This window comes from Hyperolius riggenbachi, chromosome 3 (assembly GCF_040937935.1).
Source record: "Hyperolius riggenbachi isolate aHypRig1 chromosome 3, aHypRig1.pri, whole genome shotgun sequence".
In the NCBI taxonomy this organism is placed as follows: Eukaryota; Metazoa; Chordata; class Amphibia; order Anura; family Hyperoliidae; genus Hyperolius; species Hyperolius riggenbachi.
Window position 1 is genome coordinate 144,776,401 of NC_090648.1, and position 72,089 is coordinate 144,848,489.

Here is a 72,089-nt window from a genome sequence, read left to right on the forward strand (position 1 = left end):
TGGCGGTACATGATTGTCAAAAAGGTAGAGAAGTCCACCTCTCCATTCTTATCTGTATACAACAAGGAGGAAGCTTTTACACCAATCACTCATTATGGTGGCCACAAAGCATTTACTACATTTCCAACTATAGTCAACTCCAAATGTTAAGGGTGACAAAGTGGTACAATCAGGATCAGTCAAGGTGCCCATCACCGATGCGATTTTTAGGGAACTATCTTATTAACGATCAAATCTTTCAGAGTGATTGAAAAGTTTTTAATCGATCCATAGCATTAAAGGAAGGAAACTATTGAAAACAGTTGTGATCGTATGTACAGTATGTAAAAGATTAACTATGCTGATTGACCAGTTTAAGGAAACTATTGATAATGCAAAACAGGGGCGCCTCTAGCCATTTTGTCTCTCCGGGCGATAAAACCTGTGGCACCCCCTCCCGCCCCCATGGCACCCCTCATGAAAATAATCGTAATGCGGCAGCATTTCACCAGAAAGTATCTGTAATGCAGCAATGGTTCACCAGAAAATAATTGTAATGGAGCAGCGTTTCACCAGAAATCACGCTCATTGCGGCAGCGTTTCACCAGAAAATACATGTAAGGAAGAAAGCCCACAGGGGGACAGAAGGAGGCACAAGGGTCAGAAGAAGTCACAAAGGAGGACAGAATGAGGCACAAGGGGACAGAAGGAGGCACACGGGGACAAAAGGAGGCACAATGAGGGGCAGAATGAGACACAAAGGAGGACAGAAGGAGGCACACAGAGGGGCAGCGGGAGGTACAGGGGACAGAAGGCATGAGAGACAGAAGTAGGCACAAAAGAGGACAGAAGGAGGCACAAAGTGGGGCAGGAGGTGGCACAATGGGGACAGATTGAGGCACAAAGGGGGACAAAAGGAGGCACAGGAGGAAAGAAGGAGGCACAGGGGGAATGAAGGAGGCACACGGGACAGAAGGAGGCACAATGGGGGACAGAAAAAAAGTACAAAGGGGGCAAAAGGAAGCACAGAGAGACAGTAGGAAGCACAAAGCGGAACAGAAGTATGCACAAAGGGGGACAGAAGGAGACAAAAAAGGAGGCACAGAAGACGGCAGAGGGGGATTTAAGGAGGCACAGGGAGACAGAGGGGGACAAAGAGCCACAGAGAGACAGAAGAAGGCACAAAGGGGCACAGAAGTAGGGACAGAGGAAGGCACAGGGGACAGAGGTGGCACATGGGGACTGAAGAGGCACATGGAGAAAGAAGGAGGCACAAAGGGAGACAGAAGGAAGCACAAGAGGACAGAAAGAGGCAGTGAAACTGAAGGAGATACAGGGGGCAGAGGTAGCAAAGGGGACATAAAGAGGCACAGGGGGACAGAAGGAGGTAAAAAGGGGCACAGAAGGAGGCAGAGGTGGCACAGGGAGACTGAAGGAAGCACATGGGGACAGAAGGCAGCACAAAGGGAGACAGAAGGACAAACGGGGTCAGACATGGCACAAGGGACTGAAGGAGGCACAAAAGGGACAAAGAAGGATGCGAAAGGCACAGAGGAGGCAGCTGCCTGCAACTTACGCTAAGTAGATGAAGCAGAAGCAAGTAATAGAACTGGGCTGGGCTTAGTCTATGGGGCAGGGCTTAATCCAGCAACATGGCGCCCCCAGGACCAATGGCACTCCAGGCAATGGCCTGTACTGCCTATGCCTAGGGGCACCCCTGATGCAAAACCATTTAGGATTGATTGGTCTCATCAGCTTTTATATTTCCATGCAATTCAATTTGATCTAAAATATGATCATTCAGTTAAAGTTACACCATTAATGGGCACCTTGAGTTACGTACACATGCTTGTTTGAACTCTGCTGTGGCAGACGATAAAGACCACCTTGATGGAGAATCGTGAGTCAAACCAGCGTGTGTACTGCAGCCACATGACATCTGCTAAAGTGATGCCAGATCACATTGTTCTCCCCTCTCCCCTGGTATCCTACACCCCTCGTTACGCATCCCACCCCTCCAGCATAGCAACAAATGTGTTGCTAGCCGGGAGGCTGATGACCCATCTGTACAGTGTCTCTGTCACCAAAGCGATTGTGTACCAATCCCTGCCAGGCAACAGAGATCCCCTGGTGTGTATGGGGCTTTAGATACCTAGGAATATCATCCCAGTGCCAAAGTCATCACCAACAACATCATAAACAAAAAATCAAGGAAGAATTCAAAATTCACTACACATCTGAAGTCTCTTCCTACCGATTTTCTGGACCTGCAGATGGCGACTGACTTCACTGGGGGTCGGACATCTCCCCAAACAGCGCATGACAGTCAAGAGGTCCTTGGCTGGTATCTTGCCCTTTCCCTTCTTATCATATAGTGAGAAACATTCCTTGAACTCTGAAATATAAAGAGCCATAGGTTTATGTACAACTAATCATTTCTGACATACCCTGGAAAGTATTATGTATGCAAGTAAATATATATATATATATATATATATATATATATATATATATATATATTTCATCCTTACAGTCTACTTTCACACGGGTGCATTGTTTTACAGAACAGGATGTGGCAAAACATTCAATCATTCTCAGATCAGAATCTTATCAAATTGTGATAGATTTCTATTACACACAGGACAGGAAATCTAATCAATCAGAGTGATCAAATCTGCCAGGACTGAAGGGTGTATGGGGAGCTTGAGACATGGAGCTCCAAATCATTAGGCTGTAAAGTGCAGAATGAGGGCTAATTCACTACAAATATCACTAAGCGTAATCGCAAACGCTTAAGGATTTTTGTAGCCATTCCCGGCATGTGCCTAGCGATTTTGTAGTCCTCGTGGCAATCAGAAAGTACACTTTGATCTGAATGTGAACAGATTTTGTCAAGAAACGATTTGAAAATCGCTCTGGTCAGTGATTTTTCAAGCGGTTTTAGTTTTCCTATACTTTACAATGAAGCGTAGTTGCCTCAAATGCTGCAGGACCAGCGTTTGCATTTGGGAAAAAGCCACATGCCTCTGGTGTGAACTAGCCCATAGAAACACATATTATCCATGTGCTTTTCAAAACTCTAGTGTTCTTGAAAGTGCTCAGAAGCGCTCTTTGTGTGAACCAGCTCAGAATCTCAATTTCTGTTGCGCTATAGGAACTTCTATATACATGGCTGTGAGGTGAGTTTCACCTGTGAGGTTTTAAAAAGGATGAAACACATCAGTACTGGAGCTAACATACAAAGGTAGGTGCAAAAAAACTAAAATGGTTTGAAAATAATGGACTTGCCCATAGCTATCAGGAATAATCTATGAAACAAAATAAAAATAACACATTGATTGTGGTACTAAATGTCTTCGGGCTGGGGCCCACTGTAAATTGCTCTAGCTGAGCACTTTTGGTATTGATTTCTCCAGTGTTTTCTGGCGCAATTTCCAGCACTTGTAAGGCCAGAAACCCACTAGGAGCGATTTTCTGAACGCGATTTGAAAACTCTTGCTAATGTAATGCTATGGGTGTAATCCCACTTGAGCGATGTGATTTTATAAAAATCCCCCATAGCATTGCATTAGCAAGAGCTTTTTCAAATCACTAGCAATCAGAAATCGCTTCTAGTGGGTTTCTGGCCTAAAGCAGTTTTTATTTTAATGCTTTTTGAGGTTCTGGGTAGTACAATGGCTTTGTACGACAGATTGAAAAGCAAAATATGCTGCAGGACCCACGAATGTGATTTGGGGAAATCGCTCCAGTGGAATCCCCTCCATTGACTTTCATTAGCCTAGCACTTGATACCAAAACACGGCTAAAACAGCTCCACTCAAAGTTCACTTATTAAACCAACAAGCAGCCCATTCTCCAGACACAGCCAATAAGGCTTTACTTACTTTGAATGTCATCTTGGGACAGGAACTTTGTCTGCAAAGAGTACAGTTACTTTAGTAAAGAAAACACTGCAGAGGTCCATTTGAATATTACTGATGTAACGTACCATGTCACCTGCTGGAGCTGCAGCTGCTTTATGTCAGATGCTAAAGTCCACACAGGAAGACCTAGACCAACCTGCCATAATTATTCTATTGTCATGGAGACTGCAGGTCAGATTCCAGCATTACTCACAACTGCTGAAGGCTCTTATTACCGCCATAAAACAGATGCCATGCAAGACTCTATATCCATGATGAAGTATTTATAAGCATCAGGCTTCCTCTTGGAGGCTTGTCATTCTTATCTTGTGTCCTAATAAACACAGGCTTCATCAGCAGTTCAGTGCTGTGCTTGTCCCTTTGGGTAGGATTAACTCCACTCGTACACGCGCTAGATAGTTTGCGGCCATGTGCACAGCCTCGCCCACGAGTCACAGAGCGATCCACAGATAGTATCAGCCAAGCGCATTGTCCTCCTTACTAAGGATGAACAATGTTATGCAAATACTTCCGAGTTTATGCAAATGTATGTACATTTTTATGCACATTCAGCCAGGTCCATAAATCTTGGGACATTGGCACAATTCTAACATTTTTGGCTTTATACACAACCACAATGGATTTAAAATGAGATAAACACGATGTGTTTTAACTGAAGACTGTCAGCTTTAAATTTGAGGGTACATCCAAATCAGGTGAACAGTGTAAGATTGACAACAGTTTGCATATGTGCCTCCCACTTGTTAAGGGAGCAAAAGTAATGGGAAAATTGACTTCTCAGCTGTTCCATGGCCAGGTGTGTGTTATTCCCTCATTATTACAATTACAATGAGCAAATAAAAGGTCCAGAGTTGATTTCAAGTGTGCTATTTGCATTTGGAATCTGTTGCTGTCAACTTTCAAGATGAGATCCAGAGTTGTTACTATTAGTGAAGCAAGCCATCATTAGGCTGGAAAAAAAAAAAACATCAGAGAGATAGCAAAAAACACTAGGCATGACCAAAACAACTGTTTGGACCATTCTTAAAAAGAAGGAACGCACTGGTAAGCTCAGCAACACCGAAAGACTCGGAAGACCACGGAAAACAACTGTGGTGGGTGACCGAATAATTCTTTCCCTGGTGAAGAAAAACACCTTTCACAACAGTTGGCCAGATCAAGAACACTCTCCAGGAGGTAGGTGTATGTGTGTCAAAGTCAACAGTCAAGAGAAGACTTCACCAAAGTGAACAAAGAGGGTTCACCACAAGATGTAAACCAGCCTCAAAAACTGGAAGGCCAGATTAGAGCTTGCCAAATGATATCTAAAAAAGCCTTCACCGTTCTGGAACAACATCCTATGGACAGATAAGACCAGAATCTCTTTGTACCGGAGTGATAAGAGGAGAAGAGTATGGAGAAGGAAAGGAACTGCTCATGATCCTAAGCATACCACCTCTTCAGTGAAGCATGGTGGGAGTAGTGTCATGGCGTGGGCATGTATGGCTGCCAATGGAACTGGTTCTCTTGTATTTATTGATGATGTCATTGCTGACAAAAGCAGCAGGATGAATTCAGAAGTGTTTCGGGCAATATTATCTGCTCATATTCAGCCAAATGCTTCAGAACGCATTGGAAGATGCATCACAGTGCAGGTGGACAATGACCCAAAGTTTACTGCAAAAGCAACCAAAGTTTTTGAAGGGAAAGAAGTGGAATGGTATGCAATGGCCAAGTCAATCACCTGACCTGAATCCAATTGAGCATGCATTTCACTTGCTGAAGACAAAACTGAAGGGCTTAGTGGTTAGCGCTCTCGCCTTGCAGCGCTGGGTCCCTGGTTCGAATCCCATCCAGGGCACTATCTGCAAAGAGTTTGTATGTTCTCTCCGTGTCTGCGTGGGTTTCCTCCGGGCACTCCGGTTTCCTCCCACATTCCAAAAACATACGGATAAGTTAATTGGCTCCCCCTAAAAATTGGCCCTAGACTTACACTACATAATATAGACATATGGCAATGGTAGGGATTAGATTGTGAGCTCCTTTGAGGGACAGTTAGTGACAAGACAATATATATATATATACACTGTACAGCGCTGCGTAATATGTCGGCGCTATATAAATACTAAATAATAATAATAATAATAAAAAAATGCCCCAAGAACAAGCAGGCACCGAAGACGGTTGCAGTAAACACCTGGCAGAGAATCACAAGGAATGAAACCCAGCATCTGGTGATGTCTATGCATTCCAGACTTCAGGCTGTAGTTGACTGCAAAGGATTTTCAACCAAATATTAAAAAGTGAAAGTTTGATTTATGATCATTATTCTGTCCCATTACTTTTGCTCCCTTAACAAGTGGGAGGCACATATGCAAACTTGTAATTCCTACACTGTTCACCTGATTTGGGTGTAAATACTCTCAAATTAAAGCTGACAGACTGCAGTTAAAGAGAAACCATAACGACAAATTGAATGTTTGGCGCCAATATTTTATTTGGAAATAAAGATGCATTTTTTGCAGTTTTGCGTCCATCCCTAATTACAAGCTCATAGTTTATAAAGTAACAGTGTTGTATCCTCCTGACATAAATATTTAAAAAGTTCAGTCCCTAAGGTAAATATTTATGTATTTTTTTTAATTGTAAATTTTTTTATTTTTTTTTAATTATAAAAAAAAATAAAAAATTGGGGAGTGTGGGAGGTAATGAGTTAATTTTTTTGTGTAAAAGTAATGTATTTGTATGTGAAAAATATTTTAGGGTGTAGTTTTACTATTTGGCCACATGATGGCCACAGTAACATTTGTTTATGCGACCTGCAAGCGTCCGGATGGACGCTTGCAGAAAGTGCTATGAGGCTGGAAACTTTTTTTTTTCTTCGCAATGATCGCGCTGCTTCTCGTAGAAGCAGCGGATAATTGCGGGGCTTAGATCAACGAACGGGAATGGATTTTCCCGTTCATTGATCTCCGGGCGACGGCGTGCATGCGAGCGGGAGTGCGCGCATGAGCGAGCGGGAGCGCAAGCAGCGGCAGGAGGTACGGATTTCTCCGTCCCTGGTGGTAAAAGTATGGAAAAAAGGGATGGAGAAATCCATACGGCTGGGGGTAAAGTGGTTAAAGCACATCATGTTCGTTTCATTTCAAATCCATTGTGGTTGTATATAGAGCTAAAAATGTTAGAATTGTGTCGATGTCTTAATATTTATGGACCCGACTGTATATACAGTACAGCTTGAAATTGGACCAATCAATTTAAACCTGGGGACTTAATTAGTCCATTTTCAAGCTGTATATATTTGCATACAAAGTTACATAAATTTGCATAAACTTAGAAGTATTTGCATATTATTGATCATCCCTACTCCTTACCTCTCCCCCTGGAAGTCACTGTGCTGTTCCTCTTTCCTACAGCTTCACAGCTCTCAACCCCCAAACTGGCACTCAAGCAATCTAGTCTTGATCCCTGCAGAAGACATTTTTCATGCATGTGTAAAAGAATATAAAATCATCTAAAGGAAAACACTACCAAGCAGAAAGTGTTTGGCTTTGTTTCCAGTCGGTTCATCATTGCGTTGTGTTTCGAGTGGCACATACCGCATCTCACAAAATTCAATCGACCTTGGTATACTGTGTTATGTACCAATATCTATATTTTGTGTTTACCATTGTCTGCATTATTATGCATCTATGTTTGTGTCTTACAGCACCAAGGAATACGTTGATGCTTTAGAAATCAATAATACTATTAAAAAGTGAACCTGAAGTGAGGAAACTCGCTTCAGGTTAGATCCTTGCTTATGTAGAGAGGAAAGGTTCTGGATACCGCAACGAGCATTCCCAAGCCTCACTTCACCTGCATTCCAGCCCTGTCCCCCATTAAAGTTATTTAACCCGCTAGGTCAAATACCTCTACAGCACTCCACAGGTAGCCTTTAGGAGTACTTCCAAAGACTAGTGCATGAGTCCTGGCTCATGCATGCACAGTACAGATGCGCCAATCTTGGGAAGCACTCGGGGAAGTGAGTACTTCAGAAGGCTGCCCGAGGAGTACCAGACATAGCAGGTCACAGAATGTAAACCAGGGACGGCCTAGGAATTATGGGAAGGATCGAGAAGGCTCTATGGAATCCAGAGCCTTCTATCTACCTAGGTACGTATCTAATGTTGCTTTTAAATAGGTCAAATAAATATTTTTGATGATATTCAATCTTTCAACTGTTTTACATACTTGGAAATAATAATAGAATATTAATAGAACTGGAAATCATCCAGCAGATACACTTCCTCTTTCAGGCATGTGCTGGCTGCAAATGATGAAGCCAAGCAGTGGACGGGGAGCCGTGTCACCAAGAGGTTATGCTGCAGTCAGCCCACTGGCAGGGGTGCAGCTAGGCCCAGGCGAACCAAGCAGCCACTTGGGGCCTCACCCACAGCAGGGGCCTCCCATGTGATTTGTTTGGTCGCCTCTGCCTCCCCGTCACTCACTCACAGACCTCAGATCTGTGGCAGTGAACAGAGTGGAGCAGTTACCACAGAGTACACTTCAGATGCAGAAGTGAAGTAATTGCTTATATCCTGCATTTGAAGTGTGTTGCACAATTAATCTTTTCGGGACTCTGCTGATCTGCAGGTGTGTGCGTGTTGGGGATGGGGAGCCAGAAGGACATTTCATACTCCCACTGACACCAATGCCCTATATGGGGGGGCACCTTTGGCTACCTATACTGGGGGTGGCTATCTGTACTGGGGGGCCACCTATACTGGGGGTGGCTGCGCATACTGGAGGGCCACCTATACTGAGGGTGGCTACCTATACTGGGGGTGGCTACGCATACTGGAGGGCCATCTATACTGAGGGTGGCTACCTATACTGGAGACACCTGGGCTACCTATTAAAATGGGAGAAGGGGCCCCTGACTGGGGGGGGGGGGGGTTGGCCACAAATGATGTGCCTCTTGGGGCCACAAAAACCTAAGCAGCACCCCTGCCCACTGGTGACAGCTGCCCTGAGTGGTGGGACAACACAAGCATACTACAGAGGCACCTGAACTGTATCCATCTCCAAAAGCTCCTGCACCAGGGGAAACCCAGCATGAAAGTTGTTTTTTTCCAGCTTAAAAACAGAATCGACATCCCCACCTCCCCCGCACATTGCTAGCGTCTTTTGGTCAGCATAGAATTGATGGATAGAGGTGGAGGAGTAGAAGAGCTGCCACATCCGCACAACGGGGGAAGGCATTAAAATTGCTTGCGAGTCACTCAGATCAGGAGATAGATTTGTAAGGCTGATTTGCTGTGATCACTTCCTGCTTCTGCCTACTTAGGAAGCAGAAACAACACAACCATGATCAGCGATTCAGAGTCTTACAAATCTTATCACTTGATTAACCACTTCAGGACCACAGGCTTACATCCCCCTAGTGACCAGGCATTTTTTCACAATTCAGTGCTGTGCAGCTTTAACAGCTCGCAGCACAGCCATACAACTTAAGAGAACCTAAACTGAGAGGGGATATGGGTGTTTCCTTTTAAACAATACCAGTTATTTGGCAGTCCCACTGATCTCTTTGGGTGCAGAAGTGGCTGAATCACAGACCTGAAACAAGCATGCAGCTAATCCAGTCTGACTTCAGTCAGAGCACCTGATCTGCATGCTCGTTCAGGGGCTGTTGGTGAAAGTATCAGAGACACAGGATCAGCAGGAGAGTCAGGCAACTGGTATCTTTGAAAATGAAAAATCCATATCCTTCTCAGTTTAGGTTCCCTTTAGCAAACAAATGGATCTTGCCTCCTTTTCTTCACACAAATAGGCCTTTCTTTTGGTGGTCTCTCATCGCTCCTGCGATCATTCGTTTTTTTTTTAATTTATAAAAAAAAGTGTACTTTAAAAAAAAAATTAAATAAACCCTTATTTCCTTTAACCCCCCCCCCCCCCCCCCACACACATACACACAATTGTCCCTAGAGAGCGATCGGTGCTCAGTACTATGTCTACAAGGCATAGGACTGTGGCAGGGATTAGATTGTGCGTGCATCTGAGGGACAGTGAAGTGACAAGGCTGTCACTTCTACAGCGCTGTTTGCATTTAACCTACCTGGCGTTCTATTAATTAAGATTGCCAGGGAGGCTGCACAGCAGTATTTTTTTTTTTTTTCATCATGTAGCTAGCCTAGTGCTAGCTACATGATTCCCCCCTCCCTGCCGCATCCCTCCGATCGCCGCCGCCGCGCTTGCCCATAAGGAAATCCCGTTCTGAACCTGATCCACCCCTCAGCGCTGCCTGGCACTGATTGGCCAGGCTGCGCACGGGGTCTCAGGGGGGGGGGGGGGAGGGCTGTTACGCGTCGGAAGTCCCTAACACGCAGCAAACAAAGTGCTTGCTGCGTGTTTTAAAAAAAAAATATGAAAATCGGCCCAGCGGGGCCTGAATGGTGCCCTCCGGCGGTCATGGACGAGCTCCGCCAAGGAGGTTAAATGACCTAGTTGATCAGAAGCCTGGCAGCCGCGATCGCGGGCCAGCAGGCTTATCTCTGCGGCCACCTCTCTCCCCCTTGCAGGGAATAGCGCTTGAGCGAGCGCTCGTTACATGCACACAAAAAAAAATGGAGGTCCGTTCATGCGCAGAAGACCCAGACTGGACCCAACTGAGCCTGTTACCGGGGCTGATTGCGGCTGAACGGCAGACCGCGGGAGGGCGGCGTGGGACTCACACATGCTTATGGGGCTGGAGGAAGCCCCAGGTAAGTATCAAATCTTTAGATAATAATTATATCTGGTACACTTTAAAGTGAACCAGAGATGAAGCACCCTCATGTATTTAACCATATATATCAGTGGGAACATTAGAGAAAACACCTACCCTGCTCTCTGTTTCATCCTTTACTGCTCAGTTTGCTTCTAATCATCCCTGATAAAATCCCCAACTGAGCATTCAGTCTGGCTTTGCCCAGGAATCATAGTCGAGTCCGTCTTCTCTGAAGTCTTTTCAAGCCCAAGCCTGCCCCCTTCTGGCTCTGCTATAATGACTCAGCTATAATGATTCCTGAGCAAAGCCAGACTGAAAGCTCAGTCTGGGATTTTATCAAGGCTGATAACAAGCCAGCTGAACAGTGAAGAATGAAACAGAGAGCAGGGTAGGTGTTTTCTCTAATGTTCCCACATTATCATTACCATTACCATATATATGGTAAAATACATGAGGGTGCTTCATCTCTGGTTCACTTTAAGCACTTCTAAACCTAACTTTTTAAAAACGTTTTCCAAAAACAAACCAATGAAAACAGTAAAAATATATATTTTTATTTTCAAATATATATTCATATACACTGCAAATCTCTAAGCTGCGCTGATGCATTAGCATCCATAATGCCTGCATGCATCATCATCATTATACAATACATACTGTATCTAAGTGGTGGAATATACAGGGATCAATGTATTGCTCTTATGAGGTTTTATGCAATGTTTGATTTACGCCAAACGCCAAGTTCATGTAACAGCTGGAATGCAGGGCCTGATTCACTGAGGCTCTCCAGACAACACTAGTTAATAGAAGTGCAAACCTGGATTGTCTTATGTTATTAACTGACAAGTGAGTACCACCCTTGCCTGGGTCACAGCAGACAGTGGCAAGAATTACTGACATTAGTGAAATAGTGGTCATGTGATTGCAGCTATAGTTTCAGTGACTCTCTTTGTAATAAGTATGACAGCCTGGTGTGTGCAGGTGACACAATCACATGAATCACCTAAAGACAGGCAATGCTTTAATCACTTAAGCTTACACCCCCCTAGTGACCAGGCTATTTTTTACTAATTGGTGCTGTGCAGGTTTAAAGCCTCATCTACACGCGTAGATGAGGCTCCGATCCGGCGGCTCGATTAGCCGCCGGATCGCCTCTTCCGCACGCCGGATTCGATACCCGCTCGTCCCCGCTCCGCTTATCTTCCGCTCGATTCCCTGCCATTGTCCCCTCGCGGGGAACGAGCAAGGAATCGGCGGTAGCAAGATCCGTCCTGTCGGATCTTATCAATCGAGCCGCATCAGCAGTGTAAATAAGACAGCGGAGCTCCGTCATTCAAGCGGGGATGTGCACCCCTGCAATCTCCGCCCTAGGACTTCACGCCAATTGGCACTGTTCGGTCCTGGGGCTGCCGCCGCCTTCACACCGTTTGGCATGGAGCAGTCAGCAACAAGTTAAAGCCTTGTACACACAAAAGTATTTCTGTCGTCCAGCAGGGATCGGTACTCCATCCCTCGTGCAACAGTGCAGATGCTGTACAGATGCATCACTAGCATACAGGCTAGTGGCGCTACTGTTGCTATGCATGGGGAGGGGGCCAAGGGAAAACAAGCGGCAAGCAACTGAGCGGTGGGGTAGTGGGGAAGTCAATGCCGATCAGCCGTCAGGAAACGATAAAGATCCAGCATGCCGTCATGCAGATGCTATATGCACTCTAGATTCTCTCTTATCGGCTGCAACGGCCCATATCAATCCAGCGAGAGTATGTAGCTTAATTATTTAAAGGGATCTAACTTACTAATAATTTAAAGGGATCCAAGCAGCTTTATTTTTCTGCAGTTTGTCCTAGCTTCTAATAGCTGTAGGAGCTGCCATTTCCCCCGCTTTTTCCTCTGTCCTTATTTATCCAGAGGGAAGGTGTGAAGGGGATCAAGTGCGACTCTTTTGAAGTACATTGTCCTTTTGCTTGCTTATTGCTAATTACTGCAATCCTTATCTGCCTGCTCCTTCCTCTATCTGCGGTAGGCAGTCCGGCGGTAGTAGGGCAATAATAAACATTTAAATGGAAAAAGAAGAGGTAGAATTTTTTTAAGTAAAAAAAAAAATCACATTGTTAATATGCATTTTTAATGTGCTACTAAGATGCCCTGGGTGCTAAAAATGGTGCTCAGATCACTTTAAGTCCAGTACACACCTGAAATGTTTCTTTTTCAGCCTGTACATGCTGCTCAATGGAGATGGGAGGGGGCGGACACAGAAGTGGCTCCCCACTGAGGGAACTTCCGATGAAGTTACGTTACCATAGGAAAAAACACAGGTTAGGATTAGGGCAATTTGGCTTGTGGTAGCATTACTAGAGACCAATAGCCTCAGGCAACACCTGTACACACTTTAGATTTACAGCCAAAGTGCTCAGGAATGTTCATTTCAGTTGTGGAAGGTCTAAATGGAGCACATAACTTTATACTCGCTGAGCACTTAATTAGGAACTTCTCATTAGTCATGCAAGCATCTAACCAGCCAATTATGTGGCACCAGTGCAACGCAAAAAAACATGCAGATATACGTCAGCAGCCTCAGTCAATGGTCAATCCATGGACCTTTCCTGCCTTGTGTACACAGTTCAGGCTGGCAGCATTTTGGGATGTTATAGAATGAAAGATTTATAGGCCGAATGTGAAGCTGACAATTCTACAGAAATTGTGTGATGCAATCATATTAACATGGACCAGAATATCAAAGGAATGTTTCCACCACTTGGAATCCATGCCACCAAGACCTGAGGCTGTTTTGAAGGCAAGGGGAGGCCCTACCCAATAGTATTATTGCATTCCGAACTCAGTAGCTGTAATTTATTAACTAGCCTTGGAGAACCTTATGAATTAGGCCACAGCACATGAATTTAGGGTGGGTGATATAAATTGATAAAACCTCTATATTCTTACATTACTCAAGGATTCCAGCAATAAAATCTACCTAGCAAAGTTCCCAACTCTGTCCTGGGTTACTGTGATCATTTCCCCAGGTAAGAGAACCTTGTGCTGCAGTATCTGTAAAGTGCAGTGTATGGGCAATCCAGTGTTGAAAATGAGATTGTATTAGCATGGTCAATCTAGTGGTGAGAATGAGATTGTATTAGCATGGTCAAGGAAAGTGTACAGAGCTGGGAACCCAGAAAAATAAATCTTACTGCTAAAACCCTTTAGAGTTTTCTCTAATAACCTAATGAACCCACCATAATGCATTAAATACTGGCATTACACTTATCAGTAGAGTTTTCCTCTAATTATCATCAAGTCCATACTCTCCACTTCCTTTCTCAAAATTAGAACAAAGCTCTGAAGACTGCGAATACTCCACTGCAAAGGATGCAGATTCTAATTGAGGCAGTTGATAAATAGCAAAATAGACCTATCACAACCAGTCTGCTATACTACAGAGAAGAGATCAGGGAGTTTCCACTACTACACCCTTTGTTACAAGGGTGACACAAAGTAGTCTGACGGAAGTCTAGATTTTGGTCCACTTGTTAGGAGATGATAGGAGGAGAAGCAAATCCCAGCCTCTTTTTAATGCAAGCTGTTAATGTGCAATGTATAGAAAGCCCATGGCTCAGGAATGTAGATCACTCCAGGGTATTTCTTGCGCAGGATCTTGTCATTCCACAGCCACACAATCCAAACTGCAATGAGGACTAAAGTAGCTGAAAAGGAAAGAAGCAGGAACAAGCCATTGCTGTCCAGGCGTAAGCCCTTCCGCTTCTGGTGTAAGATCAGGGCCATCATCGCAAAGAACGTGAAGATAAAAATGATGAAGATCTGTCCCTCTGTCACCAGGTACCTGCAAGACAGAAACAGAATAGGTCATATGCAATTCACTTTTTCTCCTGACTTTTCTCCTAGGTGATATGTTCACAACTTGTCAATAAATGCCTTATAAGCCATCAGCAAGCAAGAAAATACTTAAAGAGTAACTGTCAGGCTGCAAAAGCTAATTTAAACCTCTATTCTCCTGTGTTAAACAGTTTAAAAGGAAGGCAAAAAGGCGATACTGAAGTTAAAAATCAAGGCTGGTTATTCCCAAGCTCCTAAGGAGGCCGGACTTTGCATTTGTAGTTCGGTGACTGCATTGTGTAATTATTTTCTGTTTGACAGAGTAAACACACCCTACTGATAACATAGGATGCATTTACCATTTGTTTTTGCATTTAACTGCGTTCTGACAAACGCATCATTTTTCTGGGACCCCCATTGTGGTTTGTTGCTGTCCCTCATTTCCTATCCTTGAGACCACTGTAGGAGGTTCCGGAGGCAAGAGGTTCCGGAGACAGCAAGTAAAGGAAACCCCCCTCCCCAAAAGATGTTTCAACCTCTTTCCACACTATCCAAATATCCTATCCAAATATAAAATATAGTGTAAAAAAAAAACATGTACAGTTGCTACAAACTATTTAGTATTTTAATTTCATAAAAAAGTAATTTCAATTTCCAGACAGCTATTTTCTAGATCTGCCACATGATAAAATATTGCTTACCTAAACTATGACATTATTTTGTGTACAAACATTCTTGTAATTTATTTTTTTAAGACCCTATTCACACTGGGAATTGCAAAACGCTAGCAAAATCACTAGTGTTTCACAAAATTATTTTCCTTGTATGGAAAACTATTTTGGAGAGATTGCAAAAGAATCACAAAACGCAACTGCTGCACGCAGCATGTTTGCGATCACTAAAGTGTAAACACTACCATTGATTTGCATTACCATATAGATTTTTCAAATGCTAGTGATTCATGACAAGCTGAAATCACTAGTAAAACACTCCAGTATGAATGAGGCCTGGATTTCTATTTTTTCTTTCTGGCTCTCCTCATCACTGCCATCTGGTGGTGGAATATTGGTAATTGAACTGAAACTTTAGCAAACTCAATAACTAGGCATATTCTACACTACAGAGTAATCCCTAAATCAAAAAAAGTATTTGTGAAACACCCATTGCTTGAGTTAAGTGACACTAAAGACTGTACATAATTTTTAAATTTTACATGTTGGCAAGCTGACTGATCAAATCCTTCACAGCGAGTGCCAACCAATCACATTTTGCTGCCTCTGCAGAACTAGCTGCAGTAAAGATCCACACTGGTATGAGTGGAAGAAAAGTGAGTGATACTACCACCAGACACCACAGCACTTACCAGTAATACAGGCTGCTGGGAACCAGTAAAGACCAGGCTGACAGAGGCATTCGACTCTCACCCTTCTCTGGTGTGAAACAGCCAGAGAAATAAATAAACAAGATGAGGAAAAATGGAATATACCTTTAAGAATGAAAAACAATAGTTTAGTGACAAAAAGATAAAATAGAGTGCCAAGCTTTCCACTTCTTTTGTACCAGAGACGAACAATAGTCAAAGTTTTATACATACCTGGGGCTTCCTCCAGCCCCATCTGCACGGATCGCTCCCACACCACTGTCCTCAGCCTTCTCCAGCTCCGGTACCGGGTCCTGTAACTTCGGCCAGTCATGGCCAGTCTGAGCATGCGCAGTACTATTTTCTGCTGGAGAGAGCGCACTGTGCATGCTCAGACTGGCTGCAAGGAAGCCCCAGGAATGTATAAAACTTTGACTATTGTCCTTCTCTGGTTTCCTTTAAAGAAGTGAGTGTTTGCAGCCTTTACAATACCGTACTTATCAAGCCTCCAGCGACATGTAGCAGCTTTCCTGTAGCTCCTAGTGGCATCTGTGCACGCAAGTCAGCACGTCACGTGACATGATGCAGGTCGGGTGACATGCTGGCTTCCGTGCACAGGGGAAGCCGGAAAGCTGCTAGGAGCAAGAGGAAGGTTGATACAGGTCCCTGGAGGCTCAGTGCGTATTTGAGGGGGTGGTTTGTGCATTTTCAGCCATTTGCTCAAGCAAATGTATCCAGCAGTGCCGGATATTGGGGATTCTGCTGTATTACTGTTCCTTCTCTTAAAAACTGGAGTTGCTATATATGTAAAATGAGTTTGTGTTTTCAGTCCTTAGTCCTTTGCTGAAAAGTAAATACAAGCCAAAAAAGTGGTAAATGAATGAGAGAAGGCGTCTGATAAGGTTTTAGTGCTGAAAAGTTTAAAGGGTGATTACTTAAGTTTGTTTTTCAGGTCAACAAGGCATATTTGTCACAGCTGCTGTTTAGAATTCAGTCTTAAAATTAAAACAAGTCTGAAACGAACAACAAAAGGAGAGGGGAGGCTCAGGGTCTTATAGAGCGTACCCGTACCCGTTTCTCTTCCTCTCCTCATCCTCTTGTTCCCACACAGAATCGTCCATTCAAATCTCCCACCGTGGGAGGTTTCGGAAGTCTCCAGGAGCCCAAGTGCTCCAAAAGGCGGGCGGCTCCGTACTGCACACACGCCAGTGAGGGTGCTCGCACGTGCGCAGTATGGAGTTGTTCGTGCTCCTGAAGCCCACTCACAGTGGAGGCGAGCAGTCTTCGACCCATGGCTCGTGGGCTGCTAATGGGGGATCCAGCGTAGGAACGGAGGGACGAGAGCCTTCCCTCTCCTTAGGTGAGTATCTGTTATGTTTTTTTTTTGTTTTAATTTTGCCTCAGACTCCCTTTAAAGAGTAACTGTCAGGCTGCAGAAGCTAATTTAAACCTCTATTCTCCTGTGTTAAACAGTTTAGAAGGAAGCTCAAAAGCCATTAGTGAAGATAAACATTTCAGTTACCTTTGATGTGTGCTTATCTTAAAGTCTGTTATAGACCCATAAAGACGCAAGCCGCAGCTAAACTGCAAAGCATTCTGGGGCCCTCCCCTCGGCTGCTAATGAGACGGTACAGGAGCTTCTAATCAGTCCAGCGCGAAACACTGATAAATCTCGGGGCAGAGTTTCACTGCAGGAGTCAGCTATTGTTCCTAGCCACATGGCTCATTAATATTCACTGCACACCGTGTTGTTCAAGAACGAGCTTATCTGTGATCAGAAGCAGGCAGGACATGACGACACATTTGGCTTCACAAACATGGAGCCTGCCATGAGCTGTCAGGAGCATCTATCTCTGCATATACTATATACAAATTCTGTGAAATCCAAACGTGGACAGTGAAATGCATATGTAATGTAAGTACAGCCAATCTTTAGCTACTGATATATGTGTTTATTTTCTCTGAGACCCTATACCTAACAGCTCCTCTTTAAAGGGATACTGTAGGGGTCGGGGGAAACTGAGTTAAAGTTACCCGGGGCTTCTAATGGTCCCCTGCAGACATCCTGTGCCCACGCAGCCACTCCCCGATGCTCCGGCCCCGCCTCCGGTTCACTTCTGGAATTTCAGACTTTAAAGTCTGAAAACCACTGCACCTGCGTTGCCGTGTCCTCACTCCCGCTGATGGCACCAGGAGCGTACTGCGCAGGCCCAGTATGGTCTGTGCCTACACCGTGCGCTCCTGGTGACATCAGGGGAAGCGAGGACACAGCAATGCAGGCGCAGTGGTTTTCAGACTTTAAAGTCTGAAATTCCGGAAGTGACCCGGAGGCAGGGCCAGAGCATCGGTGAGTGGCTGCGTGGGCACAGGATGTCTGCGGGGGACCATTAGAAGCCCCGGGTAACTTCAACTCATTTTCCCCCGACCCCCCCCCCCCCACCCCCCTACAGTATCCCTTTAAAGGACTTACGAGGTGAAAATTAACTTATGAGAAAAACAATTATATCTATTCTATTTCTCCTAAAAATGTTTTTAAATATCACAGTTTTATTTTATATTTAAATCTAGTTTTTAAGTTTTTACTGTTTCATTGTCTCTGCTCAATGACACCTTCATTGAAGTATGCCAGAGCTCAGATCTATGAATTATTGACCCTTTTTATCTATTTTCTGCTCTTAAAAGCCATTTACTGACAGAAAAATGTTTTATGGCTGTAATTACTTATCAGTGAGGGTTATGCTATAGTCTGACCCAGTCCGACCCGGTCCCGACCCAGACAGAAATTGTCACTTGCATACTCGATGTTTAACTTTTTCAGGCAGAGAAAGAAAAAAAAGGAACACAACCTAGTTATTTGTGTGCTCGGCACTGTACATACACATGACTATCTCATCATGTCACATGTCACCTCGTAAGTCCTTTAAGCACTTAAACTGAACATAGAAATATGAGATTCAATTCTATATTTAATGAATCTTTAGTAAAACATATACAAATAATCATCTCATAAGTTTATTTCACTTCAGGTTTGCTTTCAGATCACACTCAAACTGCCAGTACACATTAAAATCTGATTGTACAATCTCACAACCAAATTTTAGGTCTAACTAGAGTGCATGCAGTTTGAATGACTGGGCTACACAAATATTGGCAAGTCAGGGTAAATACTTCAAAATCAGGTTGCAGTGTGTGGCCAGCATTAGTTATGTCACAATCGTTTCCCGATTGCCACTAGCTCTGCTCAGGCCAGGAGCATCATTTGCAGGAGCATCTGCATGACCAGCCTAATGTATGTTTCCCGCAATCAATATGAATATGTGAAATAATGCTAACACTGAAAGTGGGACTTACTATGGAGGGCTCCAAGGATCCGGAATGTTTTTCCTGCTGGAGATATAAATGCAGGTTGCTGTTCCTATTGTGGGCTTAGCCAGGGTATTTCTGCATTTTGTGCTTTCCATAACAATATTGTAACTACATAGTGTTGAAACAAAATGGCCTTAGGCCGGGTTCGCACTACACCGCAAACGCAGTATTTGCATTAATGGAGCAGTAAGCACATCCTGAGTGAATGTGTCGGTGTCATTCACACTAGCTGCTGCATTTCCGTCGCCACCCATCTGCTAGTACCTCTGCAGCTTTTCTCATTGTCCATTGCTCGTCCGGAGACCAGGAAGGACGGGGCTTCCTGTTTTCTTAAAAAAAAAGTGAATCCTAGCTAGCAACAGGGAGGATTCTCATTGGTCCACATGAACCAATAAGGATTTTCTTTGTTGCAGGAGGATTCCCATTGGTTCTTTTGCAAACCAACAGAAAGCCCTATGCTTCCTGGTTTCCGGGATGAGCTGTGCCAAATTTACACAGGACAGGTATGCGTTTTTTGGACGGCGGGAAGCCTAGTGGGAATGGACGCTTCCATTGCGTCCGATTTGTGTTTGTGGTCTGGCTGCAAGAAAAAGGCAGCAGGTGGGAACTTTGCATTTGTAGTTCGGCGACTGCATTGTGTAATTATTTTCTGTTTGACAGAGTAAACACACCCTACTGATAACATAGGATGCATTTACCATTTGTTTTTGCATTTAACTGCGTTCTGACAAACGCATCATTTTTCTCTTTAGTGTGAACGGGCTCTGAACCCGAACAGACAGGCTTTATTTACAGTAGCCCCCAACCAACATCTGCCCACCAGACATGATCACATTCTTACCACATGGAATGACCAAGGTATTCATCATAGTAATACAACAGTTCAAACGAGTCCACCTGCCACACAGAAGAGAAATGAATGTAAACATGAAGGTGATCACATCTGAATCATGAGACTGCAGTTAAAGGAATTGTCTGGCAAAAAAAAATAATGAGTTTCACTTACCTGGGGCTTCTACCAGCCCAATGCAGCCATCCTGTGCCCTCGTAGTCACTCACAGCTGCTCCAGTCCCCCGCCACCAGCTAGTTTCGTTTTTGTCGACCTTGGGGTCGGCAGGCCGCATTGCTTACATTTTTTAGCATTCCCACTACTGCAGGAACATTAACGCATACATTTTTTTAGCGTTAGCGATGCAACACTAACAAATTTTCGCGTTGCAACGCTAACGCTAAAATTTGTTAGCGTTACACCACTGACGCTAAAAAAATGTATGCGTTAATGTTCCTGCACCAGTGGATATGCTAAAAAATGTAAGCAATGCGGCCTGCCGACCCCAAGGTCGGCAAAAACAAAACTAGCTGGTGGCGGGGGACTGGAGCAGCTGTGAGTGACTACGAGGGCACAGGATGGCTGCATTGGGCTGGTAGAAGCCCCAGGTAAGTGAAACTCATTGGCTTCAATTCATCAAGCATTACCGCATTCGGTAATGCTGAAAACAGCTGACTTAACGAAGCACTTTAGAAAATGTTAATTCATCAAAGCTGTTACCGAATGAGAAGCTGAAATGACACAGCAATGAGATAAATTACCGACATGTGCTCAACAAATGTTAATTCATCAAGGTTCCCACATTCGATAACACATTCGGTGTTTATCTCAAGCTCTCCCCTGTCGTTACAGGCTTTGAAAGCCTTCTGTGTGAACGTTTTCATGATTAGCAGGAGCAGGCAGCCAATAGAAACAGCCCCTGTTCTCCTGCAAGTGCCGCTGATAGGTCACACAGGCTTCTCCACACAAGCTTTCAGACCCCCCAAGCAGTGAGCAGAGAGAACGGGTCAAAATATATCCCCAGATTCCCTTCGGTGGTGTAACCCTTTCAGGCCCTGTTTGATAATGCAAAGATGCTGGTGGTGAAATCACCAAGCATGGCATTTGTAATGTCTCCAGGAAGTTCATCTACGTTGTGGCAAATAAATAAAATGTTAAGAAAGACTGATCGACAGATTCAGAGCAGCAGAGGCAGTATAAATAACAGTAACTATAACACCTTTACATCTAAAGGGATGTCTGGATGCCTTCTATTGTTATCAGCTTGTAACAACACACGGACATTCCAAGCTGCTCTGCACCACTCTGCTGTTATGAACAGCCTTTGATGAATTGAAGCCTAGTAGTTCGGTAACTTAACGAACCTCTACCGCACATGGGAAAATATTGATGAATTAGCACAGTGAAGTGTAAAATACCGAATGCGGTATTTTAAGGACTGGGGTTTTGTTATCGAACACCCTTTGATGAATTGAAGCCATTGTTTTTATTTATTTTTTTTGCCTGATAATTCCTTTAAGCAACATCTTTTATATGGCAAAACAAAAACGCAATTTTTTGCAAAACCTTAGCATTTTCATTTGGGTAGCGTGAATCGTGGGCAAAATGCAAACTGTTCTATGTTTCCAATCATAAATGTGCCCCCGTTTCTCAATATCATCTTCACATAGCCGTCTGTCTGGCATTCAGCCTCATGTGTTGCTGGGTTATTCTCCCCATGTTAGGCTGGTTTCACACCAGGACGTTGCGTTTTAGGGGACGTTATGGTCGCATAACGTGCCCCTAACACAACGCCTGGTGCTCCCTGCTTTGGACGTCAGAGTGAGCCGCGTTGTGCAGCTCACTCTGGCGTCCGTGATGCGCACTCTTGGACGCATGCGGCATCACGAGTTCCCGCCGGCCAATCGCCGCACAGAGCGGCGGTTCCAAGAAGTAAACACTGCACGTCACTGAGTGCAGTGAATATTAATTAGCCATGTGCCTGGCCGCTCACTGCTCCTCCCCAATGTTACTGAGCATGTGCAAGCAGTCTAACGCGGCTCTGCCGCTTGCAAAGTACTGCTTGCAGTACGTTGACTTATGGCGCAGCGTTACTGTGTAACGCAACGTGGGCACTGTGAACAGCCCATTGATTTTTCATTGCTGTGCGGTGGGCTGCGTTACAGGCTGCACTAACGTGCGCCTGTAACGTCCCACTGTGAAACCAGCCTTACTTAATTTCATAAAACTAGTCCCATAACAACTACACCACATTTCCCAACAGTAAAGCACACAATTATTTTACCTCCCTAGCGGTATACACGTGAATACAAAACATACTGTGAACAGTACTGAAGTGCATACACATCAATACTCTCCTGCACTGTATACTAGACCCTTGCTTGACATATTTTGGCAAGTTACAGGAAAAAGAGGTTATGAAAATGAATTGGATCACTTTTTGCACAGAAATCCTGGGGAAACTGAACACCAGGAAGGTTAAAGGACTCGGGAGAAAAAGAGTTGAACTTACCCGGGGCTTCTAATGGTCCCCCGCCGACATCCTGTGCCTGCGCAGCCACTCACCGATACTCCGGTTCTTGCTGCCAGTTCACTTCTGGAATCTCCGAATTTAAAGTCGCAAACCCACTGTGCCTGTGCGGCCACGTCCTCGCTCCCGCTGACGTTACAGATAGCGTACTGGGTGCAGTAAGGTCTGCGTCTGTGCAGTACACTCCTGATGACGTCAGCGGGAGCGAGGACGCGGCCACACAGGTGCAGTGAGTTTGCGACTTGAAAGTCGGAGATTCCAAAAGTGAATCGGCGTCAGGGACCGGAGCATCGGTGAGCGGCTGCACAGGCACAGGATGTCTTCTAATTGTCTCAGGGGACAATTAGAAGCCCCGGGTGAGTTCAACTCTTTTTCCCCCGACCCACCCTACAGTATGCCTTTAATTAGAAATATGAAACTTTGTATTTCTCATTGAAGAAAAACAAACAAACAAAAAACACAATACCCACCAAGCATGGTTTAAACAGAGAAATCAGAAACATCAGGCAGGGTTCGCACTTGTTAAAATTCACATGCATTTCCAAATGTGCAAAAACACGTCCAATGCACATCATATGAAAGTCAATCGAGAATTGCACTTTTGGTGTACGTGTTTTTTTATGCATGAAAAAACTTCTTGCAGTATAAATTTTCACATTACATATGAATTGCCATTGACTTTCATTGGATGTTCTGAAAAAAACCCATGCAAATGCAGATTTTAATGCTAAAAGCAGCCGCCTTTCCACAATAAGAAGTGGAACCTTGCCTAAAGTATTACTGATACTTTACATGACTATTAAACAGGGCTGTGGAGTCGGAGTTGGCGCAATTTTGTTTACCCGGAGTCGGAGATTTCCTAAACTGAGGAGTCGGATGATTTTTATACAAAATCCACAGCCCTGGTAAGTATAATACTAAGGAGTTGGAGTCTGAGCCATTTTGGTGGCACGGAGTCAGAGTTGGAGGTTTCATAAACTGAGGAGTCGGAGTTGGAAGATGTTTGTACCAACTCCACAGCCCTGGTAAGTATTAGACTAAGGAGTCTGAGCCATTTTGGTGGCACAGAGTCAGAGTTGGAGGTTTCATAAACTGAGGAGTCGGAGTTGGAAGATGTTTGTACCAACTCCACAGCCCTGCTATTAAACAACATACAGTAGGCGGCTCATTTTATTTAGGCAGGGATCACACCAAGTTTTTGATTGCGCTAGATTTTGTGCTTGCTGATTTTAATTTGATTTTTTGGATAAATGGCAAAATACATTGCAATTGGAAACCCACATGCTGCAAAGAAGTAGAAAGAAAATCAGGAGGTTGTTCGATTTTCTTACCGTGAAAAAATCATGCAAATGGAAAGCAGACAAATGCAAAGAAAATTCTGATTCCTGAGCAAGCCCCTAACTTCAATGACGAGTGCAGCAATACGCGCACAAAATCTTTATATACAACCCTCTTCCCTAATCCTAGCTTATCCCTCAGTTCTCTCACCAAAGTAGGGGGCTCCAGTTTTTGCATGATTGGATTGTCTCGCACTGACAGGTGAAGCTGGTACCCACTGAAGATCAGTCTATGATTTACAGAGTCCCCCACCAGATGGATACTGGCCCCCATCACAAAGGTCATGATGCTGATATAAATCACAGAGTTCGGTAGAGTTTTCGGAGACCTTTCAATCAGCTGGAGGAAAGAAAAAACAGTAATACAAATTGGTTAGTTGGAATAAATGAAGTTATAAACTCATGCTGTTCTAATCCATTCATACATACACCTCTCAGGGAATGACCCCTCTCATTAGGGAACCCACAAGACTCACCTTTTTATCAACCGTATGGATCATTTTATGTTACCTATGTATGGAAAAGATATACTGAAAGACACTGGGACACGTAAAGGCAATACACTGTGTAGATTAGTCTAGATTAGTTTAGTTTTAGTTTTAATTTAGTTAGTTAACTTAGTTTGGTTGACTCATATTAATATGCTCTGTTAAGACCTAAAAAGGATATTCTTGAGATTGGCTGTACGCCATATACTCCTCAATATGCATCATATTGGTTAATTACTGAGGTTCTACTCCCTGGAATCTCTGTAGGGAGGTTAAGTCCCCCATTTTCCAGGTTGAGAGGAACCTTACTTCACCTAATTACAACAATAAATATGATGCAATAAGTAATAGTCATAAAGGAAGATCATATAAAATACAAGACATGAATAAGGATGATTTTATTAAAATATCCTAAGGTTCATATGATCATTAGAAGATTAACCTTGAACACACAGGAGGATCATTATGGAAGATCTGTGTCCACAACTTCTTCCCTTGGAAATCAGAGCCTTGAGGTGTCTGGAATCTCAGTAGGGTGGTTTAATCCCCCATTTTCCAGACATCTTGGTTCAACATAGTGGTTTTGATAAGTTAACTGATATGTGGATACACTCTTCCTAGTTGAACATCTATTCACTGAAAAATTACAATAAAATGAACCATTTTATAAACATTCAGAAATCTAGTTTCATCCAAATTTAATCTTACTGAAGTAAATAGCACCTAGCTGAAGAATTATTTAGACTCTACAATGGCATAGAATTGCTTTCTTCATCGAACCTATTAAGAAATCCAAATATTATTATAGGCAGACCTACCTAATAGATGTTGTACTGTATTGTACTGAAATGTGTTATATTGATATAGACTATTATAAACTATGGCATGACTTATATTACTATGTAAACACTGTTTTTTTTGTTTAAATTCTATTTCGCAACTATGTATATCCGTATATTGTATGTATTTATATACATACTGTGTGATGTTAAAATTGACGCCTTTGCATATTGTCATTGTTAATATGACTGTATATAATTTTGAAAATCCTTTAATAAAAATTATTGAAACCTAATCCATTCATAAACACAGCCATGCCTGAGAATGAGAGCCATTCAGGCTGCCGACACCTCCCATCTGTGATAATTAGGTAACTGGAGCCATTGCAGTAAATTAAGAAATCGAGTGGCTTATGAAGAAAAAAAATGCATTAGTACATTCCAATCAGGCAAGGTGATTCTGTGTTAAGAAAAAGAAAGGAGTGCAAAGCGACCTGAATGCTGGAATCTATTGGAAATTGCTGTGCTCTGTGTGGGCAGGTCATAGAGCCCTCCCTGATCAGGTTTGAGATTATATATGTCAGGATCTCTCCTGTAGCAATTCCGTCTTATCTGCTTGCATTCGGTTGCGCATTCGCAGTAAGTCTCATTGTCATTTGCAATCACTCTGCGGTTCAGAGCAGCTCAGGATGCTGTCATGATACCTCCTATTGCTTGCTGCAGTTGAACTGCAGCCAGATAGCCCTGGATTTCCTACATGCATTTTGTTGCATAATATTGCATGTATTTGTTATGAGAGTCCTTTTTCACAGTCAGCTAGCAGCTTGTAATCAAGCTAGCTCAGGATTGAGTAATTACCATTCAGCTGTGTGGGAATTTGCATGCCTGCATCCGTTGGCTGATGTCGACATAAAAGTTTGCCTCCCATTTCAGACTCCGCCCGACATAGCGTACAGCTACTACAGTTGTCGTTGGGGGTCATGCCGTGAAAGTTGTTGGGTAAAATTGTATATTGCCCTGTTCTGTATTTTCCTGCCTGCTGGACATTTGCTGAACCAGCGGAGGTCAGTAAAGTCCACTATCCTGATAGCTTGGATCCTGCCATCACCACGTTGGTGACTGGTAGTATTCCTGCTAGTCTTGTTTCTGGGGACGTAACTATAGGCTGCTGTTGCTATTAGTTACGCTCCTTCCTGTTTGTCTTGTTCGTGCCAGTGTGGATGCTTGCTGAGGCAGCGATTAGTCTTGTAAGCATTCTGTCTGTCTTTCTGTTGTCTGTCTTGTTACTTAGCCAGAGGCTCAGACGGCAGCCGCCCTGGGCAACAGTCAGTCAGTCTGTCTGTCCATTGTTTGTCTTGTTACTCTGATCATAGGCAGTGCGGCATTGCACTGCGCAACCATTGTGTGTTATTTGTGGTGGTATCGGAAGCCCAGAGCTGCAGTTGCTCTGGGCAATCTTGCTCCCTTGTTCATTACTCCTGTGGCAACCTGTGTAGCCTCTTCCATTACCCAGCTACATAGTCTTGTTGCTCTTGGTGGTAGGTCTGCTTTCTGTATCAGCTTGTATGCTTGCTCGCCTAATGCTGAATGCACACGGTGCGTTCGCGCACTCGATTTCCCGCTCGATTCTCATCGATTTGTTTATTTCCAACATGTCCGATTGGATTTTGATGGATCGTTAGGTCGATTCGCATGCAAAGTATGCCAAACCGACCTAACGATCCATCGAAATCCAAATCGGACATGTTGGAAATAAATGAATCGACGGGGATCGAGCGGGAAATCGAGTGCGCGAACGCACCGTGTGTATCCAGCATTAGTCCTATTAGGGCCAGCTAGTGGTGTGCCAGTCAGGGACAGGTTGAGGGTCAGCTAGTGGCGTGCCAGGCAGGGTCAGCAGGTGAAGTCTTGAGCATACACGCTGATTCAGAAAGTATACCCCCCAAGCATTACAATATATATATTAGTATTTATATAGCGCTGACATCTTGCGCAGTGCTGTACAGATTATATAGCAAGGTCACAATTGAACCGCTACCATAGTTATATGTCCATTGTTGTCTATGGGCAATTTTAGGGAGAAGCCATATATATCAGTAAGTTTTTGGTATGTGGGAGGAAACAGGAGTGCCAGACGGAAACCCATGCAGACATCAAAGGACATACAAACTCCTTGCAGTTAGTGCCCTGGTTGGAATTTGAACCAGGGACCCAGCGCAACAAGGTGAGAGTGACATCCACTACACCACTATGCTGCCTAGAGGGATATATCTAATGGTTGATCCAGTGGCAGATCCACTAATGTATGGCTATCTTAACTAAGACCTTCCCTAGTGGTGCCTAACACTAAGACCCCCCCCCCCCCCCCCGGTGGTGACTAACCCTAAGACCCCTACTGCACACACACCCTTCCTAACACCTAACCCTAACTGCCCCCCACCCCCAACAAAATGTTCCATTTGTCAATGGCTTGACAGAAAAAAAAAAAACCACACAAAAAACGACAATTATCGGGCGTCACCTGGCGCCTGAATTTCCCTTTTGGCGCAGACTTGCCAATATTTTCAATCAAAGTCTATGGCAGCACCTGATTTGTCCAGAAGAGGCATATGGATTTTCCTGATACTTTATTAGCCTGTTTCATGTTCTGTCCAGACAAATTTCCAGATCCTGTGGATACGCTGGATGACGAAGACTGGCACCAATGCTACGACACGCTTTCTAAGGGCAGTGTGCAGTCTACGTCCATGGAAGTTTTGTATTAGACTTTTGCATCGGACGTATTTAGTACCCTTTAAGCTGAACAAAATATACTCCTCGGTCTCCCCTGACTGCTTCAGAAATTGTCCGGGTCGTGGATCTTTCCTACACATATGGTGGACATGCCCAATAGTCTCAAGACTTTGGACACGTAATGCCTTCCTGATCTCTAGGTTAACGCAAGACACTTTTGTTAAAGACCCCAAGATACTTCTACTAGGCTATAGACTTGAGACTATGAAACATGCCACTCACAAACTTATTCAACACATTGCACTCTTGGCCAAAGTTTATATTGCTTCCAATTGGAAACAACATTCCCTACACTTAAAGAGACACTGAAGCGAAAACAAAATATGATATAGTGAATTGGTTGTGTACTATGAATAATTACTAGAAGATTAGCAGCAAAGAAAATATTCTCATACTTTTATTTTCAGGTATATAGTGTTTTTTCTAACATTGCATCATTCTATAATATGTGTAGATTACACAACACTCAGCATTCAAAATGAGTCTTTCAGAGCAGTCTGTGAAGTAATGACCTCTCCTCTGGCAGAGGAAAAGTAAATAGTCCAGGAACAGTTGAGATAATAAAAGTCAGATAACAGCCCTCTCCACCACTTTGAAAGTTGCAGAGCTTAATTGCTTTTTTGCATAGAGATAACAACTGGAGTTTCTTAACTCTTCCTGTACTGGAAACAATTAGACTGATGTATCTGATCTTAATGTTTTATTTCTTAGCTGTACTACACATACAAATCATAATATCATAATTTTTTTTTCGCTTCAGTGTCTCTTTAAAAGCTTTGTTGGAACGGAATAACAAAATTAATGGTCTATGAACAAATTAATGCCAGGATATCTGATAATATGCAGCACTTTGAAAGAGTGTGGAAATCATGGGTGGATTATAGGGGGAGGTTGTCAATGTACAATATTCTTAACCTCCCACTGTCTCTTGGTGTATTATTTTTCTATAATGCCCCTGCTTTTTCCCACAACGTATATATTGAATTCCTGTGCTGAAATGTGTTAAAAATGACATTTATATGTCGCTAATGCCCGATGCTGTAAATGTCCTCCCAGAATTATTCTCTTTAGTTATATGTTAATTTTGCATATGATCTATGCTACCTTGTATATTTTGTGAGAATTTGTATGCATACTATTCTAATAAAACCTTTGAACACTAAATTGCCAGATCCCGTAGAACTGGAATTTGCAAATTTGCCATGTTTTTGGATCATCGCTTGGACACCCTAAGTGAAGGGTCGGATCAGATTTTTTGGTTGTACTCTCAGACTGGACTATTGAGAGTCCACTGCATCAAAGGACTGGCTGGAGAGAAATAGACATCTTCATACACACCACTGTATTTACTGTATTTCTGTTATATACAGTATTTAGCTAGTTACCTGGTCTTCATTAGAGTGCGTTCTGAATATGTGTATCTGCTCTAAAAACTCATTTCAAGTCAAATAATATAAAAATGTTTATTGCTTCATTCTGTTCAGAGATCCATGTCTGCCCTTACCTTCAGAAGCAGTAGTGGGGTGATGATGTTATACGCCATGTGGAAATAGTCCCCTGCGCTGGGCTTATTCAGTGGAAACCAATCCAGGGGAAGGATAATCTACAGAGAAATCAAGGGAGCATCTTAGCAGTACTTGTAGGAACTTGAAATAAAATAAATCTCACTTCAGATTTTGCAATCATGTTTTCCAACTTTCTTTTGTAGTTTAAAGGGGAGAACTTTCTGTTCAATTCAACAAAAGCTGCAATTTAAGCAGGACTTAACAGAATGAATGGCGGGCAAAGGGATCCTATGCAAAGCAATAGGATCCATTCACATCAGGCTGTTCGGAATGGATCTTTTTATTTATTGCAAGCATGCGCAGTTCACGATAATTCCGGATCGCCAATGAAATAAATGCCAACGGAATCAGTGGAACGCTATGAGAATAGACGGTGTCCATTGTCACTATGCTGGTCGCCACGTACAGTTTGCTAATTTTACTCATCTGCCGATGTCACATTAGGTTGCACCGCCGCTTGGTCCACTAAAGAGGAGAACGGCTGGTATACAGATCATAGCCCTAGCACAGTGCTGGGCAAACTACGCAGTGCGCTGTTACTCCAGCCCGCCGACAGGCGGACAGATTCCTCTCCCCCCCCCCTCAATGCAGAGTTGCAGGCGGCGGGAGATTTGAAACTGACCTCGATCACCGATTCCCGCATCGCATCTCCATGGCAACAGGACATCATATGAGTATTACAATTCTTGTTTTCCAATAACACACCACGCAACCAGAAAGCGTTCACTGTGAAGCTGACAGGTGAAGGTAATACCTGTAGTACATTTCCACCCAGGACATGAAAACCTAGAAGCTCCCACCCTCACCCTCTCTGCTTCTGGTCAGCTCCAGACCCAAGGTGAGACTTGGCAAAAACCTGGCATAGCCAAGCTACTCAACCTCTGGAGCTGCTACTGCATGTAGTGTCAGTTTCTGGGTGCAACATACCTCCCTTCTACTACCCTCCAAGACGAAAAAAAAAAACCACATTTTTTTTTTTAATTCCCGTGTCGCATCCCTGATCTGGCTAGTTTAATTTTCATGGGGCTTCTTCCACCCCCCCCCCCCTCCCCCGCTGTTCACACTGTTGGGATGCAGAATGCAGAACGACGCCTCCACAAAGCATCGGCTCAGGATACACTGTGTTCCGTCACATGTCTGTGTGCCTCAATCACACTACTTTCCGTTGTGCATCTGAACCGTTTGTGTCGCCACCTGTTCGATTCACCTGCCACTGTCACATTCAGATTTAACGCCGCTTGGGTCTACTGCAGAAGCATCTGGCTCCCATTGGATTGGAAATGACCAATAGGAATCCTCATCCTTGAGTGGCTTGGCTATGCCAGGTTTTTGCCAAGTCTCACCTTGGGTCTGGAGCTGACCAGAAGCAGAGAGGGTGAGAGCTTCTGGTTGTCCTGTCCTGGATGGAATTGTACTCCAGGTATTACCTTCACCTGTCAGCTTCACAGTGAACACTTCCTGGCTGTGTGGTATGTGTTTTTGAAAAACAAGAATTGTGCCAAGGAAAGGCTGCTCAATTTTATTTGAACTTTTGCTTGGAAATGCTGATTCTTGGTACGCTGCACCTCAAGTAAGGTTTTGCTTTGCTGTGGACTTGTTTGCACCTTTCGTTTGTATCACTTTGCTGTGGAAAAAAAGCACAACAGTTTCCTAGAGGGAGGGAACACACTTGTCTTTCAGTTTTCTGCCCACGGTTTTCTGCATACTTTTTCTGCACACCAAGTGTGTTCCTATGCAGGAAAACACGTGCGTTTTTTCACAGCAGCTGATGTAATTGATAGAGAAAACTGACAGAATGTGCAGAGTCATCATGCAGAATGTCAGTTCTTATTCTGCCGCGAAAAACATATCAAGTATGAACTAGCCTATTGATTAACATGAGTTCTCAGTTTTCTGTGCAGTAAATGCGCACGAAAACAGTCAAGTGTGTTTCCTGCCTCAAACTATAGCTGAGCCTGTTTCACTTTCTGCCAAGCCTGCCAGTTGATGCTGGTCCCTCACAATCAGGGCTGTGGAGTTGGTACAAAAATCATCCGATTTCTCAGTTTATCAAACCTCCAAAACCTCCAATTCGGACTCCAGGTACCCAAAACTGCTCCGACTGCTCGACTCCACAGCCTCGCTCACAATAGATATATCAATAAAGAATGCAACAAAAATATTAGGTAGAAATTCTAATTAACCATACTAACTGGATTGCAGAACAATAGAACAATGGAGAGATAAACAAATTTAATTTAGAGTAAAAGCATGCACTGTGTGAATGGAGAACATTTGTTTGACGTTTTTATTACCACCTGTAAGTAGCTTGTTTATTTGTTGTTTCTCTGCATACTGAGCATGCATTTGAATAGGGATCATTGTCAAACAAAGATAACATAACTCCCAGTGTAATGCTAGGTACACACTATGCAATTTTCTGACAGATTTAAGGTTCATACACACCTACCAACTATCTGTCCAACTATCTGCCATACTTGTCTGTTAAGCCTCATTCACACGCTCAACCGCGGTCTTTTATGCAGCACAATTGTCAAACAGCTTTTGTTGTCAAACAAGTTGAAACAACTAATAAAAGTATTTTGCTATTTTTTTGAATAATAGCAAAATACTTTTTTTTAGTGGTTTCAACTTGTTTCACAACGAAAGTTGTATGGGGCTTAACAGACAAGTTTGGTAGATAGTTTGACAGATAGTTGGTAGGTGTGTATGAACCTTTACAGTCAGATCGACTATTTCCAAAATGTCCAATCTGATTTCCACACGATTTTCTGATCGATTTTCCATTCACCTCTGGAATATCGTTCGGAAAATCAGATCTGACATGTTAGAAATAGTCGATCTGACAGTAAATCTGTCAGAAAATTGCATTGTGTGTACCTAGCATAATGCTAGCAATACAAGATAGTTTTTTTTCGGTAGATAGATTGCTCGATAGATAATTTCCGACTGGTCCGATCTGATTTTTGATCGTTATTCTGATCGATTTGAATAAAAGAGATCAGAAAGTCGATCAGAAGAACAATCAAAATCAGATCAGACCTGTCGGAAATTATTTATCGAGCCATTTATCTGCCGAAAAAACTCATGGTGTATTCCCAGCATAAGGTGGCCATACATCATGCGATTTTGGCAACTGATCGATCAAGAGACAGATCTCTCTCTGATAGAAGAGATATCTGTTGGCCGCCATAAACCATAAGAGTGATTCCCGATTAAGTTCAGCATGAAATCTTTCGGTAATCGGCCTTGTGACGCCACCGCGCCTCCCCCAAATGTAGATGTAACAGAAGTTGCACCAGTTGAGTTTTTAAAACATTGAGCACGGGCATTTGGGGGGCGACCGGTCCAGGGTCCACCATGTGTCAGTGGTCGTGATATCGAATGCTGTTACCGGCGCGCCACACACTCGATTGAGCCCTTGCGGCAGAGATTTTTTCTGCCATTCCTGCTTGATCCATTTGACCGATTTTGGTCCGATATTGATCAAAAGATCGATCAGGAGTCCAAGTTGCGGCACAGATTCTGTTCTAATTTGACAAAGTGATCAAATTGGAAGGGCGATCGTTCTGTAATATCGACTAATGGATGGGCACCCTTATTCATGTACCGGTATTGATAATGTCTCTCAAACCACACATCAACTATGTATGTATTCGAATTGCTGGATGTCTTGATTGTACAGAGTTCTGAACAACTCATGTATCCATTCTCCCGCACAACTTTTTTTTGGCACTGTGTACAGAAGATGTTGGCGATCTATAAATAAAAAATAATGATAACTAAGGGATTTGGTACATGGGATTTTTTATGGCACCTATGTTTTTGGTTTACAATTCGTATTCTGGAGGAGAGGCAGGTGCAATAGGTTGAATACATTATCATAGTGCGACTAAAAATGGTGGAATATTGGAAAGACTGTTAAGATTGGCTGGAATTTTGGACATGTGTACTGAAGTGTTGAGGCATGACAAGTTAAACTTGTAGGTGTGGTGAAAGGTATGTCAGTGGGCGGCTGCTTATGGAAGGGGGACTGGATTTGGGCGGTGATGTTGTGCAGTAGTGTGCCAAACAAACAAAACAAAAACAGAACACCAGAGGCTGAAAAAGAGGAGAAGCCAAGTGCATGGCCATAGAACAAAGTTTGTAGAGTCATGTAAACAGGATGGAGGAAATATTGGAACAGACACTGTGCATGGATAGTGTGTGCCTTCTGTGTAGCTTCTCGCCAGACATGTAAGTAATCTAGTGTTTGTAATGATTAGTTTTCTTTGTTTAGTAAATTAGTGTTGTGTGGGTTTTGGTGTGGTTTATTATTTGATGGACATTTTTTCTTCAATGAATTAATGGTGATTGTAAAAAAAATATATATATAATAGGAAATTTAGTAATGAATGCACTAAATGTAGCAAACTGTGTGTGTGTTTTATGTTTTTTTTTCCATTAAAGGATGATGCTTGCAGCTAGTGTACAGTATATTATTATTGTAGCTTTCTTGTGAATCATGTTACTGTAGTATGATGGCTGTAGTTTTTTTTTCTTTTTAATTGAGGAGTTAGTGTAGAGTTGGGGGGGGGAAGGGAATTACTGGTGCCCAGGATTCTCTCTCAAACCGGGGCTGGTGCAGTGTCTGGGGACGGGCACAAGTTGAGACACCAGAATATCTGCAGGCATCCTGCAGCTCACAGCCCCACCCCCTTTCTTTCCCTGCTACAGTTGACTTTGGATGTAGCAGCAGCGTGTGTACAGAGCATGGAGCAGCTCTGGGGAGCACAGAGCCAGGTATGTGCACAGCCCTGTTTTCTGCTGTGTGCTAGTAAAGAAGGAAGTGGGGACCTCGCAGAAGGTTTCACTTCCCCCATCATTACAGATGTCTGCTGTCCTCATTATCTGTAAACAAACTGCTACCAATCGATCCCGTTGTCGATCAGGAGCAAATCCCGTCAATTGAACGGGAAATTGCATCATGTGTACCCAGCATGATGTACTACCATATTATTATATTGTGTGTCGCTGAGGGAGACCTTTCAGGAATAGACCTCTTGAAAATCATGGTTTTGCCCCTGTTTCTAGTCAGGGATTCAGAGGAGCTGATTACTTCTCTCTAGCTCACACCCATAGGATGTGAAGTCCCTTCAAAAGACACCCAAAGGTTGGTGCTAACAGGGAGGCAACGTCAATCCTTTCTACAAAGTATCTTACTTTGGCATCTGTTCTTTGCCCTGCATACCTCTCCACTACAATCCCCTCATTTTACAGGGATATGGCAGATTCATGTTGGATAAGGCAGACAGTGTTCAAAGGACACCTGAAGTGAGAGTGATATGGAGGCTGACATATTTATTTCATTTTAAGCAATACAAGTTGCCTGGCTATCCTGCTGATCCTCTGCCTCTAATACTTTTAGCTATAGACCCCGAACAAGCATATGAAGATCAGATGTTTGTGACATTATTGTTGTAGGTCTGACAAGATTAGCTGCATGCTTGTTTCTGGTGTTATTCAGACACTACTGAAGCCAAACAGATCAGAAGGGCTGCCAGGAAACTGGTATTATTTAAAAGGAAATAAATATGGCAGCCTCCATATACTTCTCTCTTCAGGTTCCCTTTAAAGGGAACCTAAACTGCGAAGGATATGGCTTTTTCCTTTTAAAATAAATGCCAGTTGCCTGACTCTCCTGCTGATCCTGTGTTTCTAATACTTTCAGCCACAGCCCCTGAACAAGCATGCAGATCAGGTGCTCTGACTGAAGTCAGACTGGATTAGCTGCATGCTTGTTTCAGGTCTGTGATTCAGCCACTACTGCATCCAAAGAGATCAACAGGACTGCCAGGCAACTGGTATTGTTTAAAAGGAAACATCCATATCCATCTCAGTTTAGGTTCCCTTTAACCTCCCTGCCGTTATAAAAAAATGCTGCGCACGGCAGGGAGGGTGTTTTTTCGCATTATTTTTTTTTTTTTTAGCATGTAGCTAGCCTAGCGCTAGCTACATGCTTCCCCCCTCCCTGCGGCGTCCCCCCGAATGCGCCGATCGCCGCCGGCGCATATACCCATCCGGAAATCCCGTTCTGAACGGGATTTCCAGGAGGGCTTCCCCCGTCGCCATGGCGACGGGCGCGATGACGTCACCGACGTCATCGACGTCGTGACGTCAGAGGGAGTCCCGAACCACCCCTCGACGCTGCCTGGCACTGATTGGCCAGGCAGCGCACGGGTCTCGGGGGGGGGGGACACCCTCTGTCGCGGCGGGTTGCGGCGAATCGGCGGGGAGCGGCGGCGATCGTAAGTTACACGCAGCTAGCAAAGTGCTAGCTGCGTGTAACAAAAAAAAAATTATGCAAATCGGCCCAGCAGGGCCTGAGGAATCCTCCGCGGCAGGTTACCCCGAGCTGAGCTCGGGATAACCGGCAGGGAGGTTAAGCAGTAGGAATGGCCATAAGTAATGTTTCAGCATAAGTGCTTTATGAAATTTGTTGATTCCGGACCCAGCACTGATTTGTACATCTTTAGGGTAAGACTCATGGCATTTCTCCTCAAATTTTGTGTTGCCTGCAGGCTAGCAACGCATCTGTACCCACTCAGCCCTGCAATGTGACCCAAGAGTTTAGATCCCAATCCAAACTGGGCGATATGCCTCATACATGTGTATGAGGCTTAAGCCATCTGTTATGCCCCAGTCTGTATGTGTACAGAGAACTATGCATTGTATTCTGGCATGTTTGTAGTGTTGCAATACCACATGACAGGTACTCAAGGCTTTGTTTACTCAAGAACAGCTTCAGGTACCAGAAGAGTTCATAAGTTAGGCCTGTCCTCATGCAACCAGCTGGTACAAGATCAGCTGGCAATATAAAGGTAACCCACTCCAAATAACCCAGTAGCCTCATGTTACCCGACAGGATAGTGTGACACTAATGCACACCTTTCACAGCCTTAAACGCCCTTCCATCAGCACCTTTCAAGATGATAAAAACTTTCCCTGCAGCCTCAGGACTTGCCTGGCGCTGACATGGCAGAGCACCATCCACATAAAACGCAATGAGGAGCCTGTGAGTCTAAGTAGCGGCATACATACAAAACTGCAATATTATGTTTCACTACAAGGTTTTTTTCCTCAGAGAAGTCAGAAGCCCACATGTCACCTGTTGTGGGAGTAATATTAAGTTACTGTATTCGCTTTCCTGCCATTTCAGAGAGGAATTTCTTAAAGTCAAACAACTGCCAAAACTTTTTCTCTTCTCTTCTCTAAAAGTTTGGATTAAGTGATAAAGCTTAGAATCTCCGTAAGCTTTTGAATTTTTTATTTATTCAGGGCCCGTTTCCACTATAGCGTTGCGGAATCGCCGGCGAATCACCGCAGGCAAATCGCATGCGGGTGCGATTCCGCATGCGTTTTTTGCCGCGATTTCGCATGCGATTTCGCATAGGTAAGGGTGATGCGATTTTAACCATGTCACTGCCTGTGTGAATTAACATGGGTACCTATGCGAAATCGCATGCGAAATCGCGGCAAAAAACGCATGGGGAAAACGCATGCGATTTCCCTATTAAATACATTGCGTGCGATTCGCCTGCATTCCACACGCAGGCAAATTCTGAGGGCCCTACCCTGCAGATTTTTTCTGCACAGAAAAACGTGCGGGGAAACGCACAAGTGGAAACAGTCCCATCCACTTGCACTGGCTATGCGAATTCGCATGCGGGCACCGCATGCAAATTCGTGATAGTGTAAACGGGCCCTTATGCTTCTTCCCTCTCTGGAAAGATTTTCTTTCACTTTTTCCTTCAATGACACTGTCAAGGACTATGGGAATTCTTAATGGCAACACAAACAAAAGCTTTACATTTCCCTACCCTTTCACAACCAATAATATAGGTTTTATTGTTGCCAATTTGCCTACTGGAGAGATTTAGGCCATTTTTACACTAGAAACTGTCGGTTTTGTTGCGGTGCAAGCAGATTATCCCATTGCACCACAACGCCAATAAAAACCTTTCCAGATACTTGTGCTTATGCATGGTAATGGCATGCATGTGTGCTAATGAGAACCTAAAAGAGGCTCTCTAGCAATCACTTCCTGTGGTGGAAATTCTTATTACAAGAAAATGACCCGAAAAAACAACATGCTCCCGTGTATGTGCACTGCAACAGGCACGCCGAACAGTTTATTAAACTTGCGTCACCATAGTTACATGACTTCCAGTCGCCGAACGTCACCGTGCATGCTGGCCCTTAACCCATGGATGATCCAGTGTTGCCTGCGCGTTAGATTGAGGCGCATCATACACAGTATGAAAGGCGCATCATACACAGTATGAAATGCCCCAAAGACTTTCACTGGTTTAGCGTTACCCTGCGGTAGAGGCCTGCAGCGGGTCGGGTACCCGCGGGTAACCCGAATTGCGGATCGGATGTACCCGAATTTATTTAAGCTGCGGGTTGGGTGCGGGTAGGGTTGCGGGTAGCGGTCTGCGGGTCGCGGGTAGTGAAAGCAAATATGTTAATTCTGACGGTGTCTTTTGCTTACTTTACTTTAAATGTTACTTTAAATGTGCACTTTAAAAGAAAATGTAAAAAAGCTGGTCGCGGGTAGCGGGTCAGGTAGCGGTCCTGCGGGTCGGGTGCGGGTAGCGGTTCTGCGGGTGCGGGTTGGGTTGCGGGTATTAAATTCACCAGAAAGCGGGTCGGGTGCGGGTATGAAAAAGTGGACCCGCGCAGGCCTCTACCCTGCGGCAAAACAGGGTAACACAAGGACTCACGAGGCCAGAAAAAAAAAATGCAGTTTTACTTACCTGGGGCTTCTTTCAGCCCCTAAAAGTCATTTGGGTCTTTCGGCGCAGCTCTGGTCCTCTCCTGGGTCCCGCTGGCAGCCAGTAAAGATCACCGACCTCCAACGGCGCTTTCTGTGCATGTGCTTGACCACTCACACCTGCCCATGTCATTTGGATCGTTCTGCGCCGGCCCAGAACGCTCCAGATGACGTTGGTGCATACGCTCACACAGACAGAAGGCAGGTGACCCATCGAGGTCTGCACTCCTTACAAGCTGCCAGCAGGACCCCAGAGAGGACCAAAGCTGCCTGAAGGACCCAAATGACTTCTAGGGGCTGGATGATGCCCCAAGTAAGTAAAACTGCATTTTTTTAAAAAAAAATTTGGCCTCGTAAGTCCTTTAAAAAGGGAACCTTAACTAATGGGGGAGAAAAAACAGTTACTTTCCTGAGGCTTCTACTGCTCCCCTGCAGACATCCTGTGCCCGCACCGGGACAAACCGATCCTCTGGTCACCAACAGCAAGCTAGTTTTGTCTCTGGCCAGTCGGGGGCCAGTGCGTGTCCTCATTCACGCTCCCATCGCCGTCCTGCACAGTACGAGAAATCTAGTACTGCACAGGGGCAGAATGGCGACGTGAGCAAGGACACGCATGTCCAGGGCCGTGCAGGTGCACTTGCCCACCGACTGTTAGTTGCCTGAAACGAAAATGGCTTGCTGCGGGAGACCGGAGGTTTGTCCCGTCGCAGGCACAGGGCGTCTGCAGGGAGTCGTTAGAAGCCCCAGGTAAGTGTAACTCTTATTTTCCCCCCTCAGTTAAGGTTCCCTTTAAGGACTAGTTTGCAGTTTAAACAGGACACACATGAAATGTTCTCTTTTTTTTCATGTGTTTCAAATAAATTATGAAACATATAGAATAGCGTTCAAGGTGACACATACACATTTCACACTTTCCAATATCGAAAACCAATGAATGAACAACATACCATTACGATCGGGCGACCGAAATCCAGAAGCCAGTTCTGTAATGTAAAATAGAACCAGAGATCCAGATGAAATTTGGAATTTCTTGAGCCATCATCTTGCTGTACTGCACCAAACCTTATAGAAGACAATATAACATTGCTTAGTCGCAAAAAGAAGTCTTTTGTTATGTGAATAAATTTAACTCACAGCTGATCATTTTGTTGTGCACCTGATGGGGAAAAACCTAAATAACTAGATACTTACCACAGTAGTGGATAATCCAAAAGCTTCCGCCATTCCCCTCAACCTCACCTTTCCAACACTGCAACCCTCTGAACATATTCGACAAGCCTTCATGCAGCTGTGTTACTGTCCGTCCATGGGCTTAAAGAGGACCTCCAGTGAAAATAACGTAATGGACAAAAGTGTTTAATTTTTAGAATAATTATCTATAAATGATTTAGTCAGTGTTTGCCCACTGTAAAATCTTTCCTCTCCCTGACATTTATCATATGGTGACATTTTTACTGCTGGCAGGTGATGTCAGTGGAAGTAGCTGCTGCTTGCTTTTTTTGGCAGTTAGAAACAGCTGTTATTTCCCACAATGCAACAAGGCTCCCACAGTGTGATGTCAGCCCCACGGTAACAATAGACCCTGCAAGGGATGCAGCCGCAGGGGGGCTCAGAGGCCACAGGGGGCCCCATCCTGAGAGACTGAAACTAAGGGCAAGGAGAGAAAAACTTTCTACTCTCTGCACATTTTTTTCTAATGACTGCATCTGCTCAGCCACTGATAAAGAATCATGCAAAGTTTGGCAGACAAAGATTCAGTGTTCAGCGCTGTTCTGCTGACGGGAGGGGGGCCCCATCCAAAGTTTTGCAGAGGGGCCCAGTGATTTCTAGTTACGCCCTTGACACTGTGGGAGGGATTTCAACACCATATCAGCCATACAGAGCCCCCTGATGATCAGTTTGAGAAAAGGAAAAGATTTCTCATGGGAAAGCAGGTATTAGCTACTGATTGGGATGAAGTTCCTTCATCACAATTCTTGATCACAATTCCTCTTTAAGTGCGTGTTCTTCCGCAGAATAGGCAATCATATAAAACGTCCTATTTGCAAGTAGGAGGTCTATAAATGTCACTTTTGCTGGAAGTGGTTATACTCCTCAAAGAGCACGATACTCTAAACTTCAAGCAGGCTGTAATAACCATCACCAACTACAGCCAGTTACTGCACCTTAGCAAAGCCTTCGTTCGCACTTCATTCACTAAAGTAACGGGAGCTATTCCTTTATGACAAAGCAATGCTCATTATGTGTTGCGGCCAACTAAATGTTCCTTATGTTATCGATGTGTGCTATCACAATGTTATATAAGTCCTTATCATGAAAAAACACAGAATTCTTCCACCAAACAACATCACAGCGGATTCGAGGTCCACATCTGGTAAGGCAACCTCAGATAGTGAGACACCACCACCTCACCCTCAGAAGTGGGCACTCACCCTTTATATCTGACTAGTACTGCCATGCAGCTGATGTGGAAATAGTGTGGTGTGGATGTGACATCGGAGGTTGATGCGGAGGGGAAAGTGGGGTAAAAGGAAAACACCCAAGCCAGCCCAACGGCCCACGCACGGGGTAGAGCCTGCTAAAACTGTGTGATTTTATTCATCATTTTATTATAAGTGTGCACTATAATTCATATTATTTCCTATACGGTTTTATGCTATGATGGCCGGGATGTTTTTTAGCTGAGATGTATTGATACATGAGAATTGTATAAGAGGTGTATATATAGGTCTAAGAGAGTCCTGAGAGGCAGAGTGGCCAAGATGACCCCAATGCTTTGGGGACCCATCACCCATCTAGCGAAGCGGCAGATACAAAGGGTGAGTGCCCACTTCGGAGGGTTAGGTAGTGGTGTTTTGCTTCACAGTAGTTTCAAGGTTGCCTTTCTGGATGTGGTCCTCAAATCCAGGGCTGTGGAGTCAGTTCAAAAATCATCTGACTCCAACTCCTCAGTTTATGAAACCACGGACTCCGACTCCAGGTACCCAAAATGGCTCAGACTCCAACTTCTTAGTCTAATGTTCAGCAGGGCTGTGGATATGGTCCAAAAAATCCTCTGACTCTTCAGTTTATGAAATCACCGACTCCAACTCTGACTCCAGGTGCCCAAAATTGCTCTGAATCAACTCCGACTCCACAGCCCTGCTCGAATCCTTTGTGGTGTTTTTCATGGAAGAATGTGTTTATTCAACATAAGGACTTATTTCATCTATGTGTGCTATCATAATATTATATATTGGATTTTTATAGTGTTTTGCTTGAAGCGCACCACCGGGGCTGTTAATCAGTTTTTGAACCTTCTACCCAAGTGGTTTATTGTGTCAGCACAGCATATATCTTTCAGAAACTGAACAATACTGCCCAGCCTAGCCGCATGACAAGCTTTTCATGGATATGAGCAGAGATGGTCAATGACATGCTAATAATTCTGGCCTGCACGCATATTGTATGGACCTTTGAAATTGACCAATCAAATGCACTTCCTGCTGATTTTGATTGGCCCAATTCCAAGCTGTTTACAATTTGCATGCAAGTCAGAATTATTAGCATCTTGTGATGAATGGGAGCCCCCTCCCCAGAAAGAGTCCAAGTCCAAAGGCAAAGACTGTGATTGGGTCTTATAGCTAGTAGACAAGACAGCTTGTTAAATTTGTATTAAGTTAAACTGTGTAGAATTTTCCCATATATATACTCATCATTTACTGCTAATTAACTCAAAACCTACCTTTATATTGAGGAATGATGAAGTAAATAGAAGGCAAGAAAATCTTTTAAAAATAAGAATAAAAAAGGAGCTATATAAACTAAGAGGATTTACAGTACTGCGTCAAGCCAAAAGTACGGTGGTTGCTACTAACCAGAGCTGTGAGCAAAGGCATCTTCTCTGCCAGGTAGCAAATACTTAAAGGGACTCCGAGCAGTGCAGTAACTATGGAAAGATGCATACCATTTTGAAGCTCTCTTTCTCCTCTTTCCAACGATATATAAAGCGCCACCCTACGCCTTTTAGTTTTTGTTATTTTCGCGATCAAAATCACGGCCGCCATCTTTGATTCCTCATTCAGCAGCATTGTATTATGCAGGACAACACTTTCCCCAGTGTTGGCAGCTCCATTCAGTGCAATGCAATGAAATACAAGGAACCCAGGGGGATATAATTACAAACATCATGCTGGTAGGTGTGAGGATATAATTAATTAGTTGTGGGTATGCTTAAAGGCATACCCACCGGCACTGCTCGGAGTCCCTTTAAATAGATCAATAAATAGGGTGTATCTACATATCATGGGCCCCCCCTGCAAAACTTTGATGGCCCCCCTCCAATGTTCCCACCCCTCCCTTGCCTCTTTTTGGTGACCCTCATAGCCTGGGAACCCATCTTAACCTCTTGAGGACTGCAGGGCTAAACCCCCCTAGTGACCAGGCAATTTTTAGTTTAAAAGGCCACTGCAGCTTTAAGGCCAAGCTGCAGGGCCGCACAACATAGCACACGAGTGATTCCCCCCCCCTTTTCTCCCCACCAACAGAGCTCTCTGTTGGTGGGGTCTGATCGCTCCCCCCATGTTTATTTTTTTTTTAATAAATATTTGTGTTGCTGTTTTTAAAAAAAACAAACCCTCTTCCTTTAAATCCCTTCCCTCCCTCGCTCCCTCCCTCCCCACAGCCGGCCAATTACGGCGATCGGCTGTCATAGGCTTCTGCCTATGAGAGCCGATCGCTCTCTTGTCCCCCAGGGGGACAGCCGTGTCACACGGCTGTCCCCAGTGCAGCGCTGCTGCTGATCGCAGCGCTGCACAGAGTAAATAGACGCCGATCACGCCGTCTAACAGTCTCCCGAGCGGCAATAGCCGCTCGGAGACTGAAGGCGGGGCGGAGCTCCGCCCCCCAAGCAGGAGATGCGCGCGCAGCCTGTGCGCGATCTCCTGCAAAACAGAGCCCCAGGACTTTACGCCAATTGGCGTTAGGCGGTCCTGGGGCTGCCGCCGCGGCCACGCCTACTGGCGTGACGCGGTCGGCAAGAGGTTAAGGGGCCTATACACCTAATGATTTTCCCGCCGATATACAGCAGATTCCATCACTGTGATAGAATCTGCTGTAAAATCGTTGCACAAACGTCGACAGAACGATCGATTTCCGACTGAAATCGATCGTTCCCATCGTTCCTGTCCGTGCGGAAGATTTCGCTCGATCGCCTGCGGGTCGGGAGTGCGTCCATAACGGCGATCGAATGCCCGACGACCAACGCAATACAGCGGCAATACATTACCTGTTCCGCCGGCGTGTGTCCCCACTGTCACCGCTGCTCCTTCTCTGCTGGGCTCCGAGTCCGGCAGGCTTCACTTCTTCCTGTCCCGGCAGGAAGTTTAAACAGTAGAGCGCCCTCTACTGTTTAAACTTCCCCGGACAGGAAGTTCAGTGAAGCTGGAGCCGAGCGCAGAGAAGAAGACAGCGGAGACCAGGGGACTCGCGCCGACGGAACAGGTAATGTATGTGGGCGGGCGGCGGCGGCAGCTCCACAGATTGTGATCGGTTTCATGCTGAAATCGATTCACAATCTGTTTGCAGTAAAGGCAGCCATACGATCCCTCTCTGATCAGATTCGATCAGAGAGGGATCTATCTGTTGGTCGATCTGATGGCAAATCGACCAGTGTATGGCCACCTTCACAAGGCTCATAAAACAACTGTGGCCATCAAGATCTTCACACCCATAACAAGTGTAGACACAAAAACACCTGATCTGGAGTATCAGAGAAAGGAAAAGTTAGTAGTTGCCCCCCCAACAAAAACACAAACCTCTGGGCCCCCTGCAGTTGCAGGGGCTGCCCCCCCCCCCCCCCTTAGTTACAGTACCTATTCAGTTAGGAGTTCAAGGCAAGACTCCCTAACACAGCACGGTGGCCTCTTGAGCATGTCTCAGTGGCTGCAGCTCTAGAGCGGTTTAAGTACGAAAGAAGTAAAGCACTATACAAGTGTTCGGATTATTATTATTACGCCCCTGATCAACAAACAATGTTAATTCAGTTTGTAGTGAATGTGCATCCCCAGACCCGCCCATCTGCCTTTTTAAATCTTGCCAACCTCAGGGAGATACTTGCACAATTACTTTGATCATTACAAGAAGGTGCACCGATGTGAATGAACCAGTATGTTAATACATGCTCTCATAATTTCTCGTCTGGACTACTGCAACGTACTACTTTGTGGACTACCGTCTAACAAACTGGCCCCGCTCCAGTCGGTACTGAACTCAGCTGCTCGTCTCATTCATCTTTCTTCTCGATCTTCCTCTGCCGACCCTCTTTGTCAAGCTCTTCACTGGCTGCAAATTAACCAGAGGATTCAGTTCAAACTCCTAATCCTAACCTACAAAGCTCTCCACAATCTCTCTCCCCGGTACATATCCTCACTAATCTCCAGATACAAACCCAATCGCAATCTCAGATCGGCACATGATCTTCTGTTGTCCTCCTCTAGAATCAACTCTTCACATTCACGTTTACAAGACTTCGCACGCGCTTCACCCCTCCTCTGGAATGCCCTCCCACAACACATCTGTCACTCGCCAACCTTTGTTACCTTTAAACGCTCTCTAAAAACACACTTGTTCCGACAAGCATATGCGCTACCTTAGGCCACTTCCCTTTGTACTAAGACCAAATTGCACTCCTACTAGGTATCCTAAAACACAAAGCCTCTATATATTTGCTGCATACTACCCCTCCTCCTGTCCCCCCCCCCCCCCCCCCCATTCCCTTTAGATTGTAAGCTTGCAAGGGCAGGGCTCTCTCCCCCTTTTGTGTCTTGGTAACCATTATACATTTTATTCATCGTGTTCATTTTATCACTGTCATTACCAATTCTATAATTTGTATTTTGTCACTAATTATGTATCTTGTATATTGGTGTACACCATTGTCTGTATAATTATGTACCCCATGTTTGTTTCTTACTTTGTACAGCGCCACGGAATATGTTGGCGCTTTATAAATCAATAATAATAATAGTATAATATAATTGTATTGTATTTGCTTTGTGATTACATAAAGCAGCACGGTGGTTAGCACTCTCGCCTTGCAGCGCTGGGTCACTAGCCAGCTCACTAAGTGCATGGAGTTTGTATGTTCTTCCCGTGTCTGTGCTGGTTTCCTCTCTCATCTCAAAAACATACAGATAAGTTGATTGGCTTCCCCTCGAAACTGGCCCTAGACTATGATGGACATTTGACTATGGGAGGGATTAGATTGTGAGCCCCTCTGAGGGTCAGTTAAGTGACAGGACAATATAATCTGTATAGCTCTGCGGAAGATGTCAGCGCTATATTAATACTAATAATAATTGTCCACACAACTGGTCAGTGTACCTTTCAAGTCACAGGGAGATCTTGTACCTCAGTCACTGAGTGATCAAAGCATCTTTAAAGTTGATTCAACTTGCCATCATTTACCAACACCCATTGGATGGTACAAAACTGATAAATGAAAAATGAGTGGTTAAGTGCCCTAATATACAAAACTGTACGTATAGTCAATCCAATTACAAGGCTGCCAATTCACACAATTTTAAAAACTGATGACAGGAGCAAAGTGAATGAAATCTATATATAAAAAGAATTACAACCAGTTCAAGTTCGGTCATATTATTTTAAAAAGAAGTTAAGCAAGAAGGGAAATCGGATCTTCAGAGAGAGAAATGTGCATGCAAAGAGTTCCTAAACTTGCAATTGCAATTTTAACAAAGATGTGTTTCTTTGTGTACAAGCCAGTGGCTGCATGTGATAAGCATACAATTACTAGACCATGAGAAACTCGATCTCTACATTATGAAAAGGAACTGCAGATAATTTGCAACATATGAAGAAGTACTGTTCTGCACATGAAAGTGGATGCGTGTGATCAGGAAGACAGTGATGGGTGGGGGTTGATGCCATAGCCACAATGCTATAGATGCTTCATGTACATGTATGGGGGTACCTGGCCGGGGAGCCCGGAGCCGCCTGATGCTGCCGCCGCCGTAGTGAGCTCTGCATCATCCTTGCGATGTATCCGGTAGTGTTGTCCGGATCATGAACGATTCGGATCTTTGATCCGAATCTATTTTATGAGTCGATAATCCGAATCATCAAAATGAGTGATTCGGATCGCAAAAGGGGCGGGGCCAGGAGCGACACGCCCCCTCTCAGCGGGCAGCGGGGTCCTGGAAGCAGGGATCGCTCTGTTGAAGGGGAGGCAGCCTTGCAGGGAGACAGGTAGATGAGAGAGAGGGGACATGGGTGCCACTGCCAGATATGTGTAGAGCACACATACTTGCTGCAATGTGCTGCCCATTATAGGCTGGCTGTTCTGTAGTGCTGCACAGTGAACACATGGGAAGCTTTTGGCTCAGCACAGCTCAGTAACTTTGCAGACAGTGTGATTGAAAGGCAATATAATCCTCCTGCACTCAGCACTAAACAGCTGCACTTATCTTCTGGGAATGTTTTCTTTCACTGTGCGACCTTTTCTTTCAAAGTGTACAGATGAACATATAGGTGAAATATATGTAAAGCATGTGATTTGCAGCATGTGGGTATTACGTGCAAACATTTCTGCTCGTCCCTCCTCCCTTCTCTGTCAACTCCCTGCCCTCTGTCCAGCTTCTCCCCTTCTCTGTGTGTCCACTCCCTCCCCGTCTCCTGTCCACAGACCTGCCCTGCTGTTCATTTCACCCCCGAATGCTTCCGATAGTAAAATGATCCGAGATTCGGATCAAAGATCCGGATCTCTTCAATGATCCGATTCGAATCATCCGGATCATTGAAAAGATCCGAACTTCCCATCTCTAGTATCCGGCACCGATCCCCGGCCTCACTACCAACACACAAGTGAGAGGTTCGCTCCTGTCCCGCAACCAATCGCTGGACAGCCGTGGGCGGGGTTTAGAGAATAGCAGAATAGGGGTCATGCGACTCCACCGCTAGGCTGGACCGAAGAAGAGGTCACGTGGCTCCAGTACACACAGCAGAGTAATACTATACAGCGAAGTAATGGCGGGAAGGCTGACTGTAAGCTGTAGGTGGAGACGTCATAGTGACGTGTTGTGGTACGTCCCGTATGTAAATAATCCCTGTCCGCTTTCCCAGCTGTTGCGGGACCTGTGTTGGGCAGATGTCAGGCAAGTCAGCAGCAGGCGGGGAGAGGAGGGGCAGCGGGTGGCCAGTCTTGTGACAAGGGAGATGCCCCTGCCTGGACGGGCTGATATCTGTGCACATACATGCGGAGGATGGCATCTCCTGGCTACCATACTGTTCCAGCGTGACCTGATCATTTCTGTCACCCAGCAATAGGCAAGGAGCACACTAGGAAGTACAGAAAACCAGGAGTTTTCTGAATTGTGCATTTTTGAAGTTCGCACCTTTGGTGCATTTGTGCTTTCTCAGTATCTGCCCCCATTCACACCTAAAAACGCGCAAACATTTTAAGTTTTTGGGCTCTATTCATAAAACCTTACCGCAAGTTTTCCACTCAAAACAGCGGATTTTCCCGTCCATTTAGCAAAGTGGGCATTCATAAAAGCTGTTCCCGCATGAAAATCTACAATCCCCCAGCAGAGCGAGAAATTTCCGCCCTCTCCAGTGTTTTTCTAGATTTATCTAGAAAAAAGTAACAAAATGGCCATTCATAAAGTTTAGAGGAAGCGGTATGTGGACGGGAAATACCGCTTCCTCTGATTTTGCGGATTACATACAAGTGAATGGGACAGACCTCCCAGAGAGAGCAGCGCACGGATGGACTCTGCCGGCTGAAGTGTTTCCGCATGCCTTCCGACAGCTTACCGACAGCTTTCAGCGGGAGATCTCCGCACTTGCATCGCAGCTGGCAAGATTTTTTTGAATGACCACCCAGAAGTGTAAAATACCGCTGCGGTATTTTCCCTCCAGGAGTTTTTTCGCCACAACTTTTTTATGAATAGAGACCTTTGTGCACTATTCCCCCCCCCCCCCCCCCCCCTTGAAAAAAGGCGAAAGATACCCCTAGTGTGAACGGGCTCTTTCAATGGAATAATATACAGTATATTTGTTTATTAAAAACCTCAGTCCTCTGCGTCTTCATTGATCATATATATCAGGGGTAGGGTTCCTATGGCTCAGGAGCCAGATGTCACTCCTTTGATGGTTGCTTCTGGCTTATAGACAAATCATTCAGTAGGGGTTGATTCACTAAGCTACATTGCTCAAGCAGCGCATCTTAGTGTTGGGTCGCAAGTAAAATTTTTAAAGTAGGCACGCTACTGCTGTAGCATGCACTACTAACTTACTTGCGCTTCCCCCAAAACGAACGGCTGCTCCAATTGTCCCACTCTGGACCCTGTCAGGTCCAGTGACTTTGTAGGATGAGATCCCTGCTCTTTGATTGGCCCAATAGGCTGTCTGTCACTTGACAGGCAGCCTATTGGGCTAAAGTGCGGGGATCTTGTCCTACAAAGTGAATCAGCTAGCTAATTGTACAAGCTGATAGATGGTACTATTTCTCCTTTCTGGCTCTCAGGAAAACTGCAGAAGTTGAACGGATCAACTGTATACATATCACCATAGCAAAAGGGACATGAGCCCTCTGCTATGCATGCGCACTGTCCCAGTTTGAAACATATTGTATGGTTCTCACGGAAATACATTTAAAAATAACTGGCGCTTATGGCTCTCAGCCAAAAAGGTTCCTGACCCCTGATATATATCATGCGTTTTACATGCAATATGCAGCAAGTTGTGCGTTTTGAAAGAAAACGTACATTGTAAGATACATATAGGCCCCGTTCACATCACAAACGCGGATGGCCATGCGTGCGGAACGCGTGCGGACTGCAACGCGTACGAACGCATGCCATCCGCGTTTGTGAGCGTTGCGTGGCTGATCCCATCACTGAAAAATGAATGGGACAGCCATGCGTTTTTACAAAAAATGCATGCAGCATGCGTTCCCGGACCGCACAGGTCCGGAACGCATGCAGTGTGAACATCAGACAATGCACTCTATGCAATGTCTGATGTCGTGCGTGTCGGCCACCTGCACGCGTTTCCAAAACGCGGCTGGAAACGCGTGCAGTGTGAACGGGGCCATATATGTTTTTTTTTCATGCAGCCCATAGACTTATTATGGGCAAAAACTGTCCTCTTCTTCAGCCCCCACCGCTATCGCACGGCTCTCTACAGCTTGGATAGCTGTCAGGAGACTCTGGAAATGTTGGCACTGTGCCAGTTGACTTGCATCTGTATGAAACAACCTCCAGCAGAAGTTCAGTAACTGAAATAATTATTTCACAAGACCACCAAGGCAATCCCAAATAAAAGATATCAAACTATTCAAAAGGGTTATTTCAAGCAGTTTGCATCCAATATACGGCATTCCCAGCTTCAAGAGGAATGGACGTAAAGAATCTCTACATTTAGGGTGCAGTATAACAAGTTTCCAGGAAGATCATCTCAAGCATTTAGGCCTGGTTCACACTTGCGTTACAGTGAAAACCTGATCTGATCACCGGTCGATCAGATCCAGCTTCACTCCGTTTCTGTTCCGCTGCTTCCATTCCGTTAATCTATCCAGCCACTGCAATGACAGGCTCTGTCTGAATGATTGAGGATTGGGGTGTATTGCGGTATTGAATGCTTACCTGTCCTGGCGTCTTCCCACCAGGCAGGTGATCGCTCCGCCTCCCTCTCAGGCCCTGGTGTTTTTGTTTTCAAAATTGGCGCTGAGGCTCTGGCCATGTTCACCTGCGAGGTTGCCACCTGCCTCAAGCTCCAGCCGCATCCTGATTGGTGGCTGCCGAGCTAAGGGTGGGCCATGGACACCCAGGTGGAGGTTTCCGAAGGGCTTCGTCAATCTCCGGAAACATGGCCGCAGCCGCACTGCAGAAGGGGAGGAAACGCATCTCCTGCACCCCAAAGTCTTCAGTACAGGGTATGTATTTAACCCCAGAATCCCCCAACTCTGCTCATTCAAACAGAGCCTGTCTGTCATTGACCTAAAGTACTTTTTAAGCGGAGCAGCTGGGGAGGCAGATTAGTGTTAGACAGAGGTGAAGGGACCATACCTCCCACTCGTCTGGATTTGTCTGGGTCTGTCCCAGATTGGGGGGGGGGGGGGGGGGTATGGTCACATGCCCCTGTCCTGTGCTCCCCCAACTCAGTCTATCATGCAGAGTATAGGGTACAGTGATAGCAGTGCTACCCATAGCATGAGGATTACCCCTAGCATGAGGAGATTGAGATGCTGGGCAGTAGAGCAAGAGGTGAGTGGAGAGGATGGATGCACATCGCTGAAGCCAGGGGGAAGAGACGAGAGAAGCACTGCTACTTTATTATTATTGAGAATTTATATAGCACTGACATCTTCCGTAGCGCTGTACAGAGTTGAATCAGCACTCAGTGACTGAGGTACAAGATCTCCCTGTGACTTGAAGGGTACACTGACCAGTTGTGTGGACAATTATTATTAGTATTTATATAGCGCTTACATCTTCTGCAGAGATATACAGATTATATTGTCTTGTTACTAACTGTCCCTCAGAGGGGCTCACAATCTAATCCCTACCATAGTCATGTGTCTATGTATGTATCATGTAGTGCAGATATCGTAGACTAGGGCCAATTCAGGGGAAGCCAATTAACATATCTGTATGTTTTTTGGGGATGTGGGAGGAAATCGAAGTACCCAGAGGAAACCCATGCAGTCACAGGGAGAACATACAAACTTCTTGCAGATAGTGCCCCAGCTGGGATGCAAACCGGGGACTCAGCGCTGCAAGGCGAGAGCGCTAACCACTATGCTGCCCGCCACTTTACTGTTACGCAGAGGGGCTCACAATAATATCCCTATCATAGTCTGCGGCCAAATATAGGGAAAGCCAACTAACTTATCTGTTTTTTTTTTTTACATATGAGAGGAAACCAAAGTGCCCAGACATAGATACGGTAATGTATACATTGTATTACATTTGTCAGTTAAAGGGAACCAGAGATGAACGATCTCTAAAAAATGAAAAAAGATGTTATACATACCTGGGGCTTCCTCCAGCCCCATAAGCCTGGATCACTCCCATGCTGCCGGTACCAGGTCCTGTCACTTCTGCCGGACGAGACCAGTCTTCCGCATGCACAGGGTCTCCCTCCGGCTCTGTACGCATGCGCCAGCGCAGTACGGAGGGAGTGCACTGCGCTTGCGTCGACTGGCCGAAATGACGGGACCCGGTACCGGCGGACAGAGGAAGCGGAGAAACGCGGCGCGGGAGCATTCCAGGCTGATGGGGCTGGAGGAAGCCCCAGGTATGTATGACATCTTTTTCTCGTGGTCTCTGGTTCTCTTTAATCTGCCATGCAGGAAATGCTTTTGAAAACAAAGGAAATCCTGAGAATCCTCTGTGAAGAGATGGACTAGTTCAAAACCTGTCGATTCTATCAGATTTTAACTGCTAACTTTTTCGCTGGCGTAGTCCATTAACCCTGGTAGTAAAGTATATACTAACTAGTTGACCTAAGCCCGTTTAAAAACGGGCTCTAGGTCTCTTCACGCCGCCAGCCAGAGCGCGCACCCGTCCGCCCGCTCGGCCGGCCCACCCTGCATCCTGTCCCAACGGCTGTCAGTGCTTGACATGCGTAGTAGCGCAAAGCACTGACACAGGGACAGATGCAGGGACACTTGTATTTTATTATATAGGATGTATACATTATGATTAACAGTATTTTTCTCTGGCTCTACCCGTAAAGGACTTTTTTTTTCCTGGAGTGATCCTTTAAAGGTAGCAGAAAAGCTTCAGGTAGCCAAAGGCTTCACAAGCCAGAGGCTCACTACTGCCTAGCAACCAGTCACTGGACAGTCAGGGACAGGTCGAGGCTCGCACAGAAGAAAAGTAGTACCCATACCTCCCAACTTTTTGAGATGAGAAAAAGGGACACTTAAGCCACGCCCCTGCCACACCCCTGACCACACCTTCACCACGCCTCTAGTCACGCATACCATAAAGATTTCATAAGAAAAATATGTTGTTTTATAATTCATACCACATTGGTCCTTTCTATCCTGGTTCATTTTCCTTCATAGTAACATTTTAAAATTAGTAATATATCAATTTAAAGGATGGGAATAAAGTTTAGAGTCAATCAAACAAATTTTTAGTATAGAAATATATATATTTACATAGAAAGAGGGACAAAGTCCTGCAAGAGGGACAATTTAGGGTGAAAGAGCGACAGGGCTCCCAAAAAGGGACTGTCCCTCCGAAAAAGGGACAGTTGGGAGCTATGTACCACTAGACACCCCGCCGGCTGAGACTAGTGATAAGGGCAGGTGACTCCCGTACACTGCAGCGGAATTGAATTCAGTATAGGATCTAGGCGCTGGGAAGATTATAAGTAGTAGCTGCTGGAGACAGGGGACATCCTGGGGCGACATGGCCATGTGGCCACGCCTTCTGTGCCCGCCCTCATATTATGTAAATAACCCCAGTCCGCCTTCTCAGGTTCCTAGACACCGGAACTCCTCTGACGTGCTATGTTTCCGGGAGAGCAGACAGGGAGAGCGAACCAACGGGTGCCCAAATTTAGTGGCCTCGAGATGCCCCTGGATGGGCTGACATCGTTCGTGTACAAGGCGGCAGCGGAGGGCCGGGTGCTCACCCTGGCTGCCCTACTGCTCAATCTCAGCGACTCGGAAATCCGCTTCCTGCTCAGCTCTGTCACCCAGCACAACGGCCAGCGCTCCACTCCGCTCATCATCGCTGCCCGGAACGGCCACAGCAAGGTGGTGAGGCTGCTGCTCGAACACTACCGGGTGGACACTCAGCAGACCGGAACCGTACGCTTCGATGGGTGAGAGCCGGGGGAACCTTTATAACCGCGCACAGATCACGAGCCTTCTTCAGATCTCCTTGCCTTATATAAACAGACCTGTGCAATATTCTGCAGTTTCGTTACTTTTAAGTTGTAATACATTGTTTTATTTTTCTATAAATATAAACTTGAAATTAAATGTATTTAAAGTTATGAAGAGGCTTGAAAACTGTAGTATAAGGCAGGCTTTCTCAACCAGGGCTCCCTGGAACCCCAGGGTTCTTTGAGTACTCTGCAGGGGTTCCTTGGCATTTTTCACCATTGTGGGGGAAGTATAATAGCGCACATTATAATAGGAGGTACTGCAAAAAGAAGCAGTAAATTCGGGTTTAGAATAATGAGTACATTAATAAAAATAATGAACACATTGATTAAAAAAAGCACTAGGATAAGGAGACAGTATAATGAGTGGCAGTATAATAGGGGGTTGTGCAATAAACCGCCTCACCTGCTTTTAAAGACCATGCCTCCTGCAAAATAAATGCAGGGTTCCTCGAGATGAAAAATTGTTTGCAGGAGTTATTTTCAGGGTTCCTCCCAGGGTAAAAAGGTTGATAAAGGCTGTTATAAGGGGTGCATTACAAATAACTAAACACTGCTACTGCCTATAGAGCGCGTCCTAGTGGCTGCAGCTCTGTCGCTTTGAGTCCGCCAGGAGAAAAGCGCGATATAAGTGTTCTGTGTTTGTTTTGTTTGTAAATGCGTATGATCAATGCTGCCCAGTGGGGACCGGTTTCCGATCCCTCGGGAGACTCTACAGGGACACCACTTTACCAACATGTCGTTAGCCAGCAGGCTAGTAACTTGTTCTGTTTGGGGTTGGTGGTTGCCTGACAGAGTGGCACAGTTGTGACATGATGGGCGGAGTGAGAGGGGAGAACAAAGCAATCGGCAAAATTGATCCGCCCAGCTGATTGCTGGCCAAGGCAATTGGAGGTCGCTGTACACAGTCTAGATTCTTGGCAAAGGGGTTGTTATTGGATGTTTAAAGGGGCCCATAGACCTAACGATTTTCCTGCCGAAATACGGCCATTCGAAACAGACATGAAATCGCCGCGCACACCGCTGACAGAACGATGGATTTCCGTCCGAAATCCATCGTTCCCGTCGATCCATCCGTGCGGAAGATTTTTTTCGGTCGCTGGTGGGTCGGGAGTGCGTCGATAGCGGCGTCCGAATGACAGACGCAATACAGCGGGTATACATTACCTGCTCCGCCAGCGCGAGTCCACGCTGTCACCTCCCGGCTGGCATCTTCTCCGCATCCGGCATAACTTCCTGTGTCACTGCAGTGACAGCGAAAGTACAAATAGAGGGCACTCCATTTGAACTTCCGCTGTCACTGGAGTGACAGAAAGTTATACGCGGATGCCAACCGGGAGTCGATGCAGAGAAGATGCCGGGACCAGGCGGAGAAGAAGTCATCGGTGGACCAGGGGACTCGTGCCGGCCGGAACAGGTAATGTATGCAGGGAGGGGGGGGGGGGGGCGGCAGCAGCGGCAGCTCCACAGATTGTGATCGGTTTCAGGCTGAAATCGATTCACAATCTGTTTGCAGTAAGGTGGCCATACGATCCCTCTCTGATCAGATTCGATCAGAGAGGGATCTATCTTTTGGTCGAATCTGATGGCAAATCGAACAGTGTATGGCCACCTTTACCCAAGTTTTGTCTAGCTTGTGTGCAACCCTTAATAGCTAGTGAAGGCTTGCTATCAGACTGTGTATGGGCAGATCTCTCTCTGATTAAATCTGATCAGAGAAAGATCTGTTGTCTGCTCATACACCACAGGTCGATTCCCAATCAATTTTATGCTTAAAGGGAACCTTAACTGGCGAGGAAAAATTAATTCACTTACCTGGGGGCTTTCCCAAGCCTCCTGCAGCCGTCCGGTGCCCGCGCCGGTCCTTCGGTGCCCTCCGGTCTCCCTCCGCCGCTAAGTTTCGTTTTCGGACGACTGCCAGTCGTCCTCGGGCCTCTTCCGCATTTCTCGTCGTAAACTGCAGTAAAGCGCGTCTGCATGACGCCAAACGTGTCATGTGCATGACGCCAAACGCGTCATGCGGACACGCTTTACTGCAGTTTACGACGAGGAATGCGGAAGTGGCCCGAGGACGACTGGCAGTCGTCCGAAAACGAAACTTAGCGGCGGAGGGAGACCGGAGGGCACCGAAGGACCGGCGCGGGCACCGGACGGCTGCAGGAGGCTTGGGAAAGCCCCCAGGTAAGTGAATTAATTTTTCCTCGCCAGTTAAGGTTCCCTTTAAATCGGTCTTGTGATGCCCCATCCATCACCTCGCCGAGCTGACTCTTGGCCTGGCGGATCGCTTCAGGTTGGGGGTTACTGTATACAAAGCGGGTTTTCGGCTGAGGCAGTCATTATTGGCTGACTTTAATAAAGTGTGTGTGTATGGGGCTTCTAGTGCAGCAGAAGCAATGCTGCTCTTGCCTCCCACCTGGAATGTTTAACGCTGTGTGTCTAGCCACTCTTCTCTCTGCTCACTGTAGTTCTGGCATCTTCTGTAATTACACATGACATGCAGGAGATGCCAGGCACTGGAGGGAGAGGTGAGGTGAGGATGCACAGTGCTGGATTACAGCTGGGAGGTGAGAGCAGCACTGTTTCTGCTGCATCTTACCCTGCATTCTAGATTAGGCTGGAGAGGGAGGAGGGGGAATGAAGTTACTCCTTGAAATATCTCTCACCACGGCGGGAAACAATGTACTCACTATGGGATTGGTTGGCTGTTCATATTGGTGGCTTGTTTGTATGTCAGGCATTTGCAACCAGGGCTGTGGAGTCGGAGCAATTTTCGATACAGCACTGGGTCCCCAGTTTGACCACCAACCACAGCACCATTTACAGTTTGTATGTTCCACCCATGTTTTTGTGGGTTTCCTCCCACATCCCCAAAACATACAGATACGTATGGGATTAATAAGGATTAAATTGTGAGCTCCTCTGAGGGACAGTTAGTGACATGACTATGCATGAAAGATGTCAACGCTATATGAATAATAATAATGCGCAGTCCTGAATGTGACGGGGATGGTCAAATTGGAGCATAGAAAGGTTATATGGGAAGAGTGAATGATGGTGGGATGGTAGCTGGAAATTGGTGAGATGTACAGAGGGGACAACTTGAGACTAGAGGAACAGTGTAGGACAGGAGAGGCCTGCGGGAGCAGTGGGTTACACTGCTAATTATTCCGGGTGGGGGGAGGAGGAGGAGCCAGGGACCCACACTTGGGGACAGAAGGCAGCACAGGACGATACCAATTGGGGGTGACCATCTACAAGACGCTCCTGGAACATGGACGCACCAGGTATACTATACCTGTGTGTGTGTGTGTGTGTGTGTGTGTATATATATATTTTGCCCTCTAATATTCCAGAGCATCTTACACGGTGGCAAATATGGTATATTGTTTTGTATGGCATCTTCAGTTTACACATAACTGAAGTGATGCTTGGGTCTATAGTTTCCTGGTTCTGATTCCCCGCTTTGAGTCCGCCAGGAGAAAAGCGCGATATAAATGTTCTGTGTTTGTTTTTCTTTCTTGACTAAGGACTGGAAGCCACTAGATCGCTTTTTTTGAGCGTTTAGGAATCACTTTAAATCGCTAGCGATTTCCTTAAACGTTCTGCCAATGTAAATGTAGCAACACAGTAGCAATTGCAATTAGCAAAATCGCAAGGCATGCAGCATTTTGGGAGCGTATGCGCTTCAATGTAAAGTACATAAGCGATGGCAAATCGCTCGTGAATTGCTACACAGAGCAATTTTGTGTGATTTTATTTATTTATTTATTTTTAAATGACTGCAAATCGTTAAAAAAAAAAAATTATTATAATTTTGAAAGGACCAATCCGAATTAAAATTGCTAATTGGAAATGGCTATCACAATTGCTGGCAAAAAAGCTTACACTTTTTTAAAAATCACTACCAAAATCGCTGAAAAACGCTCATTAAATCGCTTACAAAACGCTAATTAAAATGATAGCGGTTTGCGATTTGTAGTGGGTTCCAGGACTCCAATTTTGATTGGCTAATTTTACCACTTCCATGTGGTATGAGAGCTTATCTTCATTGTTTAGAGTACTCCAAATCTGTTGGCCCTTGTACTGAAGGTAATAAAATGGTCCTTTCTTTGGCCAATCAAAATGTTTACCAGCAAAAGCCTTTGACTCTGCTCTACACAATAGCCTGGTGCAGCATCTGAGTATGCAAGGACTAGGGGTAAATGTGTGTATGTGGATACAGAACTGGACAATTATGGGAAACTGTTAGCACTGGGGTCCTGCAAGGGTAAGTACTAGGTCCAGTCCTTTTCAATTTGTCTATGACCTAGTGGATGGAATACAGAGTAATGTTGTCATCTTTGCAAATGATGCAAAATATTAAGCAGAATAAGGACAACTGTATTGAGTGCCAAGCAGACGCTAAAACAGATAACATTTATGGGACACATAAAACAGGATATAAAATCACAAGATGCTAGTGTACTATTGAGCTTCAGGACAGGTAGCTAAGATCTTGATAACTGCACAATATTATTTTTGAACAAACACAACCAATAACTGACTCAACCAAGTTAGTAATATGTCCTTTTATTCAAAGGGGTATATAATGTGGACCAGCAACCTGTTTACTTGAGAAAGGGCTTTTGCCCAAAACGTACTGGTTCACACTGTATATTACTTTGAATAAAAGGAAATATTTCTGGCTTGTTGTCTCTCTCAAGTGTATAATATAGTAAGGTGGTCTACCCTTTCTGATTACCTCACAATATACACTCCTCCATGTCTGTGACTTGCAGGACTCTTGTTGCTGTTTGGATCACAATTACATTTTTGCCTTAAAGTCATTGGGAACCAGGAAAAAAAAATCAACCAGATACTTACCTAAGGAGAAGGAAGGTGCTGGGTCCTATAGAGCCTTACCACTCCTCTCACGGTCCCCGCGTTCCAGCGCTGGCACGCCATGTAGCAGTATTCGACCAATTGGTCAAATACTGCTTTCTGTTGCTGAAGGAGGCTTTGGAAGTCTTCAGGAACCAGAGTGCATCCAAAGACTGGTGGCTTCGTACTGCGCAAGCATGCTCTTTCTCGCTCACACATGCGCGGTACAGAGCCGCCAATCTTTGGGAGTGCTCAGTACCTGAAGACCTCCGAAGCCTCCTCCAGCAGGGGATCCAAACAGAGGAGCCAGCGCTGCAACGAGGGGACCGTGAGAGGAGCTGGAAGGCTCTATAGGACCCAGTCTTACCTTTCCTTAGGTAAGTATCTGGCTTTTTTTTTCCCCCAGGATCCCATTGATCCATTAACTTTTTGGAGTCAAATGGTTGACCTTTTTCATTTGTTTTTATTTTGAAATGTTTAAATTTTTCCCACCCTCACTATTGACTTGCTTTTCTTTTGCTTTCTACAGTTACGTCATTGATGGAGCCACAGCCCTCTGGTGTGCAGCTGGGGCAGGACACTATGAAGTTGTCAAACTACTAGTCAGCCATGGAGCCAATGTGAACCATACAACTGTAACCAATTCAACCCCGCTACGAGCTGCCTGTTTTGATGGAAGACTTGACATTGTTCAATTCCTGGTGGAAAATAATGCAAACATTAATATTGCCAACAAGTATGATAACACGTGCCTAATGATTGCTGCTTACAAAGGCCACACTGATGTAGTGAAATACCTTTTGGAGCAGAGAGCTGACCCAAATGCCAGGGCCCATTGTGGAGCCACCGCTTTGCACTTTGCTGCTGAAGCTGGACACTTAGACATTGTGCGAGAGCTTATTAGGTGGCAAGCAGCCATGGTTGAGAATGGACACGGGATGACCCCTTTGAAGGTTGCTGCAGAAAGTTGTAAGGCAGAAGTGGTGGAGCTGCTTCTTACACACTCTGAATGTGATCTCCAAAGCAGGGTGGAGGCACTTGAACTTTTAGGGGCATCCTTCGCCAATGATCGTGAAAACTACAATATCACTAAGACTTATCAATACTTGTACCTGGCTATGCTGGAACGTTATAGAGATCCAGAAAATATCCTGCACAAAGAGGTTCTTCCTCCAATTCCAGCCTATGGCATGAGAACAGAATGTAGCACTCCACGTGAGTTGGATGCTATTCGCCATGACGCAGATGCATTGCACATGGAGGGGCTGATTGTGCGGGAGCGAATTTTAGGCTCCGATAACATTGATGTATCCCACCCGATAATCTATAGAGGAGCAGTATATGCAGATAATATGGAATTTGAGCAGTGTATTAAGCTTTGGCTGCATGCTCTCCAGTTGCGCCAGAAGGGGAACCGCAATACTCACAAAGACCTGCTAAGGTTTGCTCAGGTGTTCTCACAGATGATTCATCTAAATGAGCCGGTTAAGGCATCAGATGTGGAGAGTGTGTTGAGATGTAGCGTTCTGGAGATTGAACGTGGAATGACCAGAGTTCAAAATCCACAAGAGCCCGAGGCTCACTCTGCACTGGAAAACCATGAATGCAATCTTTGCACTTTTCTCTACCTCGTGTGCATTTCCACCAAGACTCAGTGCTCAGAGGAGGAACAGTCTCGCGTCAACAAGCAGATCTACCGTCTGGTGCACTTAAACCCTCGCACCCGGGAAGGCTGCAGCCTCCTCCACCTTGCAGTTGATTGCAGCACTCCTGTTGACGATTTCCACACTAATGATGTCTGTAGTTTTCCCAGTGCCCCTGTAGCCAAGCTGCTCATAGACTGTGGGGCAAATGTCAACGCCACAGACAATGCCGGTAACACTCCGCTCCACCTGATTGTGCAGTACAACCGTCCCATTAGCGACTTTCTGACCTTGCATTCAATCATCATCAGCCTGGTGGAAGCCGGTGCTCACACAGATATGACTAATAAAGAAAAGAAAACGCCGCTGGACAGGAGCACTACAGGTGTAGCTGAGATCTTACTCAAAACGCAGATGAAGATCAGCCTGAAGTGCCTGGCTGCCCGAGCCGTGCGATTGCACAATATTAAATACCAGAATCAGATTCCAAGAACACTTGAGGAATTTGTAGAGTTTCATTAAATGGTCCATGGAGCGAATCCAGGTTTTATGTGCATGTAAATCTCTCCAGGATTGGCTATGCCATTCCTGAATTTCCTTTTTACCTTTAGTGGCAAGCATGGGGCTGCTCCAGCACTAAATCTATTTTTCTCCAATGTACATTCTTCCTGTTCTGTACAGGGCTGCAATGTTGAGCCATGTGGAACAGACCTACACTATGGCAGTAAGCTACTGCCTGTACTTGCTATAGAACAGATGTCTCTGAGACACGAGATAAGGTGCCGAATTAGGAGTGTGGTGATCCTGTCAGGACAGGGGACCCCACAACGGGTTTTAATGCCCAATGTCATTTCTTTTAGTGACTTTGCACATTTTTAAGTTGATGAATTTTATGTTTTGTTTTTTTCCCCCCTCTACTGATCTTACCTGATTTTCTGATTTCTTTATTGAATACATGAAATTGCCTTATGGGTGGGAAGATGAAATCAAGAAAAATACAATTTTATCTGTTTAATCTCTCCTCTCGCTCTGGGTTTAGACCTGTTTAGTTTTTAGAGTATGTTATGCTTGATGTTAGCTGTTGCTTGCACACAGTGTTGTTGGTCTTGAAGCCTGGTCCAGTACTCTGTTTTATTACCTCGTTTTGACATGGCTTTTTCACCAAATGACCTAGAAAACCAATTGACTGCTTTCTTAAAGCAAAACTGAAATGGGATAAAACCTGTCACCAAACCACTATGGGACAATACAAATCTCACCCAACTTGACCAAGCAACAACAAACTTGACTTTAACCTGAACGCTAAACCCCAACACTTCCATCTACGCCTGTCCAACAATCGGAAAGGGGTTTGGGAGCAGCATTACTGGTGCTTAGGTGGTGATAGGATGGGTATGGTGAAAAGAATGAGGTAGATAACCATCTATGGAGAGGGACGACTGGCTCTCACAGAGCCTTCCTGGTTCTCTCTTCGTTCCATTGCAATACCCCGTTGAATTTTCTGCGCCTTCATGGCTCTTCAGTAGCACTTGTATTCCCAAGTGCTTCTGAAGACAGGTGCATCTGTACTGCACGAGCCTAGACTTGCTCACGCGCAGCATGGATCTGCTCGTCTTGGAAGTACATAGACACAAGTATTTCTGAAGACTGCCTGAGTAGGGCCAGAGAGGTATTTGACCAAGCTGGTGGGAAAACCTCTCCAAGGCCCCGTGGTGGAACGAGTGGATGTAGAGGACCAGGAAGGCTCTGCAGTGTTCCCCAACTCTGTCCTCAAGGCCCACCAACTGCGCATGTTTTGTGGAAAGCCACAGAGGTAGTTAATCAGTTCTGTTGCAACACTGATTACACCACCTGTGATTGTGTGTGGTTTTCTGCAAAAACATGTACTGTGGGTGGGCCTTGAGGATCGGGTTGGGGAACTCTGCTCTACAGAGCCTTCCATCTTCAGGTGGGTATTTTTTTTTTTTTTTTCAGTGTACTTCAGTATTGCTTTAAGCCTATCCATGTCTGCTTGGTAGGGTAATTTTCAAACTTGTACTGTCCCTTTTTAGTGAAGTAATATTTGCATACTGTGAAGGCAGTTAGTGGGACTTTTTAAAGGATACCACAGCTGAATAAAGAGAAAGATCCAGTGTGTAGGGGGTTAAAATTACATACTGTGACCTCCTCCTGCCCCTGCTGCCGTTCGTGGAAGATTCATGCGGTGTCCGGCGACTTGCTTGACCTGGATATAAATCTTCGTCTCTTCACTTCTGGTGGCGCATAGCTATGGGCTCAGAAGCACGCTGTCCCCTGCATCTACTCTGGGCTGCGTGTGCGCTCCATTACACAGGTTTCACATGATTAATCATGCGAAACCTGTGTAATGGAGCGCGCACGCAGCCCAGGGTAGATGCAGGGGACAGCGTGCTTCTGAGCCCATAGCTATGCGCCACCAGAAGTGAAGAGACGAAGATTTATATCCAGGTCAAGCAAGTCGCCGGACACCGGCATGAATCTTCCACGAACGGCAGCAGACGGAGGGGGCAGGAGGAGGTCACAGTATGTAATTTTAACCCCCTACACACTGGATCTTTTTCTTTGTTCAGCTGTGGTATCCTTTAACAAGCCACCTGATGACCTGCTTAGGTACACAGGTTTTATCCCATTTTGGGTCAGATTTTACATTTTATTCCTGGCTTCAAAATATCTGGCTACATTGTGAGTAGGCAACTAGTATGATACTGAGGTTAATGCATCAATGGTGCAAAGAAAATGGACGCAAAAGTGGAAAAGTTGCTTGGAGCGCCCAGTTCGGTTTCATCTGTTAAATGAAACAAGGGTTCTGACTGCTTTTGATGGGCAGCTGAGCTTACACACGTTTCCTGATTTTTCTCTGCACCTTTCTTGATTGCCTCAGGTAATTTTTAGTGACCCTTGTGTAAAAGGTAGCAACCTACCGCAACAGATTACATTTCAGACGCACATTTTTAGCAGCTTATCATATTTCAGTTATTCATTAAGAACAATTAGTTTACAGCTGGTTGCTTCATTTTATACTGAGAATGATTTAGAAAACAAGAGCAAAGGAAACTGGCGCAAAAGTGGATCATCAGCCCAGAGCCATTCAGTCAGGTTTTAGCAGTTAAAGATTTATTTGGGTAACTATTCCACTTGTGCCCTGGTTTTCTTTGCTCTTGTCTGAATATCTCAGGCTCTTTGTTTTGTTTTGTTTTGTTTTGTTTGTTTGTTTGTTTTTCCCTGTCTTAATGCTGGATACATACTATGCAATTTCCCATCTGATCAACGGAAAATCTGTCAGGTAGTTGTACCGTGTACATGTCCAAACTGCTATTGATCGATAACTGAATTGATTTTTTTTTTTTTAATCCTGATCAATTCCCATTATCGATCAGGAGCAGATCAGACGTCAAAAATAATAGTTTCGATCCAGTTGATCGGATGGAAGGTTGCATCGTGTCTACCCAGCATTATACATTGTCAGTTATGTCATCACAGGAGTGCCATCGATTTGTGCTGGGCATTGTCTAGCTAGCCACATGCTTCAATTGTTACTACTGGCTATATATTTTTTTTAATTTTTAAAAGCAGATTTCTGAATGCACATCTTTTCTGTCTCAAATAAAATCTCAGGCTGGCTCCTAACCACACTGTCTGTTCTCCCCACTCCTTTTTTTAATCACTAGACTTACTAACAAAATAGAACTGTTAGAGATAGGAAGGAATTTGCCTTGGTGTTGATGCACTAAGCTTTTTCCGAAAATGGGAACTTTGGTAGGATAATTCTGAAGGATTAGGCTGGATTTAGTTTGAATTTTCTGTTAGATGGGAAGTTTTAACCCATATTGAAACACAATTTAAAAGACCCTAGCTCAACTCATGGAGCCAGTAGGTACATGACGCCTCCCAGAAGAAAAACTGTTGGCTCTAAGTATTCCCAAACATTGGGACAAGCCCCAGAGCTGTGGCCAGGTTAAGGTGCGTACACACATGCGACTATAGTCGTTTGAAAAGAAACCAACGATCATTAAGTCTAACGACGGACGAGCTAGATCGTTAAAAACGAACGCTCTAGCTTGGCGGATTTTTACCAACGATGATCGTTTGCAAAAGTAGTACATCGTTGGAAACGGTCGTTCGTACTAGGCTTGACATGCGCATTTGGCTATTTCTCCATGAAACTTCTCATTTTTATGCGCAAACGCAATAGTTGCTTTGTGATGTAACGTTCGTTCTAACGATCAGATCGTTACACACATTTAAAAACTAACTTTACTTAACAACAACAACAACAAATAACATTTGTAAAGCGCTTTTCTCCCGTGGGACTCAAAGCGCATAAGCATGGCTCCGACCATCGTGGTACAGAGGAAGAATTTTATAAATCTGGAAATGCCAGGCTAAACAGGTGGCTTTTCAGTCTGGATTTGAATAGCTCCAGGGATGGTGCTGTCTTTACTGGGTGTGGTAGGGAGTTCCAAAGAGTAGGGGCAGCATGACAGAAGGCTCTGTCTCCAGATTTTTTGAGGTGCACTCTGGGAGTGGCCAAGTTTATAGAACTTGCTGATCTGAGGTTGTGAGAGGTGTGATGCAGCTTCAGCAAGTCCTTCATGTATCCAGGGCCCAGATTGTGCAGGGATTTGAATGTCAGCAGTCCAATCTTGAAGAGTATTCTCCATTCTACTGGTAGCCAGTGCAGTGAGCGAAGGATCGGTGTAATGTGACAGTGGCGAGGCTGGTTTGTTAGCAATCTGGCAGCAGCATTCTGCACTAATTGCAGGCGACGCAGGTCCTTTTTGGGGAGGCCAGCATAAAGGGCATTGCAGTAGTCCAGCCGTGATGTGATGAAGGCGTGGACTAGGGTTTGAAGATCCTCTGGGGGAATCAGATGTTTAATCTTTGCAATGTTCTTCAGATGAAAGAAGGAAGATTTAACTACAGATGAAATTTGGTTTCTGAAACTCAATTCCCCATCGATTAGTACGCCAAGGCTGCGCACAAGGTTGGAGCTGTTTATGTCTGAATTCCCAATCCTGATTGGTGTTGCTTTAGGATAGAGCTGTTTTGATGGCGAGCACTGGCTTTGGACAAACAGGACCTCAGTTTTGTCAGCATTCAGTTTCAACCAGTTATCATTCATCCATGCCTGAAGCTCAGCTAAGCAAGAGTTTATTTTTGGGGTAGGGTCTGTTCCACCAGGTTTGAAGGACAGGTATAGCTGTGTGTCATCGGCGTAGCAGTGGTACGTCAGGCCATGTCGTTGGATAAGTGTACCGATTGGCAACATGTAGATTGCAAACAGCAGAGGGGATAGGATTGATCCTTGTGGCACTCCGAATTGTAGAGGTGCAGGTTTGGACATTATAGGTCCTAGGGATACTCTCTGTGTTCTGTCAGTCAGGAATGATCTGAACCACTGGAGGACTGATCCACTGATGCCACAGTACTCCTGCAGTCTGTTAAGCAGGATTTTATGGTCAACTGTATCAAAAGCAGCTGAGAGATCCAACAGGATTAGGATGGAGCATTCCCCTCTGTCCCTTGCCATGAGCAGATCGTTGCAGACTTGGATGAGGGCTGTTTCACAGCTGTGGTGTTTCTTAAAGCCAGATTGTAGAGGGTCCAGGATGTTGTTTACTGACAGCCTGGTTTCAAGTTGCAGATAGACAGCCTTTTCAATAACTTTACCTAAGAAGGGGAGGTTGGAGACAGGTCTGTAGCTGCTCATAGCATCTGGATCCATGGAAGGTTTTTTAAGAAGGGGCTTGATGATTCCTTCTTTTAGAGAGGTAGGAAACCTCCCTGCTTGCAGAGAGCAATTTACTATTTTGTGAAATGCTGGACCAAGCAGGTCAGGGCATTTCAGCATATGTTTAGTTGGTCCAGGGTCCAGGTCGCAGGTTGTCTGGCGGAGACGACAGAGGATGTCTGAGATCTCTTCCTCGCTAATACTTTTGAAGTCAGTCCAGGGTGTTAGGTTGTTTTTGCAGCTATTTCCATTAGTTGCATGAGTCTTGGGTGCTGTGGACTGAATGAGAGACCGAATAGAGGATACTTTGTCAGCAAAGTAGCAAGCAAATTTCTCACATAGCTCCTTTGAGGGAGTTATAGTGGGTTTTAGACAGGATGGATTACATAGTCTATCAACTGTGCGGAATAGTTGGGCTGGTCTGTTGGCGGCCTTTGCGATCTCCTGTGATAGGTAGGAGGATTTTTTCTTGGTGATCGCATTTTGGTAGCTTTCCAGGTGAGAGACAAGGGTGTGTTTATCTTTTGAATTCTGAGATTTTCGCCACTTCCTTTCTAGTCTGCGCACTTCTTTCTTTAGGTCCTTTTAGTGAGCTGTCAAACCACCGTGCATGGTGAAGTGGTGTAGATCGTTTGATGCAAACTGGAGCGAGGGCGTCATAGGCAGATGACACTGCATGGTTGTACATCAGGACCATGGAGTCTGGGTCGGAGCAATGATTGGTTAATGCGTCGAAGTTGAGGATATTCTGAACGTGCTGGGGTCGTTCTTTCATCAATTAAAAGTTCGTTCATTGTTCTCAACGAACGATCGTTGTCGCATGTGTGTACGTAGCATTAGTCTTAATCTGGACTCCTTACACTAGTGGTGGCTGCCAAAGCATCCTGCACAAACAGTGATGGCATCCATGATGAGACACCCCTGGATGAACACAAAATCTAGAGAACAAATCTGTGTGAATTTGCACAGAGGCCCTACAACCATCACTCTTCCATATTGGAAAAGATGATGATTGCTGAAAGGGTTGGTAAGATAGCAGTTGTGCAATAAGAATGTAGGCTGCAGTAGCACACTTTTTAACTTAGAAACCTTTGCACAGTCTACACATTTGCATAGTATGAATTGGGTTTCAAAATTTCCATATCTGATGCATCTTTTCTAGGGATATTATTTTGCAGACCTAGTGAAGTATGGTGCGGTGTTAGTTGTGGAGCAGATATGCAGACCTCGATCCTATCACCCAGAGATCTGTGCCATGTATTGAGCTGACTGCGTTTCTTCCTCTGCACAGAGCTGATCAGCAGATACATGGAGCACAGGGAGGAGGCTCAACCAAATTGGCAATGGTCTCTTCTCCCAGATCTTCTCAGACTGGTTCCTATGGGTGATGGAATAGAGGCGTTTGAACAGCTGCATCTGACAATGCACAGGAAGTCTGCATTGCAAACTCATAAACCCCCAAAAAGAAAATGAATAATGCAGAGAACTTTGTTCATTATAAATAACATATCATCCACCTAAACTAGGGTTATAAGGTCTCCAGTGTCCTCCAATTAGGGAGAAATTAGAGAGAAAACTTAGTAAATCAACACAATTATAATTGAGGTATAGATCGGGTCAAAAGTTAAGTGAACTGATCAGTTACAAAAGCTTCTTCCTCGACAGACTCTGCATGTAACTAAACTCTAGAGAAATCTGCTAGAATAGCTGGTAATCAGGCTTCCAAGATTAATGTCAACATTTGGAATATATAATATTTGGTACATAATCAACCAAGTTTCATTTCACAAAATCTAAAAGTGTTTGAAACAGAAGACTGGACATTGTACGAGGTTTAAATCTGAACTGAATACCAAGTAAATGTGACAATACATATTCAAACCACTAAGCAATACAGCCATGGAAGAATTGGAAAAGTATGTATCTTTATGTGGAAGAAATGCCCAAGAAGAGCTTCTTTACACTTGCATCTTAAACCTGCGTTGCTTTGCTCTATCTTACGGTAAGGGGCTGCAAAAGCAATGAATGTCTATGGAGTCACACTTGTTGCGGTGCGCTGGAAGTATTCAAGCTGACGCAAGGGCAGTGTTACAGCGCTTAATGCACAGTGCTTGCCATAATGGAAGTCTATGGGCGACGCACGCAGTGTAAACGATTGACCGTATGTGCAGACTGGGAATCCCAGTGATGTACTTCCTGCTCAGCAGTGGGTACAGCGCTATACATATGACCCTTTTGGCGGGCGGCAAAAGCATCACAATGCAATGCAAAAAAATATGTAACACTGGCCTCAGAGTTCAATGCTCTCCTCACAGGGCATACAGCATCTCAAAGTTCAAGGAAATAGAGCAGCCTGCAGGTCAGCTGGGATGCCCTGCCGCTCACTCCCCTCTCGCTTAGGTGCGGGATGTTATCGGTGCTGGATGCGATCGCTGCAGCTGAGGGATATGGATGGCTTCTCCCTCTGTCCAGTTAAACTTGTCCCTCTCGTGAGCCGCACATTACCCCGGGGCCCATGGGTGCCACAGCCTTAGCACTTTGTGGTGGAATGCCCCCTAGAGACACAGGGACAGTGCAGGGAACACGGGACAGAAAAGGGGACACGGGACAGCAGCCGGGGACTCAGGGAAGGGGACACATACCTGGGCAAAATTGTTACATTCGGACCATTAGATGCAGTGACTTTTTCCCTCTATTTATGGAGGAGAAAAAGTGCGTCTTATGGTCCGACAAATACGGCATGCAGCTTGAAAATGGACTAATTAATTTAAACCTGGGAGGGTCTTGATTGGTCCATTTTAAAGCTGCATATATTTGCATAAAAATGTGCATTAACGTGGAAATATTTAGATCTCATTGATAATCTCTAAAGCTTTTAGTAGTCTATAAAAGCTATCAGTTAGGGATGATCAGTGAGATGCAAATTTTTCTGAAATTATGCAAATGTATGCAGTTTGAAAATGGACCAATCAATTTAAACCCAGATTAAAATTGATTGGTCCATTTTCAAACTGCATATATTTGCAAAAGAATTTGCATAAATGTGCATCAACTTGGAATAATTTGCATATCTGTGATCCTTACTATCAGTACAGGCATATTCATGTTTACGTGGCCTAATGCAGAGATTCAGTGTTCTTTTCAATGGATTGTGATGAATGCTGTTTCCATGTCTTGTGACCACGATAAAACTTGATGACGTTTTTCTTTTCCATGCCAAGTATTGTATATTCCATGCTTTTATTGATTTACTCCCCCTGGAAGTCCTGTTATCAGCTTTTCCAACATATTCTTCCACATTCTCATTTGGATCTGGGAGTTTATTCAATTCCCAACGTATGTTTATACTGTTTTGATACCTGAGCTTCTTTCTTGTATGTAACTTTTTATGTAGTAAAAATTACAGCTGTTTGCATTCACCAGCAGTTATGTGACTGCATGCTATTTTTTTTTCTTTTTTCCTTTTGAGCACTACAAACGTCCATGAGAAACTTAACACCCATTTTCACAGTTAGGTCATGCCTGTTCCTCAAAGAATCCGGCATGGTTAGTGACATTCTTGAGAATAGACTGACATGGTAACCTCTGACACTGAAGTGAAGGTAGAAGTGCTCAGCCTCGCCCACACACAGGCCTGCAGGGTTCATCTACTTTCTACTCTCCTGGCTGCATGTAAGTAACCCATGAGGTTAGTGTTATAAGCACTAGGCACCTGTGTCTTGCAGATTGAGGCTGGGGTGTTGGCTGCATTCACTTGTTTACCTATCTGCTTTATAACAGATTATCTTATTCTAACAATTTATACGTTGTTTCCTGTGTGAAAAAATACATGTTAGGGCCAGTGCACACCAAAAAGCGCTAGTGTGGTCGCAAACGCTCAGTTTTTTTTATTATAAGTTATTTTTTTTCAAGGCGGTTCTAGGCATGTGCCAAGCGATTTCCTATGTTATGCCTAGCGTTTTTTGGAGCATTTTTGTGTAGCATTTTTTTCATGTACAGTATAGCCGCTAGTGTACTGGTTTTGTCACAAACACGTGGAAAATTGTGCATTTCACAGCAATTTTCCACACTTTCCTATACTTAAAATTAAGGCTGAATCGCCTCAGAAATCAGCAGAAATGCTGCAGGTTGTGTTTGCGGAAAAAAAAAATCGCATCGCTCTGGTGTGATCCATCCCATTGTAATACATTAGCCATTTTTTTTTTGGAGCACGGTTTCTGCATAGAAATGTTACCATGTTAATGGTCTAGAATCTAGATCACACTTAAAGTAAACTGGAATGAAAAAAAAGTTTATATACTAGCCCCTGTCTTCTAGAGACTATGCAGACCCCTCCAGACTACTTCATTCATCCGGCCATCTCTCCGTCTTGCTACTAAATGTCCCATCTTTGACTCCGGTCGCGTGCCTGTTCTCCTGGGCAGTTCCGGTACTTTCTGAACAGCTCATTGCCCAGGATGCTCACAGCTGCAAGAACACGATACAGGTTCCAGTCACGCTCAGGATCGGGGCATGCAATGGCAAGACAACAGGAGGCCAGAAGAAATCAGTAGCCTGGAGGGCTCTGAGGGCCATTTTTTATTTCTCTATTAAACCTGATTGCATATTGAAGGCCACGCTTGTCATATAACTTTCACACCAGTTTCAGTTTGTATACCTTTTGCATGTAATCCTTAGGCCCCTTCCACACTGCATCCGGTGCATTCCCGTTGCAATGGACAATATAAACACATATGGTGATATGTTTACATCCGCGCATGTGTGGCAGGTTCAGTCGGAGTAAGTTACAGTATCGTAACTTACAATGTGACTTTTCACTACCGTTGCAATCCTATCACAACCTGTATAGTGTGGAAGTAGCCTTATACTTGACTAATGCTAGCACAGATTTCAAGTAAAGCAATATTTTTCCAGAATAGGGGCCCAATAGAATTCTAAAGCAGCAAACATTTGTTTGTTTCTCACACCGCCAACTTGGCCATTTAATCCCGTGGCCTTAAGAATCACATATTGCGTTCTATGATTTTAAAATCACAGAATCCACTTTTTTCAGCATGGTGTGCATGTTCCCAATTAGGTCTTCTGTTCAAAGGACATTATTCTAGAGATCTTGTGGTTTGTTGAGATGCACCTTTTGTGAACCTAAGCTGTGCTGCCATTGTCTTTTTAGAGAGAAGAGGGTTTCTCCTGGCAACCCATCCAAACAAGTCTTTCTAAACCATCCCAGATGCGTGTGCAGCAATAATTCCTTCTCTAAGATCATTTAGGTCCTTCATCCTTGGTATTGTATAATACAAACTTGAATGCTCCATACAAGGTAACTGCCCAAACATCTGTTTACTGTATATAGAGGTGGTCGAAATTGCAGGTGATCAGTTAATTGCATTTGACTAGCATCACTTGAATACTACTTACCATTTTACAATGGGCAGATACCGGTTAAATATTTTATGAAGTACAGTAATGAAGGGAAAAAGTAATTTTATTCATTAGTTAGTACAGTTTTTAGGAACTGCTAAGCATCACATTTCCGTCGTTTCTGAAACTGCAGAAGGTGATGTATTTTTTAAAATTAAATGAGCAAGCTTGAATTATGTAATTAAAAAAAAAAAATTGTATTCTAATGGCAAATTTATGCACATTTGCAAACCTCAACAAGATCAGCCCTTGGGAATTTAAAACCCTGTGACAACGGCTCAGTGAAGGCGTTTCCAGTGAGTGTGAGCAGCCAGTGTGCACTAAAATGGTGGCAGTAAGGGCTGGTTCACAATCATGATCGCAATTTGCCTCTGTGATTCCCGTTCAACAGAATAAGAATCCCATCGCAATTGCCCCCAAAGCTCTGCATGCAGCACATTTGTGATTGATGCAAATTGCAAACGCTAATGTATCCATATGGGATAATTCTCACCGCAGCAACAGTGCGTTGCTGATCTCTGGCGATCAGCAAAGCACTGAAAAGCGCCCAAGTGTGAGCCAGCCCTAAGATCTAGAAGTCAGAATCTGACTTTTTTTTTTTTTTTTTTTTTTTTTTTTTTTTTACTTCCCACCAGTTCTGATTCTGAAAGCTGCTCTGGAATTTGCCTCTCTGTTCAGGAAGCGCTGCTGCTAAGACACTGACTTGTATGACCGGGAGCAAATTCCAAAGTACTTTCCTTATTGACTCGTTCCTATCACTAGCTGTTGTTTACAATTCAAAACACAACAGAAGTATAAAATGCAGGCATACCGCAGTAGCGAGGGCTGTACAGGAATTGACAAGATTGTTGCCAGCATGCAAAAGGTATAAAGAGCCATACCCAAGATGTGAATATATGAATATATATATATATATATATATATATATATATATATATATATATATATATATATATATATATATATATATATATATATATATATTTTTTTTTTTTTTTAGGGGGGGGCGCAATTGACACCCCCACCCCGCAATTATTATTTTTTTTTACCTTTTTGCCAGATTATGTAACATTATGTAGCATTGTTTAAAATTTAAATGATGTTTAGTGTTGATCACAACAGTCACTGCAGAGCCTGTCACGGACTACCATTTCGATTCCCCCATAGACTCTCCTGCTAATTACAGCAA

General features: G+C 44.6%; 3 protein-coding genes across 4 annotated transcripts in view; 1 reads left to right on the forward strand and 2 right to left on the reverse strand.

The window, feature by feature from the left end:
* The window catches only part of CALML4 (calmodulin like 4), a 5,432-nt gene extending 3,064 nt beyond the window's left edge, over positions 1-2,368 (reverse strand). Inside the window, exons 1-2 of the mRNA XM_068272443.1 lie at positions 2,234-2,368; positions 1-52 (exon numbers count right to left, since the gene is read on the reverse strand). The exon at positions 1-52 is cut by the window's left edge and continues 137 nt beyond it. Coding sequence (XP_068128544.1) covers positions 1-52; positions 2,234-2,300 — 119 coding nt within the window. The 5' untranslated portion in view covers positions 2,301-2,368. The remainder of the gene's footprint in view (positions 53-2,233) is intronic.
* An 8,797-nt stretch (positions 2,369-11,165) lies between these two features.
* Positions 11,166-46,379, reverse strand: CLN6 (CLN6 transmembrane ER protein). Its single transcript, XM_068275045.1, has 7 exons — positions 46,299-46,379; positions 39,274-39,388; positions 29,451-29,549; positions 24,038-24,226; positions 20,031-20,086; positions 15,827-15,949; positions 11,166-14,470 (listed from the first exon to the last, which is right to left on the reverse strand). The coding sequence occupies exons 1-7, from the start codon at positions 46,355-46,357 to the stop codon at positions 14,200-14,202; spliced, it is 912 nt and encodes a 303-aa protein (XP_068131146.1). The 5' UTR covers positions 46,358-46,379; the 3' UTR covers positions 11,166-14,199.
* Positions 46,380-47,341: 962 nt separating this feature from the next.
* Positions 47,342-60,272, forward strand: FEM1B (fem-1 homolog B). 2 transcript variants are annotated; one of them, XM_068275047.1, is made up of 2 exons: positions 47,342-47,406; positions 58,620-60,272. In XM_068275047.1, the coding sequence occupies exons 1-2, from the start codon at positions 47,351-47,353 to the stop codon at positions 60,253-60,255; spliced, it is 1,692 nt and encodes a 563-aa protein (XP_068131148.1). In that variant the 5' UTR covers positions 47,342-47,350; the 3' UTR covers positions 60,256-60,272. The 2 variants fall into 2 exon arrangements, with proteins under 2 accessions (XP_068131148.1, XP_068131147.1); XM_068275046.1 differs by lacking the exon at positions 47,342-47,406 and adding an exon at positions 52,833-53,167.
* Positions 60,273-72,089: the final 11,817 nt, after the last annotated feature.

Coding starts and splice junctions, on each gene's coding strand:
- CLN6 (XM_068275045.1), bottom strand. CDS start 46,357: ATGATGCAGAGCTCACTACGGCGGCGGCAGCATCAGGCGGCTCCGGGC. Junction 39,389..46,298: donor GCTCCGGGCTCCCCGGCCAG/GTACCCCCATAC, acceptor GTCTTCTATAAG/GTTTGGTGCAGTACAGCAAG. Junction 14,471..15,826: donor CCCAGCAGCCTGTATTACTG/GTAAGTGCTGTG, acceptor TCTGTCTTGCAG/GTACCTGGTGACAGAGGGAC.
- FEM1B (XM_068275046.1), top strand. CDS start 52,851: ATGTTTCCGGGAGAGCAGACAGGGAGAGCGAACCAACGGGTGCCCAAA. Junction 53,168..58,619: donor GGAACCGTACGCTTCGATGG/GTGAGAGCCGGG, acceptor TGCTTTCTACAG/TTACGTCATTGATGGAGCCA.